This window comes from Spea bombifrons, chromosome 6 (assembly GCF_027358695.1).
Source record: "Spea bombifrons isolate aSpeBom1 chromosome 6, aSpeBom1.2.pri, whole genome shotgun sequence".
In the NCBI taxonomy this organism is placed as follows: domain Eukaryota; kingdom Metazoa; phylum Chordata; class Amphibia; order Anura; family Pelobatidae; genus Spea; species Spea bombifrons.
The window spans coordinates 42,607,661-42,668,608 of record NC_071092.1 but is presented as its reverse complement, the minus strand read 5'-3'; the positions used below and the strand labels follow the sequence as shown (position 1 = coordinate 42,668,608).

At 42.4% G+C, this 60,948-nt stretch overlaps 1 protein-coding gene across 1 annotated transcript; it reads right to left on the bottom strand.

Annotated features, from left to right (window-relative positions):
• Positions 1-3,956: 3,956 nt before the first annotated feature.
• B4GALT2 (beta-1,4-galactosyltransferase 2) lies at positions 3,957-42,427 on the bottom strand. The gene is made up of 7 exons (XM_053470088.1): positions 42,147-42,427; positions 26,872-27,277; positions 20,541-20,776; positions 10,909-11,096; positions 9,049-9,171; positions 7,572-7,676; positions 3,957-4,178 (listed from the first exon to the last, which is right to left on the bottom strand). The coding sequence occupies exons 2-7, from the start codon at positions 27,191-27,193 to the stop codon at positions 4,028-4,030; spliced, it is 1,125 nt and encodes a 374-aa protein (XP_053326063.1). The 5' UTR covers positions 27,194-27,277; positions 42,147-42,427; the 3' UTR covers positions 3,957-4,027.
• Between the last annotated feature and the right edge of the window lie 18,521 nt (positions 42,428-60,948).

Below are 60,948 nucleotides of genomic sequence, written 5' to 3'. Positions count from 1 at the left end.
AAAGCTTGTCCGGCCACCAGGGATGTTACTTTTATGTGGCAAGGGAAGCAGCTGTTGCAAAGAGAGGGGGCGTGCTTGAGCCACTTGGCAGTAATGCCCCCCGAACCACCTTCCAGAAGCATATGTGACCTCTGATCCTGTCCCAAGCGCCAAAAGCTGTACTTACGGCTCTGCTGGCCACATTCCCCCCCCACAGACGGTCATCTGCAGTAGTGATTCTAGACTTGGGGGGGCCACCTTCTTCTAACGTTTTTTCAGAGGCTTTGATTAAAGTGCACCTGTGATTAAAAAATATTATGATGGCCTCTTATGGAGAGCAAAATCACATCTATCCTCCTAGCACAGTGCCTTGTACGGCATGCCATGGACGATGGGCCGGTTGGTCGTTGACCTCCATTGAGAAATGGTTTACCAAGGGGCCTGATCGCTACCACCCATGATATGCTAATCCATGAGTACCCATAATAAACCATTATAGCATTATAGATACAGAAACATTCACAATGTATCTTTTTTCTCTTTTATGTATACATTTGCTAATGATTTCGCCAAGAACCATTTCACCCATACACATACATATTTCTTATCTGGAATCCATTTGTCGGCACGCAACATTTTCTTTTTTTAGTAGTCATGTTTAATAACGTGGCTTTAATCGTATTTGTAAAGTTTTTGCCAAGAAGCTTAAATACAAATGTAGGAAAGATGCGTTCAGGAGCGCTCTAGCAAGACTCATTAATTCATATTTCGAACGCTTGACTTTTTTTTAGAGAAATATATTCTGTACTATAGGTGTGCCGAAGCAGCAAAAATGCCTCCCGATATAATACCGACTGTATGGCGTAACACAGAATTTATGATCTCTTAATATGTTATTTATCTATAGTATACAATGTAATAAATTGGCTAAAAAAAAAAAAAAAGTGTCCAAACTCACAATTATTCAATAATGCAAAAATACAAATCCTTAAAATCATGCCTATGTAATCAGGTGATATTAATATATAAAATCCCATTAATTCACTTGGGAACGTGATGACGTTTGAACGCTTCAGTGGAGGGGCTCCAGATTTTTCCTTTCCGTGTATCCCTCAAATAGAGTGACGGTTTAAGCAAAGTATGAGAGTATCGCTTTAAATAAGAGCCAAACCAGGTTCAATTAAAAAGGTTTTTTTTAAACATCTGTGAATCAAAAAAGGCTCAAAACCATTAAGGGAAAGTTGTTCCTAGAATTGCTGTGTTATCCCTCTAATAAAAGATTTTATCAGGCACACTCGCTATAGCAGGTGTATCAAACCTCTAGCGTTTCGGGCATTCTTCAACAATTCACATGACGCTTAGCCAAATGCAAACACGAAGGAGGGTTGAATAGCCCTACCCTATATCCTCCATCTAGGACAGCATTGCACAGCAACACGTTGCACCCCAAACCCAACAATCATGGGCACCTACCCCTCCCCCCATCGCTCCTAAGTCATCCGACCCGTGATGCATAGGAGTCCAGCGCTCATTCTTCTCTCTTCATTCATGAACATTTGACGACTCAAAGCTTCTGCTCTGCCGTTGCTCCTCCGGTCCGTGTTGGCAGCCCTCGGATCCCAAAAGACGACCTCTTCCAGTCCAGATAAGGCAAAACGTTCTCGAAACAGCCATGCAAATAACGCGTCGGCTAAAACCCAGCCAAGGTTTCATCCTCCTGTATCACCTTTGTGCTGATGGAATTATCTAACGCCCTGCGTCGGGCGCCAGCATGGATTACTTTTGTGCTTTGTTTAACATGCACAGTTTCATAGCATCTTCTTTTGCTTCTGAGGGTAACTCTCAGTTGCTCCTTTAATGAAAAGTTCTCTCTTTTAGGAGTTACCTTATGCCCTATGCTTATCCCGGACCTGCTCCAGTCCTATCATCCGGTTGTTTGGAAGGACAATCAGCAGTTGCTTATCAACACGATATCATGGATGCTTTATAATATCATGCAAAAGGCATTTCTCCGTCCAATGTCCCACCCAGCTCTTCAGAAATAAAGATTTGGGGGATAACACGATGAGTAAAGATCGGTATTTAAGGAAATTTTAATACATATCGGGCCATCAGTAGAACGTTGATGGAAGTATCCATGGTTAAATCTAGAACGTAAATGGCGTCATCCCTTTATTGATGTGTCTGCGTCCGACGTACGTTACGACCTTGGTTTGGGTGTCTGTTGGAGAAGCAACATCCACCACCGGTGGCAATCATGTTATGTTCTTGAGTTCGTTCTGCCCGTCGCTTTCCCGTAATACACAATAAAAATGATCCATGAGTCAAATTCTTAAATTCTCTTGGTGAGCCATAATCTGTTTAGTGGCAATGAATCCGCCGTTGAATTAGCGGCGTACGCGCCATCCTTACCGGCTGCTGATGTAATCCACTAGACGTTTTCCAAGACGGAAATGCAATTTGCTGCAATTTGGGAAAAAAAGAAAAGCCATTCGTCTCAATGAAAATTTGTCTTCGTATGGAGGTTCCGTTGGCTGTGCTAATGGCCTGCTGGAAATTGTAGTAATTGCACTGAGCTATTGTAAATTGGAGAAATATTAGGAAAAATGGCTCTGACTGACGTTCCAAATAAGACTTCAATTGTATTTCTGTTCTCATATCCTCCTGATTACTCTCTATATCAGATAATTAAAAAAGTCTAAAACATTCCGTTTCCCCAGCCTGGCGAGAAAATACTTTGAAATATAGACAGGGCTGCCCACAAACTATTGAAATAGATGTTTTTTGTCCAATTAATTGATCTTTGTGGTTTGCGGCCTATTCTAGATTTCCTGGATTTTTGCTCGCGCTGCTGTGGACTATATGGACTACAAATCCCATATGCTCATTGTACCCCATTCTTAGTCGTGGCAGAGATTGGGTGGCCTTTTAGCAAAGATGAATAAACTGGGATATAATTATAACCTGTGGACGCCATTTTGGAATCAAGAAGACATTTTCCTCCTTTTTGAGGGACCATTGCAAACGGCTTCAATGTGGGCTATTCTGTCCTTCATCTGGATCAACAGTAAGGTTGACCTTGGGGTCCCCTTGAAAATTTGGACGGCAGGTATAGTAAAGTGTGTGTATCTTGGAGTTTATATAGGAAAAGTGAGTCTAGTGTGATCTAGTTTGAAAAGTGAACTTATCACCATAGCAACCAACAGAATAGTCTACGTTGCAGCGGAAACATTCCATTGGTTGTTATGGTAATTTACAATTTAGGACCAGAATCACTTCTTAAATACAACCCTCGGGGGCCAATGGCGGTAATAATGTGTAGGTCTCTCCTAAAGCAGAATTCCCACACAAAAAAATTACAAAAATCACAATGTGACTGAAATTTAAGGTGATAACCGTTATTTTAAATCACTTTGATGCAGGGTCCCTGAAATCTATCGCAAGCAGGTCCTTCTTACATATGTTCATCGATGCATGTTAGTAATACATGTAAAGAAGGATATCTGAAAAACGAGGAGACGGGAGTCTCGGCTGCTTTGACCGAAACTCGGATCGGTTGTCAGCTCCTGGTATTAGCGTGATGAGCAGGTTTAACCGTGTGGCTGTTTTTGGCTGCCTGTACATTCAAAGAAGGAGTGTAGTTATGCGCAGGAGCATCGTGTATTTATATATATAAGCAAATATATATATATATATATATATATATATGCATATCCTGGATTTGTCAGCCTTTCTGTGCATGCTAAACATTGGCAAACAGATCTGCTTGACAGGTGTACAGGAGAACAGGGTTAGTTATCCCCTTGGCCGGTAAACTTGGCAAATCACCGGATAAAATAGGAAAAAAAAAAAATGAAAATATTCCCAATGTCCGTTTTATGAAATCTCCAAGAGGATGCCAAGTGAAGTCACAACAGTAAAAAAAAAAAAAAAAAACCCCAAAAATAATAATAATGATGATAAAAAAAAAAAAATGTATGGATCTCTCTGCAGAAGGCGTCAGAAGCAGGCAATGTCCAGAGAGCAGAGCGCCAGTCAGTAAATTAAATCACCCTCGAGCTGGCCGAGGCGGGGGCTTCCCAATATCCACTGTGATGTTTGTGTACATGGGGTATTTGGCGAAATGTACCACCTGGTAGTGCAGAGAGTTAATGCCATCTTTCTTCATGGTCATCTTTGTGTTCTGGATTTTCGTGAACCTGTAACATGTAAAACAAAACATGTAAATAACCTATAAATAACATGTAAAATGAAACATATAAATAACACACGCACACCGTAACGCATTCTGCGCATGCGGGATACATGTAGGCAGAGGAGTATTCTGGCATAGACCAACTAAGCCCGGGGCAAGTCTGGGGGGCAACAGTCTCGACCAAGGGTACCTGGTGGGTTTAGAGGTAGGGTGGGCTCCATGCCTCTCCAAATGGTTCATGGCTCAACAGGCAGGGAGGGGATAAGTAGGGCCTATTCCTCCAAGGGTAGTTTATTGCAGTTCTACCCTTTTGTACAGCGCTGCGGCGTCTGATGGCGCCATATAAAACAATAATAATAATAGTTGTCTTCTCGGAGAAGGAATTCCACATAAGCCTGTGTATAATAGCGCTGCCCACTAGATGGCGCCGGAGCGTTAATTACCCGCGCAGCTTTTGTCTTCTAAATGAAGAAGAATCTCGCTGCAGGCAGAGGCACGAACCGCGTCCTCCCTCCCTTTATTTTAGGAAGCCATCCTAATTAACGAGAGCAGGAGGGGAAGCGCGAAGCCTGTAGTAACAGGCAACGAGCGTTACACTGTAAAGGTGGCATCACACATTCAGGGTTCATTAAAAAATCAAACGCAGACGCCGTTAAAGGGGCATGCTGATTAAAAATAATTCCGCCACTCCACGCTGTAGGATATTAAAAATATAAAAGCACTTATAGGTCCATTATCACCAAACTCCGATACGGACAGCAACTTAAAATGCATTAACACATTCAATATTTAGAGCTCGACTGGGGCACAGCTGGGGTCATCTTGGGATAAATATGCCCGTGGTCCGTATTTATTTTTTTCCCACAGCTGGCGGATTGTGCCGAGCTCGGAAACGAACAGAAGCATAACTAACGGGCATCCTTAGCGGTGCTCCGGATCACGGCGGCCCGGTGGGGAAGCAGGACGACGCTTCATAGTTCTCTGCTCCCTCCTAAGACCCTCGTCATACGTTCACTGGATGCGATTTAACCCTCGGCGACTTGTTTGTGTAAATATATATAAATAGTGATCTTTTCACCCAAGTTATTTCTATGAAGACTGGAAAACCATGGAATGCATGTTCTGAACGGCAGTGCTGTCCATAGCAAGTCACACAAAAGCCAAATACTAACTTATTAAGAGTCGTGTGACCCACAAAACACATGAAATAGATCGGATTAACAACATCTGGATTCCTGTTTAAACCCATATTTGCAATTTAACAATATATATAATGCTATATAGTAAACTCAAAAGCTCCACATTTCTCCTCGATAAATCTCAATGCCTCGACTTAAAGGGACGATTAAATATATATATTTTTAATACTATTTTAGTATTTTTTTTTTTTATTTACAAATAAATTGAAGTCTCCCTTCACTTTCATGAAGCTCTCCTGAAAGTTCCCACGAGAAACTTAAAAAGAATGTCTGGCTCCTTCCCCTTCATTGGCATCAGTCGTCGACGAGGCTTCGCTGTCGGCCCAGCGGCTAAGCAGGGGGAGCCAGAAGTGTAGGTTGTCGGCGAAACTTAAAATGCTCAGATTCCTTTAATGCAATCGGGTTGTCTTAACAGTTCGATTAAAAATAGCAAGCTTCGTTACACCTTAAACGGGGAGCTCCCACCATGTTTTATAACTAGTAATAGATTAAAAACATGTTTTCAAAAATAGTGTTTTCTTTTTTGAAACAGTTCCAGTTTTTCGATAATATAATGTTTTCAGACAGCTGCAGATCAGCCATTTGTATGAGTTCTAGTTCTGTTATCTGAGCCTCGATCTACTAAACACCCCGACTCCTTATCATACCGCCTGTGGGAAACAATAGAATGAATCAGTCTTAATTACCCAATTGAAGTCTACGAAGGAATAGACTTCATTGCCATCTCAGTGTGGTGTTTGAGCATGGAGGTCCCCCCAACACCAGCATCCTCCAGGTCTGCAAATTGCTTATTTTGTTATTTCTTTTATGGACAAAATGAGATCATTTCATTGTATACAGCACTGGGTTTTATGTTCAAGGAGAAAAATATTTTTTTCCATAGGACTTCCCCTTTAAAGTGTCACTCGTTAAAGACATACGATGGGTGCTGAGAGCCCTTATGGCCAAACGAGCTTTATGATCGAGCCTTCGCTCCCAGGGGATATTTTGGGTGCTTTTAACAGGATCAAGCGAATATGCAGAGATTTATAGACACGCTACTATTTTTCATGCCGCCAATCTAGTTAAATCAGGTTGTAAACACCCTTGTGTTTGAAATCCGCTGCGATCGATAATATACCTTTATGGCTGCATCATAAAAAGCTAGCGCTAGAAATCCTGAAATGGGGGTTTTTAGGAGAGAAACGACCCCATAACGTTACAGCGTTGTGGATGTACGTATTACCAGATAATACTGACCACAATATGAATCGCATACCCTGCAGGAACGCCACTCGCACCTCCGTTAATTAGGTGCTCAGTCCCCGGGTTTGCAGAGAGTGTCCACGCTGTATGGAACAAGCCCCGGGAGAGCGTGCGAGATGCTGATACAGGCATTAACACATCGACGAGATTAAACCAAACCTTGCAGCAAACATATATTCCCTGCAAACCGGCAATTTCATGGCTTGTGTAATACTTTAGAATAAATATCCATGACGGAAGCCCTTTTATCTCTATATTAATCTTTATATACCGTATGTATATATATATATACACACACACAGACTATATATACACATATATATATATATATATTTATATACACACACAAACTATATATACATATATACACACACCCATATATATATATATATTATATATATACATATACAATATATATATATATATATATATATATATATATTGTATATATATAATATATATATATATGGGTGTGTGTGTATATATATATATATATATATACACATACACATACACATACACATATATATATATACACACACACACACACACACATATATATATTCTTATTTGTGTATTACAATACCTGGGATTTTTCTAGCATTGGATATCCTGAGCTCTCCTCCCCAGGTAGGCAGATCGATCGATCTATCTATCAATCTATCTATTGATTTATCTCGTACTCCAAATTAATTATAAAAGAGCTACATTACAGTTTAAAAATGCCAGTAAAAACATAACAGGGTCCCAAGGGCCCCTCCTCAACAGTTCATGCAGTTTTGCTAGTCTGGTACAAGAAATGTTAAGAAGGTTTATTTGTGGATACAGAATTACTCGATGTTTCAGTCCTAGGAACTGTATCAAGATTATGGATCCAGGAAAGGAGAATTTCTGTATCAACCCGGAAACATCGTAGCCACCCTTAAAAAAAATGTTAAAAAAAAGGGTATTACCTCTGAGGATTGGGTTCGTTGTGCTTGTCGCGTTCATGTTTGATCATACGATAGCGGCCGATGCGGATATCAGGTCGGGAGACTTTCATGCCATTGAGAGTTATTCTAGAGATAGCGAGAGGGACGTATAAGTGCCGGTCATTTAGATAAACGGCGCAGGCAACGCCTGATTTCACACGCTGTCTCATCAACACAAAAACATGAACAAGTAATATGTTACGAAAAAAAGTGCTATCTCTCGTTTCATTCTTTTTTCAACAGTTTAGAAACCAAAAGATGTTAGATTTGACGCTACTATGGCAACAGTGTCTGTAAATCTGTCACTTCTCTCTCTGCAGCGGGCAGTAAAAGCGTAAGCGGGCAGTAAACAGATGTAAGCTGAGGCCGTCTTGCATATTGGGGTAGAAAAGGAAAACTTGCTAAAATTCTGAGAATTTAAACTAAAGTTCTATGATCCTGACAGCCCTGTCTCTGGCAACGGATCATGGGAATTGTTGTTCAATGACAGCAGGAGATATGTACTCGCGGAGACGTATGAGACCAGCGTTCGGATTTTTTATTGCTTTGCTTCTTTTTTTTGTAGGTTCCGTTTGCCTTGGAAATGACACGGGGAGGGAAGGTGCCACTTTCTGCCAGCCGGATACCCACCGAGGGTCCAGATTTAAAGGGAAGCGGTTATTAAGTGCCATGTTTAATCGTGTAAAGCTGGTGAGAGGTACGAAGAGCGCAGGAAGGATGGGGGGGGTGAGCTCTTTTTCGCAGGGACTGGTGGAAATGCTTGGAGCTTGTGTGACCGGCACCATCTGTCATATCCGGCAGGGGCTGAATATATTTGGCAGGGGAAGGACAGGGGATTACAGCAGGAAAAGCCATCAGCGTAAGTCCGACACATGGCGGGAGTACTGGGGGCGTCTGAGAGAGAGGGGAAGCGCTGCAAAATGATCAGTGGCAGATTTACAAATGCTGTAGGGTTCTAATTTAGTATCTCTTCTGGAGTCCATGGAACTGGGCTGTCCAACCTGCTGCTGCAGGACTACATCTCCCATAATGCTCTTTCAGCTAAGGGCCTGGCTGTTTGTCTCTCTATGGATGTGCCGCCCAAACATTTTGTATATTATTGGAATACCGCTGAAATGACCAATAGGTACACTTAATGGGGGAGGTCTATGTATAAATACTGCTTCTTTTATCGATCGTACAAAGCCGCGTCTTTATGGGGATTCTCGTTTCCCTAATGGGATCCGGACCCCCCCGGGAGAGTGGGAGACGGGGCAAATCGTTTCGGCTGCAATGCTGTTACAGTATCGAGATCAGACAGTCAGAAACCCTGGTCTCGGCCAGGAGGGGAGGAAAAAGGTTCCTATTCGTTTCTTTGCAAATGTTACATGGATTCGCGATGAATGAAATGCTGTCAGTAAATGATTGAAAGCTCTTTCATTCAGCGCATCAATATCCCAAAGTCGTTTGGCGCGCTCACCTGTTATAAATATCATCGTCTTCTCCTCCCCAGCCCCAGTATTCATTGGGGAAGCCGTTGATCTTTAGAAATTGAGCTTTGCTGAGTCCAGAAACCCCTCCAAAATAGCCGGCATATGGCAACCTGTCAAAGTCAAGGACATAATGAGAATTGCAAATCTCGTTGCATGCGGTCGCCATACTGATCATGCTCTGCTTCTGATCCTGCAGAAGTAAAAGTGGGGTCCCAAGCTGGGGTAACCATTCCATCATTAAGCTTAAAAATCGAATACTGAATCACCAGCACACATCATTTTAACCCCTTAAGGACAATGGGCTGTCCTTAAACCCATTAAAACCAATGGATTGTGAGCCCGTACATGGGGTTAATCTCCTGCTCCTGAATGGGTTAAAAATCCGGATCGCTGTACCCTAACCTTGATATGATCACCCTCGATAGGATTATAAAGGTTCACTCCTCCTTATTTTCTTAAATGTTTTTAAGAAGAATAAAAGTGCATTCTGATTATACGTCGGTACGAGTCAAGGGCACTTCCAAGGCCGTAGTTAGATATCTCTAAGAGATTTCTAGCAAAACATCAGTATTACCCGAAGACCGTGTAATGAAAGTTTGCAGGTAACCTCTGGCATTCAAAATGCCGTCTTCCAAAATTATCATAATGCTCAGTCGGTGGAAGACAGAGCCTGGCCGCGCATGGAGGGACTTGTGGATCATAGCTCGAGCCAAATGTTGTATCCAATACTCACACCATAGTGAATATAAATATTATATGTGCATTCTTTTATTGTACATGAATGACTATGGAAAGCAGCCTCCCTTGGCTATGAATAGGGGGGGTGCTTGTCGTATGCTGGGGCAGACGTGACACTCAATTTATATGAATGCATACGCCAGTCAACGTCTCCTTCAGGCAATGTCATCAACGCAGTTCGATGCGCAATGATCGTTCTTTCCAGATCCAGCCACAACTAAACTCATCGGAAGGGCAATTATATCCGATTAGCGGCTGTTATTGTTTCTTAATGCAGCTGTCGTACGCTTCAGCTAATTTTGTTCATTCCAGATCACTGAAGGTCTATCATTTGGAACTAAAGGCAGCGGTGGACCCAAAGGACCTCGGAGTATTAGGGCATTGGGAGAAAACACCTGCACTATGAAATTATAAGCAGAAAAAAAACTTTAATTATCCTCGTCTTTGGCACGTGAATCCACGCTGTTCCATCCAGGAGGGTTAGGCACCTGTGAAGTAGCTGATGAACGCACGACGTTCAACCAAGGCTTGGAATTCATATGAAATATGCGGCATTTCCAACAACTAATTCCGCAAAAAAAAGGGACTGGTTTAACCGTGGGCAATTTCCTCAGCAAAGCACACAGCTCCTGGCGGCACTGCACTTATTATCAAATATTGTTTCTTTAGATCCTATCAACATTTTTGTTTTGGGGGGGGGGGGTTATGTACAAGTAATAACTGGTGACCTAAATCAGTAACGTCGATGCTCAAAAGGCAACCAACATGGAAGCTTCAGGTCATCACTGTTCATGTAAGTAATGCATTGGAAAGGGTTAATATTTTCCAAAGCTAAACCATTTTCCATTATTTATTTTTTGCAAAAAGAAGATAAAATAAGCATCTGAAAATGGTCTTTTTCATTCTAAATAAGCCCAAATTCTAGTGGAATTTAGGAGAACAGATGTCCCTCCTTAGGGGTAATCCAAGGTTCATTGCTACTGGTTTATGCCTTTAGATGTTGGTCATACCTTTTAGCGGCCAACAGTCGTCCGTAAACATAACGACTCGCTACAAGGCATCACATAATTCCAAAAGACTCTGTTAAACTATAACATTTATAGAATTACCGAAATCCAAACTTGTCCATGGCGATGGCAAAGTGGCGTGGTTGCTCATAACAATGATAGAGGTTTCTGTCATCCATTGGGATGAGGTCCACATCACTAAAGATAAAACAATCATAGTCTGCGTCCTTCAGCGCCTCCAGAAAACCGATGTTTAAGAGCTTGGCTCGGTTAAAGGTGTCCTCTCCAAACTGTGAATAGAAACACAAAAATAAACTTTAGGAGGATGCTTAGGTATGAGGGAGGACACACGGCAAACACGTTAAAAAAAAAAGAGGGGGGAAAAAAAAGAGGGGGGGGGAATCGAATTATGGAGAATGAGTGGTGAGGAAAGGGAATGATCGAAAGGAAAGGAGAAAAGAAAGGAAGAAAGGAGAAAAGAAAGGAAGAAAGAAGGAAAACATTCTGCAATTGGTATAAGGGTTAATATATAAAGGGTTCTAGAACAATCCGAGCTATGTTTCTTAAACAAAAGGCACAAGGTCAACGGACTATACGCTTTCCCTCAGCATTACAAAGATTCCCTATTTAGTAAGCCGTGTCCTTCAAACCAAGTGTAAGCCTTCCCAGGTCCCTAAAACAGACCAGGATGTCCACCTTGCCTGACCCCGATATAAAGCAGGTACCCACGGCCAGGTATCTTGTAATATGGTTTTAGAACAGTACGACGCATATAACAGCTCACAGACACACACACATATGACACGAGAATACATTTTAACACAAGGAAGCATTAAAAACAACAAGACAGAAAAATACAGCCACAAAAAAACTGGTATAACGTGCGGCTTTCAGGAGCCGGGGCTGCCGTGGAAGGCACGTGGACTCGTTAGAAAGGTTTAATTAGCTTTTCCTTTTTTTTTTTTTAATTATGAATAGAAATAGGTACAAAGCAAATGCAATTTACATTTTAATCTCGTGAAGGCACTCATCCTGAGAAGGCTGAAGCTATTTAACTTCCGCCCCTGAAAACACACAGCACTATATATTATATACCATTCTATATAGCGCTCGATGAGTTTGTTGTGTTGAATTGAGACTGTGAATGGAAAAAAGGATGTATAAAGGGGCAAATGCATATGGGGGTATTCTGCAAAATCCCCTTGTGCATTTGTAAGGGGGACGCCATGAACATTTAAAGGGACCGCGCAGCTATCACATGCATTAAAGGGCATATAGTGGCTGGAGTGTCCCTTTAACAAAAGCAGTTTTTAGTTGGAAGGAACAAAATCCGCACTTTAAGGTTTCCAAGCCTACGACGCTGTGAAATAAATAACACGAAGCCGGACAGGTAGCAGTGATCAGCGCCCGTAGCGGCCATCGATGAGAGCCGGCATGTCCCTGTAAGCAGACGCACGATGGGTCAGCATTTTAAACGCTGCTGGGCACTGATATTTTTCTCCGTGTCTTTACGTTTTAGGCCACTTCAGAACAAAACACGCAATTGTCAGGATAAACAGGAGAGACAGATGGTTTCAAATTTGCTGCGAGGAACAAAGTTTTATTTATTTATTTTCCTCGCTTCTGACAATCTGCTCCGATCCTAATTCTCAAATCTGGGCCGGGTTCTTTATTGAAGAAGCTTCTCGTGGAAGGCTACAGCTACATATATTTTTTTCAATATTAAATGTATATAATGTCCCTTTTCTTGGACTTTAAATAAGTCCGGATTCTTGGGCTTACCACTTTATTTCCCAGAAAGCACTGGGGTGCTGGCAGTTTGCTTTTACCAGGGGTCTCCATGGCAACTGCTCCACTTTTGCCCCGGGATTGTTCTTGTACATACATAAGGCCGTTCACCTTTTCACATATCTACAGAACGCAGAATAAACCACAAGGTAACCCCAGGTTACAGCCTACGTTACTCCCAATGGGGGGGTTCCACCATTTTAGTATGTCTGCCTTTTATTCCCTGCCCCCCATCTCATTGCATACAGGGACGGCTCTGGTTAAAGACACCTCGCTGTTTCTTAATCTTTTATTCCCTGGACTGAGGGAAGGAATCACCTCTGCGCAAGGACAGCTTTGTTATGCTGAACTGCATTCCTCGGCAGAGCGTTATGTAAGAGCGTTACTGTAAAAGAGAAAGGAACCGTATCTGATCAAGTAACATATAATTGTGCATGTCGTCATGGCAACAAGTATCCACCGGACTAACGTCAGAGGAAGGAACGATTAGCGAGAACGTTCGCGCTCCGTACGTCGTACAAACGAGGGTATGATGGATGCGATGTGACAAAATGTATTTTGTGTGTATTAACCTCGCATCCATTCTTTGCAAAACACAACTAATGCAAAGTACATTTTATAAAAAACACACTAAATGCGTCTAGACTGCGAAATATACTAGACTAAGAAAATGCACAAAAGGCGAAAGATTTGCTTAGATTTCACAGGCGCTACGTTCGGAATGGAACCGAGGGGACACGTACCTCGCTGATGGCGTGCAAGCCTGTTAAACAGGCGCGGGGGTCTTAAGTCCTGGCTCTATTTTATGGGGACTCTAAAAAGTCTTGAGACATAAAAGGTGGCAGAGGGACAGGTAGGCAGTATCCTACCCGTGTCACAAGGAAGAGCTAAATAGCTATTCTGTTAAACGTAAACTAAAAGCTAATTCCACTGCCATTGATTAGAAAGGGAGTTCTACTACGTTTATGGAAGAAGCATACCTACGTATGCTTCCTGTTTTCAGTAGAGGCAGTCGGGGGAGGAGTTAAACGTGACAGAAGTCTCATTTTCTAAAGAACGCCTGCAACGATTTTTACTTTTGTTAAAACTATTGTTTTGTATGTGTCTTTTTATGCAAGTCCATTCCAACTTGGGGGGTTTAATAGGGCTCTGCAGTTATTAGACCGCGTCAAGGAAAGGCATTAACATTTTTTTGAACCAGACCGGGTAGCAAAATGCAGTTTACTAAAAACTAAGAAATGCGGCATCCACGGATTCGGTACCGAGTGCCAGCTTGCACTTCTCCAAGACACCCCATAGCCACACCGAAAAACACACGGAGATGCAGGATACATTGGAGCGCAGGGCTCCAAACATTACATATGCCTGTGACTAACACATTGCTTCTGGAGGGTTTGCATTAAAAAGGTTCCATTTTAGGACTCGACGCTGCAGAATACCGTAGATCACCGCATTACGGATTATCAAGCCGATCAGCATGCGGAGGAGAGTCAAGCAATTAAAGTTAGAATATGTTTTGATCAGCATAATAACCCTGTTTGGCCAGTTAGAAGCCAATTACAGTAATACGGCTGATTTGATTGTGAAGGGAAGAGGCCTTCTGCATTATGCAGAGCCGGAGCTTGGAGAGACAATGATAAGAAACGCGCGGAGCGGCATCACTAGGTTTCACGTTGCACCAACACGTTAAGAGAAGTATTAAAATCTCACGTATACCGATAAGCAGCGGGGAATCCGAGTCCTCGGAGGGGAGATTGTATTCCAGGCTTAAATTATTTCCACCAATACAAGAGAGCATCACATATGGCAGGCCAGGCACTTCTCTGAAGGGCACCAAAATGTGGACCTGAGGCTACCATCTCTATACAAGGTTTTACTCGACAAACCTAACTCAAAAGTGACTCGACCAAATTGTCTATTCACAAAAAGTTAAGCTGCTATTAAGTTCAGCTGTTGAGTTGGACCCAAGTCTTCTGCTGAATTGACTTAACTGAACGGTGAAGTTGATCAATTCTAGTCAAATCAGTTGATTTATTCAACAAGAGTCTGCTGTCAACCTGAAGCTACATGAACCTTTGTGAATAGAGCCTCCAAGTGAATATTTATACCTAAATAGGTAGGTTGTGGAGGGGCATTTTCCAAATAATAGAGAATGGTGTCATTGCACTTTACTGACCCCTGAGGCTACCACCTGCCCTAGATCCTAGATAGCTACTTTAAACTTAGACACTGAAGGAAAGTGTATACATATAAAATATATATGCATGCGTAGACAAGCTGCCAGGAAGCGGCCGGCAGGTAAGTATCAAAGCACTGGTTCTCATTGAGTATCAAAGCACTGGTTCTCTTGCTCGGAAAGCATAGAGACAAGAACAGCGAAGCAGCTAAACGGAATTCAGAAAAGAATGTGTGGTCACCACGGTTAACAGCAAACAAAAACGACTAAACCTTATATTAAAGTGAACACATAAGCCTATGAGAGCATCTCTTGGACTTCAAAACACTTCTTCTCCCACCGCTGGGAGAATGACACTCTCAAAAATAATTACCCCATAAAATTGGTGTTTAAATTTTAAATCGTATGACTGCTGCGTAATTGGTATGAGAATTTACATCTGGAAGCTCTTGTTCTCTATTTCTGGAGCCTTGCTGTCATAAAACATTATTTGGCTGTAACATTAATAACGTTTCAGATTTGATTCACTGACTGGCTTCGGTTTCCGTTAAAACAGCTGGTGCCAGCCACGGCGCAAAAAGCATTGAGGGGCAAGGAGAGCTAATGAATATTAATCTGGGGACCCTCCAGGTATGACCCGGAGTCTCCGGGTGAAATGTTCGGTCTCTGGCTCTCCAGGTCACTTTACTCTTTCTCCGGTCATGGGAATGGTATTTGCTCACGCCCACTCCCCGCCCACTTTCCCTCCCACTCCCCACCCATTTAATACCATCTGGGACTAGCCACACTTCTATACATGGCTTGCCTCGGCCACCTCACAAACCCACTACCCAAGAAGAGGCAGAGCTCCCTTGGGAAGTATATAGATGTATAAGTAACTCGTAAGCAGCCGCCTTAGAAAAAATCCTGGGTAATGGTTAAAAAAAAAAAAAAGTCCTTTATAGTCATTTTGGATAATTTAGTGTTTGGTTGTTGAGCTCCATAAATTAATGTGATGTGATGGCCTGACAAGTACTATTTCCAAAGAGTCGCTCACCTCTCTGGCACACAAAGGGTCGGCAGAGACGTGGGCGCAGCACGTACATGCGCTGGAGCATTTCGAGTCTAAATTAGCTGCTACCTGCACATTCTTCTCCTACAGATTTCACCGTTATTGTCATTGTGCTTTGGATTTCAGAGCTTTAAAACAATTACCGACAACACAAAGCTCTATTAAGATTCTCAATTTAATTGGCGTTAGTTCATTGGTAATTAGTTTGCAGTTTACGCATTAAAATAACAATCTGTTGTGATAAATCGTTGGCTTTTGTTAAAAAAAATGCACTCTAAAACACGGTCTTCTACATTCTAAAAAACACTGACAATCTGGGGTTCTGATGGAGCGAAGGAGATATAATAGTGAGGGACATCCCAAGCCTTGGACGTCCATGGTATGGGACCTGGGTGAGGGGAGGCAGTTAGATATAGGAGGTGAAGCTAGCTATGGGTGGTAGGGTAAAGGGGCAAATATGTTAGGTGGAATGAGGTGGGCAATGGCTGAAGCCAATTATAACCCCATCTGGACATTAAGAGGCTCCGTGGAACCTTTTAATACTAAACTAGCTTGAAGCGTATAACCAATCATACCCACATGAACACGGCTACAGACAGCGTCTAAATGCTCCTTATCATACATTGTATAGTATCTTTATTTGATTATTTTTTTCTACTGTTACAATTGGATCTACTATGTCTTTAAATACCAGACATGTAGAGAGACTGAGCTATAGGGACCTGCAAATGACACGTTTTGGACTGAATCAAACCTTGTAGTGAAACAGGACAAAAGTTCAAAACCAAATCGAACCTGTTAATTAGATATTAAAAAATGACCCGACATTGGATCAATTTGGTGCAAAGACTTCTTGACCTGTCTTCTCCTCCATACGCTCAACAAATATTCTACACGTCCAAGCAACTCACTTTTAAGCCTCCGCAGCACATTTTCCACAATCTCTACAAAGTCTTCTACACGTCTCTAAATCATCGACTTCTTGGGTAAGAAGGGACTACAAGAGTTCATAGGCCATGGAAGATCATCTCGACAGCTTACACCTGGTGCTTTAAAATGATTATAAACAGTTAAACGGTGAATAACAATGGCGGCTTCTTGGGACACAGTTGGAATCCATGTTCTCTGGACCCCAGGACCCTTTTAATCTGTTTGTTGAATTGCGTTCTGAGCCCCAAGTCTCCAGGCGCAAGAGAGGCACCGAGGCCTTGTTTCCATACCAGATGACCTCAGGATCTCATTTATCTTTAAAAAGTTTTGTTTGTACAATATGTTTTTCAGTCGCACACACCGCCTTCTCCTTGTTAAGCCCCGGTGGACACTTTATTTTAAAGGTTAGTTCGACATTTTCATAAAAGGGAATTAGGTGACTTTATTTACCGACAACACAAAGCTCTATTAAGATTCTCAATTTAATTGGCGTTAGTTCATTGGTAATTAGTTTGCAGTTTACGCATTAAAATAACAATCTGTTGTGATAAATCTTTGGCTTTTGTAAAAAAAAATACGCTCTAAAACACGGTCTTCTACAATCTAAAAACACTGACAATCTGGGGTTCTGACAGAGCGAAGGAGATATAATAATGAGGGACATCCCAAGCCTTGGACATCGATGGTATGGGACCTGGGTGAGGGGAGGCAGCCAGATATAGGAGGTGAAGCTAGCTATGGGTGGTAGGGTAAAGGGGCAAAAATGTTAGGTGGCATGAGGTGGGCAATGGCTGAAGCCAATTATAACCCCATCTGGACATTAAAAGGCTCCGTGGAAACTTTTAATACTAAACTAGCTTGAAGCATATAACCAATCATACCCACATGGACACGGCTAGAGACAGCGTCTAAATCAGTGGTTCTCAACCTTCCTAATGCCGCAACCCTTTAATACAGTTCCTCATGTTGTGGTGACCCCCAACCATAAAATTATGTAATTATATATTGTGAAATATGTGTTTTCCGATGGTCTTAGGCGACCCCTGTGAAAGGGTCGTTAGACCCCCAAAGGGGTCACGACCCACAGGTTGAGAACCGCTGGCCTAAATGATCCTTATCATACATTGTATAGTACCTTTATTCGATTATTTTTTTCTACTGTTACCAAGACTTCTTTACCTGTCTTCTCCTCCATACGCTCAACAAATATTCTACACATCCAAGCAACTCACTTTATAGCCTTCCGCAGCACATTTTCCTCAACCTCTACAAAGTCTTCTACGTGTCTATAAATCATTGACTTCCTTGGTAAGAAGGGACTACAAGAGTTCATAGGCCATGGAGGATCATCTCGACAGCTTACACCTGGTGCCTTCAAATTATTACACACAGTTTAACGGCGAATAACAAAGGGGGCTTCTTGAGACACAGTTGGAATCCATGTTCTCTGGACCCCAGGACCCTTTTAATCCGTATGTTGAATTGCGTTCTGAGCCCCAAGTCTCCATGCGCAAGAGAGCACCAAGGCCTTGTTTCCATACCAGATGACCTCAGGATCTAATTTATCTTTAAAAAGTTTTGTTTGTACAATATGTTTTTCAGTCGCACACACCGCCTTCTCCTTGTTATCCCCCGGTGGACACTTTATTTTAAAGGTTAGTTTGACATTTTCATAAAAAGGGAATAAGGTGACTTCATTTATTGTGCTTGTCTTGCTTTTGATGTTTGCAGAGGTGTCACTTGTATGTCTTTTGTCTACAAAAATGGCACTCAATGAATTGTAGTCATTAATAAGAAGTATATTTTCTCCAGTCCAAGGCAAAGGTAAAGGTAAAACTGAATACAATAATTATATAATAACATTATTATCATTATTATGTCAGCAGTTAATATGTATTTAAAGTCACACCACAGACCCCAACGACCATTTGTTCCTGGTGACCTGTAGACCTTCTTTTCCATGTGTTTGTGGAGACTACTTCAGCTCTAGATGATTGCTAGATACATTTTAATATAACATTCCTTTTACATAAAATGTAACCATTAAATTAGAAGACAATCAAGGCTTACGCGCTTTCTCTTAAGCAGAGGACAACTTGGGTCAACTCATTGAAGATGGGTCTCCTTTGTCGTAGGATACTGTTTCCAGTGGAAATGGAATCCAACTGGATAGCCTCCATGGAATGTCTCCAGTTCTAGGGATGTGTGACAAGATCACAAAGGGTATAAAGGGTGGTAAAAGTCACCAGAAGGCTTCATTAATAATGTGAGAGTCAGAGAAAAGGTACTTGTCATTGTGACCGATAGGAGGGACACTGGCAATTGACCCCTGTACTATAGCTGGTGATTTACCATTCAGACTCTCTTGTTTAACGATTCTGGGTCTAGTTTTGCGTAATTGGTGTCTAAAAGAGAGAACTATCTTGGATTCTATTTAAGAAGCATTGTAGCCTCTGCATCTCTGGCTCCAATGGTTTTACATTTCAGGTTACTTTTGTCATTTTGATAAAATACAGATACCCCTCTAATACATGACTTTAAAATGTCAAGCAATGAAAATTACAATGCTGTCTGACTTTATTTGTCCCCAAATATCTTAAATTCATAAAAACACACACACAAAAAAAAAAACAATTAAAAAGCATTTTTTTCCCTGCTGGTATGGCTAACCTATCAGTGCCCATCTCTTTGTGTCACATGACAACATGCACAATTATACAGTCCCTGGGAAAATATATTATGTCAAATTTTCTCGTCTGCATTTGGGAATTCAACATTTATCACTAAATACAGCATTATTAAAGTGTTATTTTCCGCAGAACAAGTGGAACAGTAAGCTTTAAGCAGCTTTCCATTACTCCTTACGGCACAAACATTTGCATGTTTTGTGTTACATTTTTGTTATTGTTTTATGTAGACGGTTTATCGCTTTTTCTACCCCATGAAATTGCACACGCTTAGATACTCACTTTTTTAATCTTTTCTTAATTATTTTATAATGGACATTCTACGTAGAGCTACCCTGGAAGGCAGGTTTAATTAGCATGTGTGTCATTCATGCCGCTTCATTTTAGGGCTGCAAAATTGAAATTTTCTTTAAAAAAAGCTTTAAAAAAAAAAAAATCACTGAACCGATTAAAGCCAAATATATTAACATGTATTATATTTTATCGATAAATGTAAATGTATTCACGGCTTGGTGGAAGGTCTTCAGAAGGATGTAGAAGCTTCTAAAAATATGGATTAAAAAAAACTATTTCACATTAAAAAAGTGGGTTTTATTGAGAATGATCATTTAAATGAAGTTTAAAGTTATGGTATGATCTCAGAAACAGCACTGAAAACACAAAACTACCCAAGCAAATCACTGATCATTATTTTGCCTCCACAAAATCCAAAGACCTGAAAGTGTTTGAATTTCAAATCTGAACCGAGAATTGGTTAAGAACAAAAAAACTTTCCCCAATATCTTGACTAAGGGGCAGATTGTCTGGAATGGACTCCTTCCTTTTCTATACTGCCAATTGGTGCTTTTGCTCCCATTATGTTATGGATCAGAGATATCCCGACATGTACAAAATTTTCTAAATACGATTATCTGATTATCTGACCGTATTTTAAGAAATCCCCCCAAATTATTCTAAACAAAATTCAAATGTAAAAAAAAAAATCTAAATATCTAAAGCTTCCACGATAGAACAGTCAGGTGCCTACTAAAGAATAAAAATCTAAGCTAGGTTATAAAGTAACGGCCGATGGTTTACATGCTTCCCCGTGTATCAAGCTCACCTGATTGATGATATAAATTCCATACCCCACTTTCTGGCGCCGCAGTATAGGGTGGAGATAGTGCAACCAGTATTTCAGGTGATGGTCCCGGTGCCGGAAAGGAATGATAATAGCCACCCGCTCTTTGGGCTGGCAGTCGGGCGGTGTGTATTTGCCACCTTCGGTCACATCAGGATTTTCCCTTTGGACTCTTTCCATGGTCATGGGGGAGCTAAACTCAATCAGGAGACGGCCGACTAAAAAAAGAAAGGGCAGAAAACCATTTTATATTAGTTATTTTTCAACTGCAGCATTAAATACAGTGCTACATATAATAATTAGCATTATTTTATTAAAAAAAACTCAACATATTTTATCTGCAGACCTGGAGGCCACCATTGTTATCAGTCATGTGATATTTTGGGAGACTTTTCCTGCCCAGACACCACAAGGAGCTGATGCTTTATGGCAATGCTAATGAAGTCCGTTCCTCCATAGACCTTCATGAGCCAGTGTGTCCAGCCATGTGATTAAGACTGAGCCATTCTACCGTTTCCCACAGGCAGTATGAAAAGGAGTCATGGAGTTTGTCTAGCACATTGCGATCAGATAACAGAGCGAGAACTCATAGAAACGGCTAATATGCACCTGCCTGAAAACATTATATTATGCAAAAACTACAACTGTTTAAAAAAAAAATAAAAAAAAAAACAAGAAAAAAAACCCATCTTTTTTAGAAATAATAATTTTAACCTAATAGCATTAAAAAAAAAATAGGAGTTCTTTAATTTTCAATATGCCCTTCTAAACAGAATGCCTTGTACTTCTATAAGCGTATACCGGATACAGGACACTATATCTATATAGGACCCTTTAAATAATTACCCATTCCAGGATGCACATGCACGCTATAAATACAAATAAACACATCCTATAGCACAATTCAAATCTCACAGCAACTAATTAAACCGTACTGGGAAAAAAGCTAATATGCACCGTCTTTAATTATTCCTTCGGGACCTCAGCTGCTTTACAGCAAATAAGACAACAAGGAAAAACAGATCTGCCCTATATCTGTTTTATTGCCGTCGACAGTCTGTCCTGGGGATTAAAGAGTAAAATTAAAAAATCATTCCGCGGAAGAATGATCGCTGCAGCCGAGTTGATTATTATTACTATTATCCACATCACCATCCTTTATAGGCCAATATATTTAGCAACGCGGTAAGATAAGGACGAAATAGGAAAGCCGGTCCGACCTTTGTGTTGAAGTTCCATAAACACTAATTTATTGTGGATCACCTTACGATGTATCATTTCTGTTATTGTGGTTTAATTAAAAGCCACTGGGTGGACGAGGCAATGAATGAGAGATATACATTTTTTATGTCAGTGGCATTTGAGGGTTGGGGCAAATTATTCCCTGCCGGTGGCTATAGTTACACTTAGGCGACAATTATATATATATATATATATATATATATCCTATATGCATTACATGTTTTGTCTCCAACGGTCTTTAAATCAAATGAATGAGGCCACGAGGTATTTTCTCTCATCCAAAGGTACTGGAACTTCATCTTTATCTCTGAGCCGACTCGATAACCCTAAGTGCCCAAGGAAAGCTTCCTGTTCTTTTGTTTGTCAATCACATTTAGGGGTATTTCTGCACTCATATCTGGGGGTTGCGTTTGCCCTTCTGCACTCATATATTGGGGTTCCAGTTGCCCTTCTGCACTCACATATTGGGGTTCCATGTACCCTTCTGCACTCATATCTTGGGGTTTCATTTGCTCTTCTGCACCCATATCTTGGGGTTACATGTACCCTTCTGCACTCATATCTTGGGGTTCCAGTTGCCCTTCTGCACTCATATATTGGGGTTCCAGTTGCCCTTCCGCACTCACATATTGGGGTTCCATGTACCCTTCTGCTCTCATATCTTGGGGATGCATTTGCCCTTCTGAACTCATTGTTGGGGTCTATTTGCCCTTCTGCACTCATATTGTGGTTTTGCAGCCTCTTCCCTTAGATAAAAAATAAAATAATCTAATTACGAAGGAAATATTGACCGCTTCAATCAGCAGTAGAGCTGGATTTGGATAATCTGATTTGAAGACGAATATAAAGTAATTGCACATCCAGAACACATTTTCTGTACGGAAATATGTGTATGAAACCTTAAAACAATTAGGAAAATTCCACGTTAAACCGAGAAACCAGCGCCACCAGAGTTCCGATAAGGACTGGTATACGGGTTACATTATTAATGTGATTTATACAGAGGATCGATCTCCAAAATGTTCATAATACATTTTGTACATAATACAGCTGTCTATGAGCTCAGTCTGCAAGAGGCACTAAGTGGAAGATTAAATGATCTGAGAAGAAGAAGATATTTTAATGACTAAGCATAATACTACGAATCGTAGAGTCGCTCTTACAAAACTTTACGGCAATACCTCCTTTCGTGGGAACGGAGGCTAGCTGCGGGACACGGATAGCACCAGGGGGATGGCCGAGGACAGTAGGACCTGTTCTTCCAACAAAGCCCCAAGACTTATCCTCCAGCAACCCTTCACTTTGCGTCATTGACACGCTGTGTTGAATCAGTTTAACCTGATCAGGATCAACCTGCTGCGCTTTACTACTACTGAGCAATGAAGGATCTACAGCCAGATCCTTGGTCTGTTTAGAAGAGAATCCTGGAGATTCGCATAAAAAAAACAACAACAGTTTGAAGCCAATAATCTGAAACTGTTGGAAAACATTTAAACGTTCAGAATTATAAAATCTGTACACCAATGGATTGTTGGAGAATTATATATATCAGTAACATGCTGAGGCTTTCTTAGGTCTATGCTGGAGTAGACCGTAGGTGCCAAGCCTGCAGGATACCACTCTTAAACTTTGGGAGTCTTGAGCATCCTGCAGGCCACTGTCCATTGTCGGAATACATCTCTCCGCCGACGTCCTTCCAATCTCTCTGGCTGTTAGGAACTACGCACAAACCACAATTGGAAGGACACCTGAGCCAGAGTGTGATGACAGTAGTAGCAAGATCGCTGGGGGGGGGCGATTAAAAAAATCATCATATTGATCTCCAAGTGACCCTTCCCCATGGATTCAGTTACAAAATCTCTAAGGCCTCACTGGTGACATTGGCCACACTAACAGATCAAGATGTAGTCATCTTGGGACTATGGATCTACTCTAGGCTGACTGTATCCCGTTTCTCATATGGGCTGGATTCTAGACTTTTTTATCCAGGCCAATAGACATTTGATGATGGTTTTTAGGGATTTTCCTTCCCTTTATGAATACTTTCATATGTTTTGTTGTTGGATGACATTTATCCCCTTTTTTATTTTTTTCCCATTGATGGTTGGGGGTTGGTATGTGTTTTCTATGCACTTTTGTTATTTGTTTTGTATAAGAATACACTTTTAGATCATAGATTCCGTCCAGATTTTCACAAGAAAATAAAGAACCATCCCTTGCGAACAAGGAGTATGTTGACGTTGTGGTGTTGGTTGAGCCCATCAGAGAACGCCTTTGTTATTCGGGAAGCGTGCACGCTAGTGATAATTACTGCATCCTGGTAATTGGGATCCTGCTCGAATCATAAAGGGAATTTGATTCATTGTTCGGAATTAAAATCAATCCGTCCTCATCCCTCACACAGCTCGGTTCCTGACACAAGGTTATGAAAATCACTTCTCCAAGCTCAGAGTGACAGACAGACAATCGAAGAAGTCCCGCAATGAAGCTTTGTTTGGCAGCCTAGATAATTTATGTGAGCAGATGGAAATAAATTAGAAAAAAAAAAGAAATAAAATATTCCAAGATGATGTCCTCAAAAGAGTCTATCGAGGCTGCCTCTAGAAGGACATTTCCCTTACAGATGGAGGAGGTTGCTCTGTGATACAAACACCTTAAACAGATAAGTATATCCTTACTGTGAGCTTTCAGATATCACAGTCATGTTTCAAAAGGATGGTACGAACAGCCGGTGTAAGGGAGGTTTGGAGCTTTGAAGTGTAAATGAGCAGATGGTTTCAGAAGAAAAATGTTTCTACAGTTACACGAGAAGAATTCCACAGACAGATATCTCCATTATTTCCCTTTTTTTCTGTTTGAAAGGTTGGGGAGAAACTGAAAGATTAGCTTCTTGGTTTTCTATTGTGGTAGAGTTTCCCAAAATAACTCGGAGGGAGTGATATCCACCTATAGATGCCATAAACCCGAAATCCGTTTCTTTTCACGAATATGTAGAACGCATCAGTGAGAACCGACTCCTATTCCCCAGATTCTTCGAGGTTATTATATTGTTTCAGGCAGTACTTGTTACCCCGACTAATTTCGAATTTATGAAAAAATGTCTTAAATCTTTAACGTTCTGAACTAGAAAATTTGTACTTGCTACAAAAAGTTGTATTATTTCCTTTCAAAAGTGAACACAAGCAATAAAAATAATTATAGTGTCTTTATGAAGTCTATTTGCTGCACTGATGGAGCACAATGCACCGAACCTCATATATCATTTTCCAATAACTCAAGTTTTACACGAGGCAGAGTATGATAGGATAATAAAAAGAAGTTCTTGGAAAAGAATGTTCACTGAACATTGTTAAATAGTTTAGGGGTATGAATACTTGGTAAAAGGGTCAGTGAATGAACATACATGGTTGACCTTTATCTCCATTCGTGTTTTGTGAGTATGAATGATAGGAAGTCAAAGTATATCAACCCCTATGCAGAAGAGATGTTCGATTCACTAGCGTCACTACGATTCAGCGGTGCACCAATATTTATCCCATAAGTGTAGTGCGGAGCTCCACAATATTCACTAACTCAACATGTACAGTGACCTTTTGTTACACCATGACGTGCAGAAAGGCAACATTTTTACGCTGTGGGCCTTTGTAGCCCCTAAATCCTTGGCTTGACATAGACCCCTAGAGCCCAAACATTGCCCCTCGCACTTGAAGTTTGGGCATTATGGATTCGTTTTTTATTCTTCTTGTTTTTACACATTCTGTAGGCTGAGCAGAGTCCGCTATTTCGCACCATCAGAGTTTTTTTTCTAGAAGTCTGAATTTCCCTGGTCCCCTCTACAAACACATTTAAAATAATAAATATATTCCACCGCACAGCCGCCGCTGCCGGCTTAACGTAATAACAGCCTAGAGGAGGTGCGGGGGTGCTTTGTTTATTTTAGAGGGCAGCTATAATGACAGCAATTAATGTATTAACTTTGTAATGATACTTTAACTGATAACCCACACGCTGGGTGCTCTTCTCCCACTCTGTATCGTTCCTGTCATTATTAACACTTTCTCAAGTTCTGATGTGTTACCCGGCTGCGGCATAGAGATTTTTAACATACATGTTGACTCATTCTCATACTATGGACTCATTCTTGTACTTCTGCGCTTTTAGCATAAACTGTTGGCACTGGGAGCATGCGCAGTATTCCAGCACTGACGTCAGGAGGCAGCAGCCGGGTAACACATCAGAACTTGCCCTTTAAGAAAGATGAAGGACAAGATCCGATGGGAAACGGAAAAAAAGATTGGCGGTCTAGATGTTACCTGCCATCAAATTCTTTGTATGTGGATCTAATATCCCATATATTACAAAGCGGAGTGTTTCTCATTCACAGACACCCAGATACAATGTGTCCGCATACTTATCTATAGAAAGACCGAGAAGAATACAAAATACACATTAAATAAAAACATTGCTGCTGGGAAGATCCTTAGGGAAATTATTCAAAAGAAAGAAATTTGTTGGATCATTCCTTCATCAACAGAATGCTTCACACACCCCAGAAGAATGAATTACAGTCCTTATAATCTAGTCTTGATTTAGGGCCTCTATGTCTGGTCCTCCATCAGTCTGTCCACTCCAGCGGAAGACCGTACATTCTGTTGTGGTCAGAGGTGGCTGCATTTACACCAAGCTGGACCTTTAAATAATTTATTGGCTATCCCACACTTTTTTCACCCCAGGTAGGCGCTACTCAAATATTTAAGTAATGTTAATACTGGAGACAGGTTGACCGCATCGGCCATGTTTTCCAGGACACATGTAATTTTTACATATTGCTGACCAGCCCGGATAAAATGCTGCCCTGCAGTATGTGGGATGTATAGACTTATGGAAAGGAATCAATTAATCAGTTATGCATCCTCCATACTGCAGGGCAGCATTCTATCTGGGCTGGTCAGCAATACGTAAAAATTATGCGAGTCCTGGAAAACATGCCCGATCTCCGAATTACATAAAAAACCGGGGGGAACTAGAGTCTCAGATTAAACAACTGAAATAGCAGCGAAAGAGTTCTTACCAAGACCCGGAGGTGAATCTGGACACGGGAACAGCGGCTTTTCGGTGACTGTTTGATTGAGTTCCATCTTGGAACTTGGTGTTAATGGCTCCCCAGCAGAGGTGGCAGCGGCATAGCTGTGGGCAGTGCCGTTGGGGCGTGAGAAGTTGTAATAAGGGTGCAATCGGGACGAGTTTTTGATATTAAACCTATTAAAGAAGTCCAAGTGTTGGGCATATACGTCGAAGTAGAGGATCATGATGATGACAAAGTGAACCAGGCAAAGCAGGAGGACAGCCTTACAGATCCTCTCTAGAGTGACTCCCAATAGCAATCTGGTCATCTTCTGGGCAGGGGGTAGGCAGGCAGGACACCATGAGACCCCCGAAGAGCGAGAGCCCAGCAGTGACTACTAAAGATTCAAGTCCTGCAAAGATAGAAAAAAAAAACATATAGAGAACCATTACCAGAACGTTCCTATTTCTTGGTCATGTTTGAAAGGTCAGCAATGTTTGAGAAGCATAAATAATCATATTTAAAATTAAACCTGAACTTTTATTGTTTGTTTTTCCATCCAATCCAAAAATACACATATGAGAAGAAAAAAAGTCAACCCCATCTGCTCTGATGTAGAACATTGATAGCATTCCCACCCAAGCCCCAGAGCAATTATTTGTACCTCCAATATTTGAACCTGTGGTTTTTAGGGCTGTAGAACCTTGTGATGCCCACAAACCCACCAAATGTCCTGCACACCTACAAAAAAAGGGGCATCAGAGGAGGAAAGAAGGATTTGGATCCAAAGATGGGTTGTTCTAAGAAGGGAACTTGGTAGGCATGATCCAACTTTCCCATGGACCAGTTGTGTATTCTAGCCTAGGGTGGCAGGTCCAGGGAGACCCTCAGCTGGTTATACCTGTGGCGTCTTTCTGCAACCAGGCCATGAACGCCATGGAGGAGCCACCACTGGCCCCATGGTTTACTTCCACCCAGCAATGACGTCATATTCCCACCAATCAGGTTTAAGGGCGGGGGCACAGACGGAGGTGGTGGAGCAGCCATGGGTTAGGCCTTGGGCAACGCCGAAGAAAAATACAGCCCAACAAAAAAAAGCTTAAAGACCATTATGGCCACTCTCTACCTACGTGCAAAACTATTATAATTTGAGTAGACCCAGCACACGTTTAAGGCCGAAAAAAAAATATATACATAATAGCAAAATTACATGTTTTTGTACATTCTCTCAAAAAACACACAAAAAACTGATGCATATTATACCATTTATATTTGATTCATCTTTTTTTTTCCTTAAACAAACAATGACAAAATAAACGAAATTGCACGGCAATCATTAAAGCTGGCTGGAGGCTTCTTGACATACAATAATCTACCAAAAATGTCCATTAACGATGCACGGGAACGCCGGCTGCCATTTCATTGTGACGGTGGCACGTGCCGGTAAAAAAAAACATGGTAATTGTAACCCTTGAAATGCTACACAATAAACCCTCAAATCATATCTGTCAGAAATGATTGCCCGTAACCGTGGGCAGCTTTTAATGTATAATTTTACACTTCAATATGTGCGCATTTGGGTTTCCACTACTTAACGTTCAGAGCTCGAAAATGCCAATTACTGGAATAACGCTGATTTTACACGAATGGTAGGAAGGACTAAAAAAAAAAAAAAAAAAAAAAAAAAAAATAAAAAAAAAAAAAAAGGCCAAGCTGCGAAAAGAGAGCGGTAAGAGGAAAGGGTTAAATGTGTGGGTGAGTTCTCCGCAAGCTGCAAGACCCGGCGCTTGTGGATCTGTCACTTTACCCAAATTCGGCATTTTGGTTTTCCGTACACGAAATCCACCTACGCAATGATGTTTACAAATTAAAATAAGCAATACCGTTGCATTAAAAACCCACCTTATATGAAAACTTGGGGAAGAGCATCTTAAAGAGGCATTTATTATTATTTTTTACTCATATAAAAAAAAAAGACTAGTTTTGGCAATTCATGCATTGTGCCATTTCTAGGGGTTGCGGTTTTAACCCCTTGACTCCATTTTATATTATATTATATATATATATATATATATATATATATATATATATATGTGGAGAGTCTAACAATACCCCCATGCGCATGCTTGGAAAATTTCAATGATTGGCAGTGTCAAGATTTGGTGGACCCCAACAGAGGAGGGCAGCTGCAGTTCTGTAGCTGCAGCTTCTCGCAGAAGTACATTTTTTTTTCCTATTTTGAACGATGTTCAAAATACGACTTTTTTTTTTTTCTATAAAAGTATACATACATTTGAAGTGGGCAAATTTTTCTTTAATTTTTTTTTCCCCCGTAACAAAGGATTTTTACGGCTGCAGAATGAAGCGATCCCTGCAAATATTTTGAGCTCCAATAAAAAAAAAATTAAAAAGGGGGACTGTCACTACGATACAGGGACGCTTGGCAGGTATGTAACGATATATCTGTCTAATGTACCGGGGCACTGAAAATATTAAGCAATGAGCCTGCATTGCTGCTAATTACATTTAGGGTCGCAGGAAAAAACCTTTCCTGAGTTCAAAGATAATATCAATGTGTTTTTAATGCACTCTGACCAATATTCACAGGACGTTTGTAGGGAAAATGTTGAAACATTAGGCTCTGGTTTTGGCCGGCAGGCATAATCATCAGCGAGAAAGTAATTCCAAACGTAATATGTATGCACACGGCAGGAGAGCGCCAGATAGTAATATAGAGAATAAAGAAGTGGAATATATTCTGATCTATATAATGAAAAAGGAGAAAGAGACACCTTTAGAGAACGAGTGGAAAGAACGGAGAACATTATCGCATCATAAGAGCATTATTATAAAATGATGTCATGGAACGACACTGGGGGTCAAGCAGACGGCTCAAAGGGAGCCCACCCAACGAGCCACGGAGATTAGATTGCTAAACACTCTTCAACATTTAGTATCTCAAGCCCTTTCTAATTTATTTATATAGCGCCAGCAGGTTCCGTAGCGCTTTCCGTTCAGAGTCGGTAGGATACATTTAGAATCACAAGCAATAGCCAACTGGTACATAATGAGAAGAGGGCCCTGCTCCCGGGAGCTTACAATCTAGTCTGTGCACAGTCACATCAGAAGGGGAGCCATTACTTTTGGTTTATAATCGGTTATGTGTAGAGCTGGACTGGGGATATAAATATGCTGATACATGTCATACGTGTGGCCCACCTGCTAGATACACGCAGCCCCACGGCATGCTCTTACACACCGGCAGCGAGGGGCTCCGTGTATCCGCACACTACGGGACCAGATCTGACCTTAAGGCCAGAGGACCCAGCTTTCCCGCTTCTCACATGTACTCACCTGATCTTAACCAGGAACTCACAGGTACTCACCTGATCTTAGCCAGGTACTCACCTGATCTTAGCCAGGTACTCACCTGATCTTAGCCAGGTACTCACCTGATCTTAGCCAGGTACTCACTTGGTCTGCTTTATATTACGGGTGCAGGCTTTTTGCTGCCATGTTACATTTATTAGTTACCTCTGTGTGATAATATTGTAACCGTATGTCTGTTTGTTTCCGTAACAGTCTTTGGGAATTATACTCTCGTGTTCTTAGACCCAGGAATACGCGCTCCGGCCAAAGGAAGACCGCGGCTTTTGTCCGTTCAGCATTAGTCTTCATTTCCATATATATGAAATTCCGCCATTCGCCTGCCGCAGCAGACGGTCCCCTGTGACTCGCGGCGGCAGAGACCCAGTACGACTAAAATCACTGCATCCCGGCTCAGATCATTTATCCCCGCTAAACGGGAGCGCAACTTGATTGGTGTAAAAAGCAGCTTTTTGAAACATTTAAATGTTGGGGGGGTATGTGTAACCTCAAAAGCACGTAAAGAGTTAACAGGGCACAACACCTGACATTCAAATCGAAATGCATTTGCATTGTAATCCTGTGACAGACTGTAATTTGTTTGTAGCATGAAATCCACGTATTAGACCTGACACGGAATATTTTAAAAACTGAATTTTTCCAAATAAAATGACAATGTATGTAAAAAAATAAAAAATTATGATTTTATAAAACATTTTTTTAGTGAATTATTGGGCTGCAATGGTTGAAGCGATTGTCCGGGTCCTCTATACACGCTGGAGTCACTCTTGACCTTATAGACCTCAAGGGGACGCTTCGGCCATCATAATGCACACGATAGGTGTGTGGCCCCCCGTGGTCTTCTTACAAAAGGACCCTAAAAATAGTCATCCAAATATTAGTTGGCGATTTATGACTTTCTATTTGTTCTTAAAAGTTTGATGTATATGGAAAATAGAATAACACAAGCCATATTTGATTGGGTACGGCGTAGACCCTTCAAACATTTCCTATTATTCCTCCTTTACATTACCTCAATGCACTCCTTTGTTGGAAGACTTTACAAAGGGTTGCGTGAGAAGAAGTAAAAGGGCGTTAGAAACCAATCATTATGCTAATTTTGCCACCATTGTCACCGATCGCAGCTTCCTAGATGTTAATAGTAAATTATTTCCCACCAAGCACTTCTAAAACAATTCCGCTGATTGTGAAAGGTTTTTATAGACCTATTCAAGGGATCCTCTTAGGTTCCTGGGAAGTAAAGGAGGTTATTTTTTAAGTTCTCGATCACAGGACAGCAAGCAGTTAACGCGCCGGGTTGGATATCTCTACTGGAAGCGTTATATATTTCACCGGGGAAACGCAGAATTAATTGTTGTTGTAGAGCTCGAGGCTGATCTGCAGGATAAGAAAGCAGTCGTTGGAAGGCGTTTATTATGATATTTCTTCGAGACGGACGTAGGGAGAAGGATAACCCGCGAGAGGTCGGATCCTTCACCCGGCTACGGTACATTTAAGGCAAATTGGAACCTTTTTACCAAAATTTGGAATCTTTACTACCGGCCGTGAGAGTGGAACTTCACGGTGAGGATTTTCAGGAGCCCAAGACAAATAGCGGATCTCAGTTTGGGGAAGAGATGTTTCCTCTGGTGTAGAAGAGAACAGATTGCCGGTTTAATTAAAGCCCGTTTGTCTCTGCGTTTCTGGCTGGAAACCTGCAACTTCCATCCCTCCGAGGACAAAATGTAGGACAGCTCTCGGCAAAATCTGAGAAGTAAGACACATGAAGCATGTCTCAGCCAGCCGAAGGAGACCTTCCACTGAAAAGCCAAAGAGCCCAGGGGTGGGGTATGTGGCATCCTAGGCATCTTCTTGGGCCCCCTGGGCTACAAGACGCCACAGTGGCATCAAAGACCCGAGTCTTCCATCAGGAAAATGGTCAAACCGGGTGGGCAGAATAGTTCTGCCATCAAATTCTATGTTTCTATGTCATTTCCAGCTCTGGCCACAATTTCTGTTTGATGGGCAATTTAAATTAAAAAAATAATAATAAAAAAGGTGCAAATTAGGTGCAAACTGCTAAATGTGGCAAAGCGGCAGTTCCAGGGACAATTCCATCTTCAGAACCCTGGACTAGCTATATAAATATGCCCCAATATGTTGAGAAAACCCCTCGCATGCTGCAAGCCCCCTTAGAAGAGTTAGAGGTGAAGTTTCAGGCTCAGGACAGCAATCAACGCGGCTACAGAGGCTACCAGATCCCCAAAAAATAAATTAATAAGACCATTATTAAAATGAAAAACATCACAGAAGTACTAGTTTGACTTGAAATACAGCAAGGGAGCATCACTTCACTCCAGTCGAAAAATGATTAGTTTTACGGCTCCCTAATTAAAGGATAGCGTTGATGATGCTTTATTTTATTGACTTGCATCTGTTAATAAATCCAATAGAATTAGCTGAGCGAGGAGTATCCTCGGGTTCATTGTGCGAGCGTTTGCTGCAAAGGAGGGCAGAACATCTATACAGATAAAATGAGTCATTCCTTTAAACGTATGGGTGGATTTTGCCCCTTTTGCCCCCCCACACACAGGCTACATTAACTTACCACCCCCTACATTAACTTACCACCAGCAAGCTCCAGCACCGGCAGCAGGCGAGGGGTCTGTTCGGCCCTCCGTGGAAAGCGCTTTCCTGCCGCTGCCATGAAATGTGGGGCTGCAGAAGGTGGCGGGAGCTGCAGCTTCTCCCTAAGGTGAAGTATTTCCAGATTGTTCAAGGTGCTCCCTGGGGCAGCCAATGGTCCCTTTAATGCTAATTTTTTTTTTTAAATGTTAACATAATTATGTTGCTGCAGACTGATTTTAAATGCTTTTAATTTAAAAAGGGTTAATTTTCGAGTTTCTTTAATGAAAAGAAACGGGCTTAAGTCTTTCATCGGCTCAAGCAGCCTCGTAATGGGTTAATATAATCGTTATAAGAGAACGCACATCACGCTGTACAAATGTTGACAATAAGCAGGTGTGGAGAAAACGAGAATATTCCGCTGGCTTAGAATTTCACACAAAACCATCATTTATATACAAAGCGCGATCAGGGATAAGAAAACGGCTTTTTAAACAGATTTCTCCAAGGCTCTTTAGGGGCTTATATGGAAAAAACAAAAATTCTTAAAGGAACGCTCAGGCCTTTATATGCATTTAATGCTTGTGATAGCTGCGTGGTCCCTTTAAATCTCTATTGGGTCCCTTATGGAAATTAATTTTCCCCTCGTGTCCGCTCCCAGCTGCTTTCTGTGCAGGAGATATGTTCGGCCAGTGGGCGGGGGTGGGGTGGGCCCCAACGTCACGTCCGCGACCCGGAGACCCCGAGAAGCACTGCCCCACCCGGGGTCTCCAGACGAAATCCGGAGAGTTCACAGAAATCCGGAAACGTCCACCTCCCATTGAGTTAAAGGGGAGCGCTTTTCAGCCAATCAGTGGTAAGAATCACCAGACCATGCAGCAGGAAGAGCGCAGCTGCAGAGCTGAAGTGAGGGTTTTAAAGGAAACATCTAACCATGACTTAGCATGTGTATGTACAGCAAGAAACACAATCTACATACATGAGGACGTTTTATACATACGTGGCTCTGCCCACTTTCTGACATCATTCTGCCCAACATGAATATGAGCTGCTAGAGGCTAATTAGCATAAGGGGCTCCAAAGGGGCGGAGCCAACGCATACCTTTAAACTCCTTTCCAACCATATATTTGCCAAAAATTCTTATGTCTTTTCTATGTTCTAGCTAATTCCCTGCGCATGGACACGCTACTTACCCTATCTACATTTTTTTTATAGAAACAGTACAATACAATACAAAAAATAATGGTTAGTTTTCCTTATTAATCTTATAAAGTATAATCTTTCACATGAAAAGGTCTAGCAATTTAATGACTAATTCAAATTTATATTTTGAGATCACCTGACATTTATAGTTCCAAACTGCATTTGTCAAATTATCCAGATTTAATATCCAGCCCGAAAAGTGTACTTATCCAAATGACGCATTGTCTTATTTCATTAGAAGCAATTCCTCTTTGTAATATCAGTTCATTAAATCTGGGTTTTTTTTCCCCAGGATCTTTTCTCTCGTTTTGTTAACCGTACCGTTTCCTGCGGTGTCTGAAACATTCTAGTTATCTGGTATGGATTTTGGGGGTAAAAAAGGCGTTTTTCAGGAATGCTTATTATTAAACACAACGCATTAAAAAAGTAGAAACAGGATTTTGTCTGATTAGGGGTTGATTTTAAAATGAATCGTATGCCCTTTCGATCATGCGTTACAGAGCTATTAGAATTGTTGAAAAAAAGGCAAAATAGATGATTTTGGGCAACGCAGCTATGGAGGGTCACACGCCCCTATAACCGAGGAGCCCAGTACGGCCACGTAAATGAAGATGGCGCTCCAGGGACAAGTTGTACTGGTGATGGTCGAGGGTAAGGGAGGATGTGAGTGTGAGTGTGAGCGTGTGTTAGCGTATGGTGTTAGAAAGTATGGGCTGGTCTATAATGAATGTAGATTGAGTCATATGGTGTGCGCCTTAATGTGAGGTGGTGGAGAGTATGTGTACGGGTGTGTTAGTGTATTGTGTTAGAGTGTGTGTGTGTGTGTGTCGGTGCATGGTACTAGCACTTTTGTGAATGTATGGTGTCACTGTGTGCTACTGTATGTTACAGTGTTGGCGTGAGTGTGTGTCCGTGTATATGGTTGCTGGTATATGGTATTAAAGTGAGTTTGTGTGCGTGCGCGTGTTAGTATGTGTGTGGGGACAATGAAGAAATACTGAACACAGATGCCACCAACCCTGGGCTCACCCTGGTATATATATGTCTCATGGAGAGATAAATACATCACTTCCTGACATCATTATACATTATGAAGGACCAATCCCAGTGAGCTTCTCCTGCAATAAGACTCAAACTGGCCCTGCATAATGCATAGCTAAATCAGGGATGCAAACTTCGAGCGCATGACCTATGCTTTATGCAGGACCGGCTTGGCCTGTCTTACACCAGAATCAAACAGAAACTCGGAGGTACATGAATATGCTCTGACGCACCTTCAGAGATCCAGAACCGGGGGAAGTGCAAATACGCGTCACCGATACATCATGTGCTCAGAAAAGTAAAACAGAGCCGGTTTAATAAAAGGGAGTTGGGTTTTCTCTCCGTGCTGCGGGTGTCGGGGGACTCCCGTTGATAAATGTTACCCCTGTAGGCTCACAATTACAATGAAAGCGGTTTGTGAAACCTTCCCAAACTTCAGGGTACAGCGCCACTCTCTACAGCCGCCATCCCAGCGGGTTCTTAATTAACCGGCCACCAGGAACAAACCGGGTTTCCGGGCAAAACATCTAAAAAGATCCATTTTCATTGAATGGTTAATACAAATATATTGATTGGAATTCCGAAGAAAAAAAAAAAAGATCTATTGTTCTTTTACACAAGAGACAGCGCTCGTGAGGTATAACGTATATACATCCCCCCAATTAAGCAAAGGTTCCGACATATAATTGGGGTTCTGTGTGCCGGATTTTGGGTTCCAAGGCGAGGGGCGCTACGAATAAGACGTACAAACAACAGAGACAGCAAGCACCCCGGGTCCGGTGGGGCATTTGCCGTGTTCGGTTTGTGTTACCTGCAAGAACGGCCATTACTAAAACGTTGCGGTTGTGTTCTGCTCCCCCCTGGGAATACACAAGTTTGAGGACTAAACCGGTAAGAGGCAGCGAGGAAGGAGACGGCCATTGTTCTGGATTATCGCACTTTGCATAAAGCTTTCCAGGTGCCTGTCAGGGTCACGTTTCACTCTCTTTGTAGCAGAGATACGTCTGAAACCGATAGAGGCACGAAACCGGCCAATTTGCTTTTATTACTAGATTGGAAACACTGCCAACGCGTTTCACACCGGACATCTTTATATCATCATTCTGCCCGTCTATTCGCCCGTTTTTCCTGCTGTAAAGAGTCAGACCTTAATCCAGGGCTCGACAAATCCCAGGCGCCAGGTCGCCATGGCGACAGAGAATTTTGTCCTGGCGCCTAGGTTTTGTCAGCCTCTTACATCCAGAAAAAATTGTGGATGTAAGAGGCTGAGTCACCACACGGGGGCGCTGCTGCACAGCACAGCCACTCCGAGCCCGCCCCCGAGCCTGAGATCACTCCCACGGAGTGAGCCTGTAGGCTGAAAACGCGGTTGCTGGAAAAGCAGCACTCGTGTTTTCAGCTGCCACAGGCAGCCTCAGGGAAGGGGTTTGTGTGTTGATTGGGTCCCCACACAAGTCTGGGGACCTCACCCAACACCCCCCAGCTGCCTGATCGCTCCATGGGAGCGACAGCGCAGCGTTAACCCCTTCAATGCCGCGATCGCGGCATTTAGGGGTTAATTCCCGTTTTGGGGGCTTTGCTGCTGGTGGTCTGCCTGGAAGCCCAGGCAGACCAGCAACAGCAAAAACGATCCCCCACAAGCTCTTTGATGACTCCTGTAGGTATGGAAGCCTACAGCAGTCATCAAAGAGACTCCCTCTGCAATGGCTGGTCCATAGACCAGCAATTGAGTCCCAGCTGCCAGAGGCAGCTTCAGGGACAGGGGAGAGGGTTCTTTGGTCTCCACATAAGTGTGGAGACCAGCCCCAACACCCCCCGCTGCCTGATCGCTCCCCGAGAGCGACAGTGCAGCGTTAACCCCTTCAATGCCGCGATTGCGGCGTTTTAGGGGTTAACTCCCGTTTTGTAAGGGGCTCTGAGCCCCCACAAGCCCTTTGATGATTCCTGTAGGCATAGAAGCCTACAGCAGTCATCATAGACTCCCCCTGCAGTGGCTGGTCTATAGACCAGCAATTGCTTCCCAGCTGCCAGAGGCAGCTTCAGGGACAGGGTGAGAGGGTTCTTTGGTCTCGCCATGAGTCTGGAGACCTGCCCCAACAGCCCCCTGCTGCCTGATCACTCCATGAGAGCGACAGTGCAGCGTTAACCCCTTCAATGCCACAATTGTGTATTACACATTCGTGGCATTGCAGGGGTTAACATTTGTCCCCACAAGCTTGTGGGGACTAAATATCTGTCAATGCTGTGCTACAATGGAACATCAGCATCGAAAGAGTTAAAAAAATGAAAAAAATGTATTTAAAAAAAAAACAAACAGCACTGACCTGAAAGTCCAGGGTGCTTCCAGGTCAAACGCTGTGAGTTTAGTAAGTGGGCTGATGATGATCGGATCCCTCCTGACCAACTGTTAGTTTAAAAAAATCCTGGCTCCTAACTTTTTTACCTGGCGCCTAGATTCACAACAAATTTGTCAAGCCCTGCCTTAATCAGTCGTTGGATTGGGGGGGGGGATTTATGCCTATCCCATGAATGTTTAAATTCCCGCACTGTAATCGCCTCTTCCACTTATCAAGCACCCTTCTCAGTAACTTAAAACGTCTTCACGTTCCATTTCTTCCTTCTTCTTCCATTCTTACCCCAAATCAAAGTGTGGAGGGGAGTTACTTTTGCTTTCCTCCCCCTTTTCCTCTGTGTTATCTCATATTTAATAAGGGTTTTCATTTTATTATTTAACCTGCTTCTGTTATATGAAAAGAATAATAAAAAAAGTGGAAGTTTAAATATTTTTTTTTTATGTTATTGCTACAGAGAATATACAGGTAAAAGTAGAAAATACTAAATATATATCGTTTTAAACTCATAATTATCCATCAAAGAACCATTGACAGACCCAGCAGACCTAGACAGCTAATAATTGGTCATATAGCATGCCCTAGAAAACCCATGGGGCCAAATACCCAGTTTCAGGATCTCAGGCAGGACATCTGATGGGAGGTACTGGGAAGTTCCTCCTATACCCGGGGTTACCGATTACACGTCCAGATGGACTAATACATCTTAATTTGGGATAAGATCCTTAATGTTCCTGACATAATACTTGAATTGAAGGGGGATATTATACAAAAGTGGAAACATTTTTAGGAGAGGTTTGAAGGGAGTCCTCCAGCGGATCAAAAATGAAACATCTACACCCTTCGTGGAGGCCAACATTAAGAAGACGAAGATCCCCTCCAATGAAGGGTCAGGTGGACATCAATGTTACCAAGGACCATCTAGGAAGGGCTACACGTATTACCAACAAAATACCCTCAGCTTTATAGTCTAGAACACTCCAACTCTACAGAAGAACAAAGAGATATTTGAGAGCTGCTACAACAAACAATATGAGATTTTAGGAAAGCCGTAAGTCAGGAAAGGGCATTAATCTACTTAGCAAGTCTCAGCAAGTCAATGATGGCGGTGAACGCCTTGCCTAAAATGCACCTGATGAAATGAGGTCCCTACTCCAGCGCACATCCTTCACTTCTCCAGACATGGAATACTCCAGTGCCTCTGGTGGGGTGGCATTAGGACGTATCTCCAAAATGTCCCCCTTTAGACCCGACAGTCCCCTTTTTTTTTTGGACTTCAAAGCCTCTGTCCATCTTTGCTTTCCCGATGCCCCTCTATTCTAAGAGCTGCGATTGTTTGCTGGGTATGAGCGCGTCACAGCGTTCTACAGCCACAAAAGCCACCAGAAACGTATAAGCAGAGGAAACGTGACCAGCAATGGCCACAAACATCATAAAAGGCGCGAACTGTAGGGTGGCCGAAGTCTAACTACCCGGGGGTGGGGGCTGGTCTATATGAGCATAAGTGACAATGGGGTATCTTTATTTCCCCATAATGCTCGGCCGAGTCAGGGTATAAAGGCATCGAAGTCTTCCCCGTGTCACATAGATCACCTTTAGACGTACGCTCGTGTAAAACTACCCGTCGGATTAAGCTGCTCCAACATAAAAGGCGTATGTGCAACGCTCCTGCGGGGAATGTTTAGCTCGATTGCAGCAGAAGAAGCATTAATGAGATAAATGCAATCGCCTGAATTTGCAAATCATTAATCCACACAGAGCCTGCGGTGTGCACTCAGCATTCAGCAGTAAAAGGGTTAAAATTAATTTGTTCATTTATACACCAACACCTTCCACATTTATACACCAGCAGCGTAGAACAGAGTAATGGGAGTATATCTGTATCCCTGTGAGCAAGGGCTTCAGAATGTAATGAGTGGTGGATACATGGAAAGTGTACCAGCTGAGGTGGTAGAAGCAATATCAGCTAGTATAAATCGGGCAATAATATTTTAGGTACTTAAGACTGATTGGCTGCAGACTGTTCCTTTTTTCTTTTGTTATCTGCAAATGTGGGTATAATTCAGCAGACACAGACACTTGTGCCAATTTCATTCATGCAACGCGCGACCTGCTAAATCTTGCGATGTCATAAAGACGGAAAACCCAAGAGTGACGTTCTGAAGTCATATATCCCCGGCGAACACAAACTAATAATTAAAGGAGACTCCCGGGAAACAATAATAAATGTCGGCAAAGTCACTGGATAATGCTTTGGGGAGGCGAATGAATGAGACGCCGGATAATATAACGTGGGATTTAAAAGGAGCAGTCACTTCCCCAACTGAATTCATTCATTAAAGCTGCCAGCGCTTGGGACTTTTGTTTTTTTAATTATAGTTTAATTTTGGGAATATTTACCGGCACAGTCCGTACCCATTCCTCAGGCCGCTTTTATAAAGCGTAGGAACTATTTAGCAGTCACCAAACAGGAGCAGTAACAGGGGTGAAATAACTTAACGGGGAAGAATAATCACGCGGATTCTGAGAAGTTAAGATGACTGCTCCCATGGTACGCGCTACCGGAGCCCCCCCTTGAGGGATACGGGTAGGAGGTCCCGCTGGCGTCGGTGGGGGGTGCTGCTGATTGCCGGGGACACATGCCAATTGTTGGAGGGGAAACGGGCAGGGATTGGGGCGACCCGGAGTTTCCCTGTAGTGACCCAACCCAAGGAGTTCCCAGTCTGGAGATCAAAGGCTACATATCTGAGTCTTATATGTAATGTAAGGAAGTCTTGCTTTATTCAGAGGGTGGTAGATAAGTGGAATAGACTCCCAGCATAAGTGGTAGAGGCTAATAGAGAGAAGGAATTTAAACATGTATGGGATAGACACATGGCTCCTGAATCTAACTAACTAACGACTGATTAAGGGCAGATTAGACGTTTATATCCGTTTTTGTGGTTGTACAAAGTTTTCACAATGGGGGGGGTGGGGGGAGGTCAGGCTTATATTATAATAATGTACACATTAGTGCCGGGCTATAAGTGTATATTCCTGGCATTTCCAAACCCCCTGCCGGTCAACAATTTTAAAAGCTCCAGATACATAACATTACAGTTCATTCCGCTTTCTACGCGGCTAATTCATCATTCCGGAGGGTGGCTCAATGTTAGTTGGCAATAAGATGCCGTCCTTTTATTAATGACATCATTTCTAGATCTGTATCCCAAGCTTTCACCTCACCCGGCCCCCTGGACAGCTGCCCCGGCTTTCCATATAACTACATCCCACAGCTTTAACCTTAACCGGGATAAGTTTCCTTTACTAACCGGCAGAAGCAGGAACATATGTTAACGTAACACAATCCGGTAACACGTTACACGGAGAGAACAAATCAACCACTAACGGATGTCAACGTTTCATACGAGTGCCGGAGACACGCAAACCTACAGCAACCTACAAACATACGTGACGCACAATACATACATGACGGGAGAAGAAAGCAAACAATACTGTCGGCAAACGGAAGGATGGATGGATAGACTGATAATGTTGTATAATGCAGGTAGGTAAAAAAGTAAAGAATACATAATGATAGATAGATAGATAGATAGATAGATAGATAGATAGATAGATAGATAGATAGATAGATAGATAGATAGATAGATAGAAAGATAGATAGAGGGACAGAGGGATAGATAGATAGATAGATAGATAGATAGATAGATAGATAGATAGATAGATAGATAGATAGATAGAGGGACAGAGGGACAGAGGGATAGACAGACAGACAGACAATGCTGTATAATGTATAATGTATATCACAGTACCTCTGCACTGATACCGTTAAAGTTGGACTTCGTATTCATACCTTGTATTGTTCGCTAAACATCACTGCACTGAACACATACAATAACTCACTGTATACACACACCCTGACACACACTGCAAATTCACACCTACACAACATATAAACACAGCTACGCAAAACAACACATATACACAGCTACACAACATAACACGTATAAACGACTACATGTACAAAAATAAACAGCATTACACCGTCCCATACAGCCCCTGCTCTCACTCTGCACGCTGACATACATGTCATATCAGCTTAAAGATACCGTGAACCCAGCCTGACAGCGAACACACACTGAACACACACAGAACACACACACAGAACACACCACTCCGCGCTGCACTCACACCTGCAGTGAATAGATATATGGATAACACCTAAATGCGTGTGACATATAGATCATTGCGTGTGACATATAGATCATTGCGTGTGACATATAGATCACAGCGCTACATAGGAATGCATGTGTCTGAAAACACATATACACATATATCATATACCTGATCTACAGAATGCATACAGATGTTACACCCCTGACAAAGCGGTATACGTGCCATGGGTGGTGTAGCACTGATGATAGACACATACATACATACATACATACATACATAAGGGATAGGCACCTATAGACACACATAGACGATGGATAGATAGATAGATGAGGGATAGACACCTACAGACATAGATAGATAGACAGATACCTATAGATACAGATAGATGATGGGTAGGCACCTATAGACACAGATAGATGATGGCTAGGCACCTATAGACACAGATAGATGATGGCTAGGAACCTATAGACACAGATAGCTCGCTATGGACCGGCTGTAAGCGGGTCTGTGTTACTTACCCCCACTCGCTGTCCGGCTCGCCCCCTGCTGCCCGCAGCCATGAGCCCCGGCAGCTCAGCGAGGAGCCCGGGAGAAGCGCCCCCAGCCCCAGGCCTGGCTCAGCTCCATCGCGGCTCTCCGGCTGTCTCCGTTCGCATGTCTCCAGCTCTCACCGCCCCCTGCTGCCAGCAGCCAGCCACGGGGAGGGGGCTTCTCCCGGGGGCTCAGCTGGTTCTCCGGCTGTAGAAGGGGCGGGGGGGGGATGGGTACCCCGCACCTCCAGCACCAGCGAGCACGGAAAATCAATAACGGACCCAGATACCCCCAAAAAAGCAGCCGACTACGGAGTGCCGGAGTGATCAAAGCTGCGGGAGAAGCGCTGCTCTGCCTCCCCTCCTCCCTCTCCCCCTCTTTGTCTGCCTCCCACCTTCCCCTCCTCTCCACTTTTTGTCTTCATCCTCCTTCCCTCCTCATGTTCTCCGCTCCCCACCCCTTCATCTCCTCAGTTCAGGGGCATCTCCGTGCTATTAGCCCCTTGCCTTTTCCTGGACATACAGGCTGGGGGCAATTATTAAGACAAAACATCTCATTTATTTCAAGACTCTTGCAAGCGACTCCAGAGAACCTGATACACAACATAGAGCATTATAACACGCGTGACGTCCGGCGCGGTTACATGTAATGTGCTTTTATCACGTATATATATATAGTTGTTTTTCAGTCACATCCATTGCTGACAGGTGTATAAAATCAGCTCATAGGCAGCCGGCTTGGTAGAAAGACATCGCCAGTGGAACGGGTTGCACTGAGGTTACTTTAAACATGGCGGTCACAGGCTGGGGCTTCTAGATCTGCCCCGGTCCACCCCTCAGCGGGATGCGGGCGGAAAGTCCCGCTGAAGCCCGTGGCCGTTCCTGCTGACGTTGCCGCTGTTGGGCGGTGGAGTGAGGCGCGTCAGAACCCCGCTACCGAGACCCAAAGTGCTTACGCATGGCCAAAAGTATATGGACACCTGATACCGACATGAGCTTGTTGGACATCCCGTTCCAAAGCCATGGCCATTACTATTGGGTTTATATATAGAAATGTATATACGGTATATATATATATATATATATTTCTGGAAGGTCTTAAGACATATATTGGATATATTTATTGATTATTCAGTAATTTATGACAAATATTGTCCTTTTAGTTTGTTTGGCGATGGCGGTCTTTCTCAGCGTCTCTTTTTTGGACGGTCTCTAATTTATTTATGTCCCGCAGGTCTGACCTCCGGGGCTCGGCTTGGATTTCGAGGCGATGGGTTCTCTCGGCTCCTCGTTATTAACTACAAAGCTTCGAGGAAGCCAGAGATGTAGAAAGCATCGGGCGCTCCGTCTGCCAGAAGCTTCTATATCTCTTCATTTGTAGCGTTCGCTGCGTCTCTCTCCCCGGCTCCCGGTATTAGAGAATATTGTATCGCATTAGATCAGGTTATTTATGTTTACCGATGATAAAGCAGAGCGCCACGCGGCACAATGAAACAAATCACAGATTCAATTGTCCGATACTAACGTAATAAGTGACTCCGTTACTCTTGTTTGACTGAAAATGCGCTCGTTTATCCAAAAGATTAAATGTTTCAAAAATAAATACATGCCCCGAACGGGAATTCAGGATTTGCATGGTATTGCAATAGAAGGTTTTATTAAGTATTTTGCTACTAGTATGGTATGGCTGGTATCCCTGCTTGAATGTAGGTGACTCAAGGGCATCTTTAAATAATAACAATTCAAGGTTTCCATGAGGACTGGTAATTTGGTTAACATTTGGCGAGTCACGGTGGGCTGTTAAAGGGTTAATGTTTCCAGAATCTCAGTTGATTTAGAAAGTTCCCGGGACAGGACCTCCGACCCTACCCCAGGGGTTACGGCTCTGCTACATACATGTAATAAACATTTAACCCATAGGCATGTATTCATCCACATCCAATCCATGCACTCTTTCCTTTGCCCCCTGTTCACCCCGGACGCCCAGTATGGCAGGCCGTGACAGGGTCCGTTGGAGGGACTTTAGGCGACAAACATAGGTTCAAAGTCGAGCAAAAAGGACATCATTGCGAAGCTGTGTTTCAGTTGCGCCCCCTAGAGGCCAGGTGCGGTATGATAACAATGGGCAGCTTGACAAAGAAGAGCCACAGGAGGCTTTCCATCGGCTCATAGTCACTGCAGCGAGTATTTTCTCATTTTTATTACCACCACCATTATTATTATTATTATTTATTGTTTTATATAGCACCATCATATTCAGTAGTGCCGTACAACGGGTAGACTGGACAAGTAGTATATAACATACCAATTTGACTTACAGAAACAACAAGTGAGTAAAAAGTATATTTTTGAGCTAATGTCATCCCTCCAATTAAAAATATATATATATGTGTAATCATCTCGGAGAGAAGACCCCTACCCTGGTGAGCACCACCAAAAATTAGGGCAGGATTTTACGTGCCAATCCCATGGATGTTTAAGTTCCTTTACTATGTTAACTGTTACCACTTCTGTTGGGAGGCTGTTCTACTTATATACCACCTTATCTCAGTAAAGGTGTTTTTTTTTTTTACTTAATTAAACTCTCGCATCACATTACTTATTGCCACGTAAATCTTTTTCTGGGCTTATTCTTCTGGATTTACAAATGCTTTGGGAAGCCGCTTTCTTATTGATTTTATTGTAAGCCTTTTTTTATAACAAATAGAATCTTAATAAAGAAGAATAAAATCTCGCATGTATTCGCCGCGGTTTCCTCCTGCTTTTATGCGTACATACGGCGATCCGACAAAAAACGCAGAATAAATAGCCGTCTCGGATGCCGGTATACGTGTTTTTGACAGAATTCCAACTTGCGTTTTCTTATTTCTGCTTCCGTTACACAATAGGCGACATTGTCCGTTCCAAGTTATTAACGGCTCGCGTTGTGACTAAAGGAATCTAACGTCCGCCTTGGTATAGAATACAGAATTTGAGAGTCTGTGATCCGTGACTATAAGACGTGCGACCGGTATCGCGGAGTCTGCTTCCAAAACGCAGGTCGGGGGCCGAAAGGAAAAAAAAAGAGACATCTTCTAGCAACATTTGCAATTGTGGAGTGGGATAATTCTGAAATAGTTAATTTGCTTGGGTTATCTTCCCAAGCTCCAGAGCAGATCCATTCTGCTGAAGAATAAGGATTCGATGTTCCTACCAACAGCACCATTCAGCACATCAATGGCCGACAGCGACACGGAGACACCGGCTTGGCCGGGAGCCCAGGCTACGGGCTGAACTGCCCTCTTATGAATGAAGCAAAGAACTTGGCAGGATCCATCGGATTAATGATCGGAGCAGCACTGGAACCACAATCATCTCCACTGTCCGGGACCTGTGAGGAGGAGGCGAATGAAAGCCCCTCTCTCTTTGAAGTGAAGAAACTCGCTTTCATGCAAACCAGCTGTGGCCATTAAGTGGTCACTTGGTTTCGGTAAAAAAGAAGCCATTTTCATTATTTTTGGGGTTGCCGTGTTGCAGTGCGAGGACCGCCGTGTCCGTTTTAATATTAGGCGTGAGGGTAGCGTGGGAGGAAGGTCTACCTAACAGAAGGTGGTCCAGGTGTAGACCTCTTGCTTACTGTCGTAGGAAAATAGAAACTCCAACCCATTAAGGCCCAGGGTGTTGCTGATTCTCTCATACATAAGAAATTTATTTTTATTGGAGCAGCCCTTCCGTGTAGGCAAACTGGGCAATTGCCGAGGGTGCCAAGAGGCAGGGGGCTCCTCTGCCAGGTGTCCACACGGCGCAAGGTCTGTGGGGAAACCTGTGTCCTCCGTGCTAACCGGGCCTGGTGAGGTAGTGATGGAAAACCTCTGCTGGCACCAACCCACATGTCAGTGGGCAGTCAGGGGATGCTGAGTGCCCCCTGCTGGGAGGGCCTGTAAAGCTCATTAATTTCTCCTGAAGAAGGCCTTTTTTGCGTCCGTAACGATTAAAAGGTTTTTTTTTTACATTTTTTCTTTCTGATTTGTTTCACCAAGAAGATATTTTCCTTTCAGGGTAGATTATTCGCAGTAATTATGTATGGTGGGCTCTTCAGGTATCTGACTCTTCCATAGCCATTTCATTTTGCTCCAAAATCTCCCTTTATCTGCAGACCTGGAGGCCGCCATTGTTGTCAGTCATGTGATATTTAGAATTACTTTCCCTGCTCAAACACTACATTGATCTCACTCTTTATGACAATCCTAATGAAGTCTGTTCCTCCATAGACTTTCACTGTCAGAAGGTCAGTGCCTGGGTGATTAAGACGGAGCCATTCTATCGTTTATGAGAAAGTAGCGTGATTCACTTGAGGAATCAGTGTGTTTGCCTTGTAGATTGAGATAAGATAAGAAAGCTAGGGCCTATAAAAAATAACATTCAGCCACCTAAAACATTCTAGTATATAAAAACAACATTTTCGAAACCTCATTTTTAATGAGATGCTGGTAAAAAAAGATTGATGGGAGTTCCCCTTTAACACGGCTCTTTCTATCCGAGGTCACGTCCAAGTCTCAAACAGCCATCTAGCTCTGTTTATATTTAAATAAGGTGAATTCATCCGTGAAGAAAAGGTATTGATTAATGTAAACGTCTGTGAGGACCACGTAGAGGTTTGTGGGTAAATGCCCAGAGGATATTCCAGTGCTCCCTTTTAAATATACGCATACCAATATTCCGTGTGCGTCCAGTCAACACCACCAAGCATCTATAAACGGTGAACGCAAAAACTAAACCAACTGCTGGGGATATGAACAAAGACTGAATCCAAGATTAAGTTTCTCCGGCTTCCTGAAGACAACTAAATCCGTTACTGAAACTGCCGACTCCATTAGCCGATATTAAATCTTCCCACCCCATGAGCTAACGTCTTCACAGTCCATAATTTTGTCAGCCTATATATCAGTTCTTCCTACTTTCCTCGGACTCGTAAAGCAAATAACCTTAAAAGCCATAACGTTGAAGCAGATAGAAAGACTATTTCATCTTACACATGATGGGTGATGAGGCCAGAAGAATAACGCTCAATATCCAGGAAAAAAAACACTTGGACACCCAACGATTCGACATAATTGTAACAAATCCAAACTCACTAAGACCATCTATTATGAGGAGGCAATTCTCAGGCTACATCCTCACTATTGAATCTAGCTCCTGGATCATGGGGCTGGTCGAATACACTTTTTTGGCACTTGAGTAGAAGCTTATGCCTCCACGTTCCCAGGAGGCCAATGTGGTCTTGGCCAAGAAGAATGGAGATCCCACTGACAGGGTTCTTGAGCTCCTAAACTGGACAAGAACTCACCAGCGGTAAATTAGCAGCAGAACTCTGATTACGTTGAGCTTGATTTCCATGCGTTTCGTCTACATAACCTGGCCCAGCTTAGTTAATAGACACTTTAGAACTTTAACACTGTTCCCCCACCATGAACAGTCTTCCGAAGAAGAACGCTCTGTTCTCACTGTTAAACTGTTAGCCCGCCGCGCCGTTATCAAGATGAATGTAATACTTCTCGATTTTTATGTTCTGATATGATTTAATATAGTATTTAGAGTATTAATATCTGATTTGCATTTTAAGTGCGGCTCTTTAGCTAGTCTCAAGGGGTTTCTGCTCCTATTAACAACACAGGTTAATATTCCATTAAACACCTAGCAATCAATGTGATGTGATTACCAAGCTGCAAAATATCGCATGAGTTAGGAAGTAGCATGAAAAATAAAATTTAAAGAAAATACCAATAATAATCAGTTAACACTTTTGTTATTAGTATGAGAAGCCGGATTTCAGAGTCAATATGGAGGATAAGTGCAAAAATTTGTTTGGGTAGTAACCCCAAATTTTCAAATCTTTGAGAACCCCAGGGGGGCAATTGCCCCTGCCCCCTTTCATTCCCTCCCCTGAATATGTTTGAGCCAACTGGTGAAAAATTAATTGCCCCAAAAGTGGTGTAAATCAGTCTGTTTAAATCCATCCGTTCTGGAGCCATAGCGTAATTAGTAAGCTGAATTAATAATGGCCTCCACACACAATAGTGAGATTTGCTATTTTCATGGCTGGGATCGGGGGCATCTTATAAGTGATTACTAATTGATATCATTTATGGTTATAAAGCTTTAACGAACATCCAGAGTTTGCGGGAAAAATCAGTAAAAAGAAACACTTATGGATAATTTGTGCAATGCCCAATGGTTCATTAACCCTTCTTGATACCCATCTCAAAACAGTAACGAAAAACATTTTCTAGAAGCCTGTGTTGAGACGGAGTGCTCACTCACATTTCATACATAACCAGAAATGACGTTAGACTCATGATTGCTGCAAATGCTTAACAATACGCGTGTTTATACAATCAGTACACACATGTTTCCTGTTGGGGGAATTTAGACATGCATGGGGTAGGCATAAGGCTCCTGAATCTAAGACAAGAACAAGAACCGATTAAGGTCTGAGTATCTACATCAATGGGCAGCCTAGACGGGACGAATGGGTCTTATCTGACGTCAAATTGTGTTACTTTGGTGTTCCGTGCTCACAATCCTCACAGTTGTGGGACTTTCAGGTCTTGCAATAGCCGAGTACCCATAGGCAGTGCCTGAATCCTGGACAACGCAAATCCAGAGGGTCAGGAACTGCATGATGACCTTGAAAGACAAACGTGGGAACAACCAAGTGTAGTAGAAGCATTGAAAAACACGTGAAGATGCAGTGAGTACCGGTGCGTTCCAATCAGGCATTGAAGAACACGTCAACATGCAGGGGCTGCTGGTGTGTTCTGGTCAGGCAATGCGGGTTACGGGACCAAAAGAGTTAATACACAGCGGAGACGGTGACCCATAAAAAAGATATCCTCGATACATAAGAAACCCAAGTATTAAATAGAACTTGGCCTTTTATAGCGTGTTAGAAGAAGCATGTGGGTGGGGAAGCAAGATATTCTTATCTGATTCGAAATCCAAGGTTACCGTGAAATGAGCTGGATAGAAGGCGACATCCATTTCTGGAATATTTGTAATTTGATGTCCTTCGCTTTGAAAACCGAGAGAGCGAGCCATGTGTCAAGCAGTCGGTGAACTGGTTATCTGATTCGACATGACGTGTGCGCCAAGGTGACAATTTTAAAAGGCCTGTCTCTGGCAGGTGCAGAGCCGTAGATAGAGCCGATAGAACAGCGGCCAGGAATCTTATCTCCTGAAAAACACACATTTAACCTTGTTCACCGCCATTCTTTCCTTCTTTCTAACCAAAAACCCATAGTATTCAAACCAAGCATACGGGTTCTTCTGCGTCCTGAGCTTTAGCTAATGAGTTACACAGATATGACCCAGGACAGCTCGGGTCCATCTCAGCTAAATTTGTTGCATTTACCGTTTTCCCGAAATATATTGAGCGCAAAACCAATCACCAAATTTAATGTAAATCAGATCTTCTTTCAGCAAATTAATCTTAGTTTAAGTGTTCAATGCAGCGCATCATAGCAAATGTATTATTCACTAAGATCCTCGAATACACGCCAAGATCCTAATTCTCTACGGTACAGATGGAAATTTTGCAGCTCTAGAGTGGGATATCGGCTTTGCCTATTAAAGGGACACTCTGGCCACCATATGCAATTCCATGCACGTGACAGCTGTGTGGTTCCTTTAAATATATCTGGTGTCCCCCTTGGAAATGAATGGGGGGATTCTGCAGAAGCCCTCTAAATGATTTTCCCCACCGTCATTTTCCTTGTAGAGGATGTGTTCAGTGATGCATGTGATATACTTTCCGCCAGTCAACTCCAGCACCGGCCCTGTGAGCACAAGACCCCCATATGCATGTACAGAAAGCGCTCCCATTGATTTCATTCAGTGGCACTAAGCGTCGGACCATGGAGTAGGTGGGCAGCTTCTCCATACGGTAAGTATTATTTTCCCTTTTTTTTCTCTTCAACATTCATCGTATGAAAGTACTTACAAATTGCTTTCCGAAAGGTCAGTGGGGGGCGTTCCAGCTGACATCATGGGAAACACCCCCATTTAAAGTGGAAAGAGGCAGGGAGTGGGACGTGCCAGGATCCCATCGGATAGACCCTTTAACAGATGTTGCCCCATGCTGGACAAACCTTGATCTGGGGGTATAACTGCTATTTTGTTGATCACTAGGATAGTCTTTGATCTCCAGGTGTGGTGGAGAGGAGTCTAATGGGGGGGGCAGGAGGTACTTTGGTGCAGAAAACCTGGATAATTATCAGGTATGGCAGACACCTTGGCTGCACTTGGAGGACACTGTTGAGCACATTATATGACATCATATTGCAATCTAAATGGAATTACGGTAAAGCTATCCAACCTCCACCATTTAAGATTAAAGTGGACATTGTTCAGCCTTAACCCAAAATTAACCCTTTCAGGACCCAAAAAAAGGTGAAATTGAAGGTGCTCCTTAAACTATTTGATGCAGAGACGGATGTGCAGACCATAATTACTCTAAATGCGCATTTTTAGCTTGTGGGCACTATAAATAATCAGGTTATTAAACAGACTTCAGCACCGCAGCCCAAGTCAGCAGGACAATAACCCGGGAACGCCGGACACTTACAACTTAGATTTATGGATAGCTTTGGCCAAAGGATATTTTTTTTCCCCACCAGATACGAAAACCGGTGAACATGAAAGGAGCAGATGGTTCGCTGACACCGCTTTTGGACCTGAGCGATTACTTAGTGAATCGGTGCCAGAGATGTTGAGAGACATTTGTATTCATTATCGGACATTTAAAAAGCTTTAATGCCGTGTTCAGTGTGTGTCGCTTGGAGTCACAGCAAAGAACTCTGCGGCCTCTCTATCCTCATTGCTGTCACTTTAATATCTTATGCTCATGCTTTCCATCTGTAAAGGAGACTGCTGAGGCCCACAGAGAACTATCTCACACTCTATGTTCTATCACAGACAAACCTTTCTTTGTTTCGTCAGACAATCTTCTGTAGTCTAAGACATGACTGATATCCCTACCTCTGCCCCTCCATCTGCTATACTGTAACTCTCAGAATGCTTAGCCGGTCTGGAGGGAGATCAGATGGGCCTGAAACACCATACCCTGAGACCCTTTAAATATTAACCCTTTAGTGGCCCGTCATGCAGATTGTTTGTGGCAACCTTGATTGGTCGTTATTTAGAGATACACTTAATGAGTCACCACCACATATTGGTAGCAATATCACTAATTGGAAGTCTTAGATATCACATGATTAACGTAGACTATCAATGAATCAGCTCCGGATTCTGGATTCTGGCTCGATTCGGGTAAACGCTGGCCCTAACAGCTGCATTCATGTTTTCTCCCGTTGGTGCCAACAATATAGCGTTGATGTCTCTTTGCATCTTAACACTTCCGTAGTTCTTGGATGTTAGACGGCGTTGACAGATGAGTGACAGCTCAGAATCTAAGGGCAGACGGGGCGATTCTGGAAAGGACGGTGCCGACGGCGATTGCCGATAAGAAGGATACGGACAATGGAGAATCAAAGGCACTTTCATTGTGATAATAACTGCTATACATGTATTTTGGTGTTTTTCTCTGAATTATTTTATTGGGCTTTATGACACTCTCTGTAAGATATTCCTGCTACTTTTGTCGTTATCATTCTCAATGCTATTTTAGAGTCTTTGCGAAAAGGTTTAGATACAAAACAAGATAACATTATCGCAGATAATAGCGTCCAGCCCATAGACTATAGCGGCCAATTTGGGATAAGAATCAGCGGGGTCATATTATCCAGCCCATAAACTCGATTTGTTTAGTCCTACAAGAGATGAAATCTGTACCGTCGCCGAGTTCTCAATTTCAGATCAGCTCTGTGATAAAAGGGAAAATTTGGAAAAGACTCTCGCTGGAATAGAACGTGTTTTTGTATTTTTTACATCTTAACTGCCCACCCTGTCAAATGTCCGGCTCAAAGACTGGTACTTGGCGCTCGTATTTCTTCTCACTGGGGGGCCAGATGTCACAAAGGGTCACAGAATTCCCTTTTCTGTGCCATCTTAACATTCACGGCCTGCAATAGTACTAGTCATACGGTACTAGTAATACAGCACTAGTCATACAGTACTAGTCATACAGTACTAGTCATACAATACTAGTCATACAATACTAGTCATACAGCACTAGTCATACAGTACTAGTCATACAATACTAGTCATACAATACTAGTCATACAGCACTAGTCATACAGTACTAGTCATACAATACTAGTCATACAGTACTAGTCATACAATACTAGTCATACAATACTAGTCATACAGTACTAGTCATACAATACTAGTCATACGGTACTATTCATACAGTACTAGTCATACAATACTAGTCATACAGTACTAGTCATACAATACTAGTCATACGGTACTAGTCATACAGTACTAGTCATACGGTACTAGTCATACAGTACTAGTCATGCAATACTAGTCATACAGTACTATTCATACAGTACTAGTCATACAATACTAGTTATACAGTACTAGTCATAAGGGGCCCTGAGGGGCCATGTGTAATAAGTAAATATGGGCAAAAGTGGTGTTGGCCGAAGGAGGCATATAGGGCCACTCTTTGCCAAGGACTCTATGAGTACCCCCAGTACCAGACGGGCACAATAAACGCAGCCTTCGCACATTACTACCAGTCAGTAATTCATGCTACTCCTTGGCACTTTGTGACAGCTGAGGCCAGAATACACCTGAAGAGTCACTTAGTTACCTCTGTCTTAGCATACATTGTGTGCCCCTGATACCACCAAGCCCCCCACCATAGGGTGAAGCCATGAGTGTCAGCACCTTGGTCAGCTCCCACCAAATAACACAGTGCGGCTCCCATCACCTTCTTATATAGTAACACACGCATTAACATTTAAAGATGCAGTACCACTAATGTTACAACATTTATTTAATGAGACTATTTACTTCCATTAGTCAGAATGTCAGCGTCTGGGTGATTAAGACTGGGCCATTCTACTGCTTACTACAAGGCAATGTTATAATTAGGGTTGCCTCTAGTATAGAACTTCCTATAGCTTGACCTTTCTGTTTTGTATTCAGTTTGCAGATATTTACTTTAAACATTTACTTTGGGGAAGTAGAGATTTTTGTCTCGTGTTGGCAGAGTTCTCTCACGTCTCCTCATCCACTTACAATTTCTACCTGAACCAATCAGCAATTGAGCAATATGGGAACAATAGGTTAGTGAGGAGGAATAACTGTGCAGATCCTGAAATCAGGAAAAAAGACGTCTGTTCCCATATACACACGTGGATGTGCATATCTTTAATGGTTAGAGAGGAACATCTCTGCCTAGAAACCAAAGATCCGTTTTGTTTTGAATGCCTTGCTTCTTACGTTCGGCAGAATACATTAACGTCCATCAGGGCCGGACTGGCGATGGCAAGGTGGCCCTGATATTTTAAGAACGTAAGTGTGGCCGACGTCTGGATATGTGTGGCCGCACGTTTTCATGCCCACGTGGCATGTGGCTGGGCACCCGTGATTGGGAAAACATTTCAATTAAATCTACATCATTAATTATCATACACTGCTATACATAAACTCTGTAGAGCACAACGGCAAGAGGGATGCCCCACCATTTTTATTATTAGAATTCCAATAATAATTATTTTAATTTAAAAATTGCAAATATTTGTTTAATGCTTAGCAGGAATGACACAAAAAATATGTAAGTTGGAGCTGGGAAAGTGATTTTCTAAAATGAAGAATTTGAATGTAATTGACTTGGCAGGTGCATTCTACATAGGAAATAAATGTAAAGTTATGCATTTGGAGAATAAAAACATATGGCACAGAAAAATATTATGCTTATAAAATAAAATTGCTATTAGATATGGAAATACCATTTAGAGAAGTATCTGGCAAAGCAATGAATTTACAATACAATAGGGCCGGACTGGCTGTCTGGCACACCGGGCACATGAGCATAACAATGCTGCATGCGGCCGTGCATATCCAGCCATCGGCGTCTGTACTCTCGGACTCAGCATATAGATAGAGAAAATTTTGGCATTGAAAATTATTACAATCGGTAAATATTTACCCACCACTTTGATTTTGTATATCACCATGGCAACTGCTTCGGCGGTGGTGTTGCTAGGGGGGGGCTAATGGGTCTGAAGCCCCAAATGAGCTGAGGCAAAGTCCCTGGGTGTCTGTCTTGGCAACTCCATGACCACTCGGGAAAAGACCTACGATTTTTTTCTCCCCTCCTATTTCACTTTACAGGAAAGATGCAGAAAACGAAAATGGAAAACAGAAAGAAGCAGACGCATGCGGAGGAGAATTTGGAAGATGAGAGGAGCACTCATAATGTAGGCCCTGACAGTGAATGTATCGCAACCGACGTTCCATCTCGAAAGGAAACAGAAGAGAATGCTACGAACGGTCACATCCCTCCGCCTAAAACACTCGCATCAGGTTTACCCACTGATGGAGAACGGCGCGTAGGAGACTGCCGTGTCTGGAGTCAACAGAAGCAAGCTTTATATTGCTTTCCATGTCGATTGTTTTGACTAGCACTGGGATTCTAATGGGAAGTGACGGAAACTGTAAGATCCCAAAACATGAAGAAGGCAACAATCGCAGAGAATGTTACCTAGGCGAGAATCTGTCTGGGACACGTCATCAAAGCATCAATCAGAACTGAATCTGTGAAATGCTACAACCTTTTAAAGTGCGTCATCGGTGCTGTTCTCTCCTTGGAGAACGCGGTCTAGCATTTGCTGGTTAATCTCATGGAATTGGTGATTGAAACAATGGAAAGTTTTTAGGACTCATTGAAATGCTCTCCAAGGTGGACCCCATCCTTCAGGAACATGCGTAGAGGAGCGACCGAAAAAAGGAGTGAGCGGCTTACCTTCGTTATCTGTCCGCTGACTCACAAAATGAATTTATTGCAGAATGCTCGAATCCTGAGAAACAACACAGTTAGCTTGAGAGGCAATCTGCAAAGTAGTTTGCAGTAATGGTAGATTCCGCACCAGATTATTCCCGTATTCAACAAACAACATTTCTTTTGAAAACACGCATTCTGAAATTCAACAAAGATTTCTCAAGTTTGCAGATTGTAGCGACATACGAGAAGAAGAAATTGCTCGGTTGATAACTGATACATTGAAAGAACGTTCCATTCCTCTCGGTGATTTCGAGCTCAAGGATACGATATTGGGGCAAATATGGCTGGAAAAAAAATGGCGCACAAGCGAAAACACAAAGACAGCAATTTTTTCACCTTGCTGTTGTCACGCACTAAACTCAGCCATAACCTTATTTCAGAACAATTCAAATTGTGTACCACCTGTACGTCCCGGGCCTAACCGGTGGGAATAACTACAAAACCGTATTGGTTGTTCCCTTTGTGGTATGTCTGAAACAAGATGGTCAGATCGTGTTGAATGTGTAAAGCCTAATTGGTGCAACTAAGCCAAATTGCGTCAAACCTAAATATAGAAATAAAATATCTAAAATATAAGAAAATATAGATATATGGATATAGCGGCAGGAATTTATCTTTTACACTGCTTACCTAACGCTTAACGTTTTAAATGGCCAAAGACGGACATCTTTAGGGAAGTGGTTATGGGTACGGTCAACGGACGGGACTTTACCATGACTTTTTAAGTTACTTTGGGATCTCTAGAATTTACGTAACCAAGTTAGGCATTAGAAGAAGAATTATCTATTTTATTTACACAGTTTAATTAAAGACATCCCTACTGTTTCTATACAGAGTATGATGGCTTTTAGGGCTGTAGAACGCGGCGATATCCTCAGACCCAGCAATCATTTTGAGATAACAGAAAAGAGAGACCTCAGGGGAGGAAAGTAAGACGGGGGATTTAGGACGAAAAAAGGGACTGTGCATCCTGAGGGAAGGACACTTGGGAGGTATAACAAAGGTAGCTAATCGTTCCGTTTGATCTACAGATTGGACAGCAATCCAGAGATGTCACCTCCATGCGCCGCGACACAATTTGGAGACGGGGTCCCTTTAAATGTCGGTAAGGCCTCTGTTCTTTCGACAGAGAGGAGAGAAATCTATAGGAGTACCAGAGGCAGAGTGTAGAGAGAACAAACTCTGTTATTGGAAACACGGAGGGATGCTGATTTCCCCTGACTCTCCTGATTCTGTCTTGGGTGGTATTGATCGCTTTTCCATGCCGTTATGAAATGCGCCTGTTGCTATGCCATGGAGTCCATAGATCTCTTTGCGGGTGACAGAGTTGAGGGGAATTGCTGTTACAGAGAGAGAGAGAGGGAGAGGGAGAGAGAGAGAGAGAGAGAGAGAGAGAGAGAGGGAGAGAGGACTGCGGACTGTGGGAATGATTATAGGTAAATATTAACAGCATGTCTTCAGTTGGCTCTCTATACTATATTCTATATATTCTACAGGATATAGTGCACTATGTAATACATTATAACCAACCGTACTCTCAGACTTTCGGGGGTTTGACCAAAGTTTTTTTTACCCCTTGTTCTACCCCTTGTTTTACCCCACTTTATTCACATAAAGCATAAAGAATGTTATGATTGATATCCCTGCTTGAATGCAGGTGACTCAATTAAGTGTATCTTTTAAACCACGATGTTTCCATGAGAACCATTTGGTTAACAGATTTGGCGAGTCACTACACGGAATTTCTATGAGTGTATTAAAGGGTTAATATTGCAATAGTTTCCGGATCAGCTGATTATAAATGCCAGGCATACGGCGCACACATGACCCTTTACAACGTCGAGGGTTAAACTTAACATTAAAGTGCTGAGCGTTCGCCTATATTGTGAAGAATAAAGCACCGGAGAACCCCATTTGGTATCCCGATTATCCATGGATTTTTAATGTATGTTGGGATGTAGTTGGGAAAATAGTGGCAGGTGATTCAATGGTTAACAGTAGTATATGTACTGCGCGCACAACAACTTAAAAAGAAATCACAGAGAAGAAAGAAACGATTTTGCTATATTTATTTCATTTTTTATTTTCATTTTATATTTATTTCATTTTTTTTATTTTCATTTTATATTTCTTTTATTTTTATTTTTTTATTTATTTCATTTTTTTTATTTTCATTTTATATTTCTTTTTTATTTTTTATTTTTTTTTTATTTCAGATTTATTTCATTTATGTTCAGATCCAAAAAAAGACCTGGCTCATGCTTTCCCTGCCTAGCCGTACATTGCGCCATAGGACGGCGAAAAGGCTTTCCAGTGTTTGTGTTCCAGAAGCTCTTGAAGAACAAAGCTAACCAGCCCCGGTACACCGGCGCACCTGAGCATCTGCCTCGGTTCTAGGACATTAAAGGCAGTTCTTGCGAGCGCTTGTCTAATTACGGGACACGTTGGCACGGAACCTTCCGGCTCGAAGCCTTTGTTCTGCGGATCAGCTCTTAAACGGGTGTTCCTTTGATATTCTGTGAAGTTGGTGTCATAACAAGAAGCTTCTGTAGAGCAAAGCCAGGCGTTCTCGCTGCATCTGCCGGTGTTTATTTATTTATCGTCCCCGCTATGAATAATTGAAAGTATTTTTGCTTCTTCTTTCTAAGATGCAAAGTAAGAAAGAAAAGCTGCGGCTTTCCGTAAATGTACGTTTGTGTATACACACCGTGATGAGACGGAGGGGGCCCGTTACTGAGAGCATCAGATCATAGGCTCTCAGAGGGCCCGGCTGGCCAAAAGTCTTCACAAAGGGATGGTCCGACTTGGACCGGGCCGTTGAGGCGAGAACACAGCAGGGTCCCAAAAAGCAATGTTATGTGACCCTGCGGCAAAAGCGAGGCTGATCGCACAGTGTGTGAGTGTAGATAAAGTGGAACAGCCTCCCAGCAGACGTGGTAGAGGCTAATACAGTGAGGGAACTTAAACATGCATGGGATAGGCATATGGCTTCTGAATCTAAGACCGAGGACTGATTAAGGTCTGAGTCTTTACATCCGGAAAACTTGGCTTATGTGTATTGACACATACATTTGTATGAGGGTGGGAGGGGCTGACTTCCAGAACAGGTGAACTGTCAAAGAAAGGACTGGGAGCACATGCGCCGCTTCTAGCAGCCATGTTTGAACTTCAGGTAACTCTAATTTTGTTTTAAATACACATATACATAACCGGGAACTCTCTGGGTTTGACCCGGAGTCTCCAGGGGCAGCCCTGCTTTCCAGGGTCTCTGGGTCAGTTTCTTCTTTTTTCCAGGCAGTGGTGTCTGGCCATGCCCACTCCCCGCCCATGTTCTGCCTACTCCCCTATCAACATTTCCCTGCTCCCCACCCGGTTCCCTCCCACTAGCCCTGCCCCTACACGCGGCTAACCTCGCCCCCTTCACAAAGCCACCGGAGGCTCCCAGATATGCACATACATAGACATTTCTTGGAGCTTGAGCGCTATGTGGGCCGGACTGGCCGTCGGACACCAACTGATTCATGACAGATCCATTTAAACTCATATCTTTGAATCTGAACTCTACCAAACCATAAATCCCATTATTATTATTACTGCCAAACGCATCCATACAGCAAATAAATGCGCAAATAAAATATATTGAGGCCGATGCGGCACATATGCGTAAATCTGAAACATTCTACTCAAATAAATCTTGACAGGTAACATTACCGTTTCCAGCTGTGTCTGCAGTAGCTGCTATGCTTTATTTATTTTTTTTTACAAAGGGGTTAATCAGAAGTGACGATGACGTTAACATTTCAAAGCGAATGAATAATTTATTAAAAGCGTTTAGCATGATTGAGATCTTAAAAGTCTCCGAAAAAAATACATCTCCGTGGAGCATTAACATTTGCAAAGCTTCTCTTGTGATGAGCTTCTACAACAATTAAGCAAATAATAGGATGGGATTGTTGCAGATTCTCTTGGGGTAATTAAAGATTTAAATAGGAAAAACTCTAGATTTTATTTCGGTCATGAATGCCATTTTAATGTTTTTTTAGTGTCGGAAAAGTTATATAATTGTGTCCTGAAGGAGGCATTTTCGCAAATATCAAAATTAGAAGTTCCTGTCGGTGGAAGAGGGTGCGATGGGGGGACGATGGGGGACGATGGGGGACTTTCCAACAACTTTATCCAGTTTTCAGATTATATATTTTTTGTGTACCCAAAAGTCTATTGCCCTTCCAAAAAAATAATATTTCATTAATGGTGGTAATAATTAAGAAAAAAACACCTGGTAAATTTACTTCACTCAACCCTGTCCATAATGTATAGGTGTTGCCATGACAACACATGGATTTCCAACCACATTTCCTCCATTTTGGCCAGTTGGGACAGCTGACAGCCAGGGCAACAGGGCATACGCTGGGCTGTCAGGACTGTTATGGTGTACTCGTGGCTTTTGGCAATTATGCTGGTGAAAGAAAGTAAATATTTTAGACATTCCTGTTGGGAAAAAAACCACATTGATCCGAAAACATGAAGTCCTCCCTGTGAAATGAGCCAGTAATCCTTGGTACAATTTTTTACTGCAGCCTTAACTTGATTTGGAGAAATGTCCTCTTAGCGTCGGTTTTGGTGTTTTTTAGCTGGACTTTTTAATTTAAACCCTCTATATTGGTGTGAAGAGCTTTGCTAAACCACTGCATCGTCCGGCCCCTGGCACTCCTAGAGAGAGAGAGATAGATTCCTTTGTGTATCTTCGCCAGATGCCCAGACGCAGCCAAACTATAATCATTTCACAAGAGTTTATTTTAAACAAAAAAAAAAAAACCTCTTCTTTGTGGCTCTTGGGTGTTACTGTGGAAACTTCTAAATCTAATTCTGTCTTGAATTGACGTGATTAAATTAAACATTATTTCACTTAGTTATTTTCAGGTGACATTTGAACTCAACCATCTTTGTCGGAAAACATCATTCTGACACTGAGAACCAATTAAACCCGTCTTAATAAATGTGAACATTTGAATTTTTAAGCAGATTTTCCAGATCCTTCGTTTTATAGTTCAGTGCGGCAACTTCACCCAATTAGCGATGGTTCCAGATTCTGAGAAGCAACATATACGCATTACAATTTTTAGCACGTGTCACAGCGTTCACAAATAATTTATTGTAGCGGTACTAGAAATTAGGAATATAATTACATATAGTAGATAAAAAAAACAGGGTTTCACAGTCACTGGAGTTTTCTTCCCGTGGGGGACTTTGTTTTCATTTTTAATTAGTCTGGAATGACCCACAAAGTTGGTCATAAATTAGCAATTATAAAGGATTAAGAGAAAGTGAAAATATGTCTTCCCCTTCTCGGTATAGGAAGATGCTGTATTAATGTGATAACCAGACATACAAAAACGCAATCTGATTTAGGAGGTGATCCTCAAGGTTTTTACTCCATTGGGGTCAAACACAACACATTATAATACAAAGAATAGTGAGATGAAAATGATAGGACCAGGGCAGTCTCCCACGGGTCACGGGGAAAGAATTGGATCCTCTTTTTTCCACCCCTGCTACAGTTAATCGATCAAACAGTTAGCCATGAATAACAGTGATGGGAACAAGTCCGTGCATCGCTCCTCTGTGGTCCCATGATGAAGGCTCAAGCCTCAACGGGACGCTGGAGAACCATCGGAGCTCAGAAAATGGCAACAATTTCCAGAACATTGTATCCACATTAGGAAGTGAATACAACATAATAATTGTTGGACAGAAACCATTATGGGGTCTACTGAAAGTTCTGAAAATAAGTATTTACTTTTCAGCACAGATGAGCATCCTGGGAATGATGTCAACTCA

What these genes read in the sequence shown, in the direction of transcription:
- B4GALT2 (XM_053470088.1), bottom strand. Translation starts at nt 27,193, where the DNA reads ATGACCAGATTGCTATTGGGAGTCACTCTAGAGAGGATCTGTAAGGCT. An exon ending in ATGGACAAGTTTGGATTTCG is followed by an intron (nt 9,172 to 10,908) that starts GTAATTCTATAA and finishes TGACTTTGACAG; the next exon opens with GTTGCCATATGCCGGCTATT. An exon ending in GACGATGATATTTATAACAG is followed by an intron (nt 7,677 to 9,048) that starts GTGAGCGCGCCA and finishes CGCTATCTCTAG; the next exon opens with AATAACTCTCAATGGCATGA.